At 43.8% G+C, this 60,948-nt stretch overlaps 4 protein-coding genes across 11 annotated transcripts; 2 read left to right on the top strand and 2 right to left on the bottom strand.

Moving 5' to 3' along the window:
- Window positions 1–649: 649 nt before the first annotated feature.
- LOC310709500 (uncharacterized protein) lies at window positions 650–14,971 on the top strand. Its single transcript, XM_083509249.1, has 8 exons — window positions 650–889; window positions 5,250–5,369; window positions 7,680–7,996; window positions 9,955–10,058; window positions 10,811–11,025; window positions 12,163–12,273; window positions 12,795–12,939; window positions 14,004–14,971. The coding sequence occupies exons 1-8, from the start codon at window positions 789–791 to the stop codon at window positions 14,154–14,156; spliced, it is 1,266 nt and encodes a 421-aa protein (XP_083365375.1). The 5' UTR covers window positions 650–788; the 3' UTR covers window positions 14,157–14,971.
- Window positions 14,972–15,121: 150 nt separating this feature from the next.
- Window positions 15,122–30,857, top strand: FANCE (FA complementation group E). Of its 3 annotated transcripts, XM_083509231.1 has the most exons (12): window positions 15,122–16,169; window positions 18,281–18,525; window positions 19,831–20,078; window positions 21,298–21,955; window positions 22,704–22,748; window positions 22,917–22,976; window positions 24,078–24,221; window positions 26,722–26,845; window positions 27,380–27,455; window positions 28,649–28,715; window positions 29,119–29,244; window positions 30,230–30,857. In XM_083509231.1, exons 2-12 carry the CDS (start codon window positions 18,472–18,474, stop codon window positions 30,344–30,346), a joined length of 1,719 nt encoding a protein of 572 aa, XP_083365357.1. In that variant the 5' UTR covers window positions 15,122–16,169; window positions 18,281–18,471; the 3' UTR covers window positions 30,347–30,857. The 3 variants fall into 3 exon arrangements, with proteins under 3 accessions (XP_083365357.1, XP_083365359.1, XP_083365358.1); XM_083509233.1 differs by lacking the exon at window positions 15,122–16,169 and having other exon boundaries at window positions 18,262–18,696; XM_083509232.1 differs by lacking the exons at window positions 15,122–16,169; window positions 22,917–22,976 and having other exon boundaries at window positions 18,262–18,525.
- Window positions 29,763–42,512, bottom strand: LOC310709499 (uncharacterized protein). 4 transcript variants are annotated; one of them, XM_083509247.1, is made up of 8 exons: window positions 40,295–42,512; window positions 37,282–37,677; window positions 36,592–37,002; window positions 35,904–35,952; window positions 35,060–35,163; window positions 33,823–33,878; window positions 32,635–32,753; window positions 29,763–30,153 (listed from the first exon to the last, which is right to left on the bottom strand). In XM_083509247.1, the coding sequence occupies exons 1-8, from the start codon at window positions 40,350–40,352 to the stop codon at window positions 30,135–30,137; spliced, it is 1,212 nt and encodes a 403-aa protein (XP_083365373.1). In that variant the 5' UTR covers window positions 40,353–42,512; the 3' UTR covers window positions 29,763–30,134. The 4 variants fall into 4 exon arrangements, with proteins under 4 accessions (XP_083365373.1, XP_083365371.1, XP_083365372.1 ...); XM_083509245.1 differs by lacking the exon at window positions 29,763–30,153 and having other exon boundaries at window positions 32,397–32,753; XM_083509246.1 differs by lacking the exon at window positions 29,763–30,153 and having other exon boundaries at window positions 32,397–32,753; window positions 33,823–33,875.
- A 141-nt stretch (window positions 42,513–42,653) lies between these two features.
- On the bottom strand, window positions 42,654–53,866 carry LOC310709521 (triggering receptor expressed on myeloid cells 2-like). 3 transcript variants are annotated; one of them, XM_083509311.1, is made up of 5 exons: window positions 53,683–53,866; window positions 50,793–51,137; window positions 49,421–49,475; window positions 43,901–44,067; window positions 42,654–42,967 (listed from the first exon to the last, which is right to left on the bottom strand). In XM_083509311.1, exons 1-5 carry the CDS (start codon window positions 53,723–53,725, stop codon window positions 42,963–42,965), a joined length of 615 nt encoding a protein of 204 aa, XP_083365437.1. In that variant the 5' UTR covers window positions 53,726–53,866; the 3' UTR covers window positions 42,654–42,962. The 3 variants fall into 3 exon arrangements, with proteins under 3 accessions (XP_083365437.1, XP_083365438.1, XP_083365436.1); XM_083509312.1 differs by having other exon boundaries at window positions 50,793–51,134; window positions 53,683–53,829; XM_083509310.1 differs by lacking the exon at window positions 42,654–42,967 and having other exon boundaries at window positions 42,979–44,067; window positions 53,683–53,836.
- Between the last annotated feature and the right edge of the window lie 7,082 nt (window positions 53,867–60,948).

Raw genomic sequence — 60,948 nt, 5'->3', positions numbered from 1 at the left:
GGGGCGGAGTTGTAAACAGTGAGGTCGGAGGGAAATGAAAGGCAGGAAAAGTACTGACGATAATTAAAATTAACATTGGCAATTCACAAAACTTGGTGCCAAAGGGAGCCTGGCATCGGTAAGCCAATTGGCACACGTGCTAAAAATCCTTTGTTTCGGTTCAGTCCACAAGCGACTATAAATTCCACCTGCTACCACGTTGCTTGGGCGCTTAGCTCGCCCTCCCCTTACGAGTAAACGTTAGTAGCTCTAATTGTGCTACAAACGTCGCAACATGCACAGTTCCACCCTTTGCTAATAAAATAAAAAGTGCATTGTCTTACGTTGCAAAAAACATAAGCATCCTCCTCCTTTTATTATTCTGGAAGACCCAACGAAGACGTTAACAATGCAATCGCTGGCATGTTTCCCTGGAAGAAAATCCCGCTCCGTTCAGTGGGTTTTACTCGTAAGTAAACGTGCACAGGATTGCAGCCCCACGAAGTGCAAGCGGCGGGGCACCGGAAGCCAAGCATAGGATGTTGCGCCGCCTGGCCGTCCCTCCATCCCCGAGCCTGCTGCGTACGAGGGCGAATGCAGTTTCCCGACGAGGCGGGACGGCTGGGAGGAGAGTCCTTTTCGAATTGAAGCTCTTCCATTCGACGGCCGACTAAAAAGCTGGGTGTGCCCGTCTGCTCTTCTCCAATGGGATCTCCTGTCCTAAACCACTCCCCTGCCCAAAGTATTTCTGCAGGGAGAGGAGGCGGGTTGCATTTCGGAGTTTCTGGGTCCGACTGCAAGGGACACCGATGGAGCCGTGGCTATCTGTTGGAGAAGGCGGCGCCGGTGGTGGTAGCGGTAGCGGCCGCCGGGCTTCCAAAGGGCCTGGATCCCATAGGATCCCTTGCAGGTACCTGTATAGAGAATGTGCAGGAAAGGGGTCGCTGGGCTCCTCGAGCTCCGTCCCGTCGTCCAGAGGCGCGCCAGGCCCCAAGTGCGCTCGGACGGCAGCGGCGCTCAGAAGCGGAATTTTCCCTCCGTCATGGTTGTTGGGCTGTATGCTTCCATATAGGTGGCTGGGACAGGAAGTCGGAATTGCAGGAAAGTGATTCAGCAGCACTGTTGTTTTGCTCGACAGCTGAGCGGCTTCTTCCCAGTGACTGGCAAACTTTGGCGACCTCGCTGCTAACTTGCATCTTCTTCCCCCAGCGACCGAGAACTTGTATCGCGCTTGCTTGCTTTGCAGCCCTCGGAGTTCCGGAAACCTTTATCGGCATCGGGCAAATGGGTTGGGTTTGCACCCCCATCGGAGAGGGGTGGTGGTGGAGGAAAGATGGTGGGGGGGGACTCCTTCCCGGCCTTCCCGTAGTAGTGTTGCTGCTACTTTCAGGGCGTGGCGGTGGCTGTAGTGTGGCCCGAAACAAAGCCGTGCACAACAACATGATCACGCCCTGCTTTTCGGCAGCAAAAACTTCGAGAGGGTCCCCTCCCCATTAGTCTTGTATGTAAAAGGATAGGGGAAAGCGCGCGCGCGCGCGCCGTTACCGGGTGTATTTGCTTTTAAGTAAACCAAGCTAAGGAGTGGTATGTTTTGAATGGCTAGGTTCCCTGCGGCGGGGGGCGCTCGCAACTTTTGTGCAAGGAGCTTTCCAGGGCTGGTGCCTCTTAGCCAAGGGACTGAGAATTTCTAATAAACTTTGGCAAATGCTGCCCCCTTGAAAGGGGCTAGAGCAAAAGTCTTCCATAGCAAGGGCAGAGTCTGAAATAACACTCGGAACTTCATGGAGCAAGATTTGCTAGTTTTACCAACTCCAGTGCTGTTTATATACCAGTGAAGTTTTACTGGCTTGGGTCAATATATGGGAAACCTAGTTTCTTCTAGTAGCTTTAAAAAGAAATATATGCACCCCTAGTGGTTCTGCTGCTTTTAAATATGACTTGGTGTTGGGCAGTGCCTACTGAAGTGAGGGTCTACTAGGTGCAAATCACATGCCTCGTTTTTAGGTGGTTTATGGTCCCCTTCTTCAGTTACCATGCACTCTGCCTGCTCACCCACTTTAGAGCGCTTTGCCCACTTCAAATGTCTCCACACAAAAGGGAGGGTACATTTGCTTTGTATACAAAAGTTACCAGGTTCAATTCCTGGCATTTTCCATTAGGGCTGGGAAGTACCCCATGGAGAGTCACTGCTAGTCAGTGTGGACAAAACTTAATCTGCCCTTTATTCTCTTTCCCTTGCCCACCTAAAACATTAAAGCTTATTTTGAAAATGGCATCGATTCTATTTGTGCACAACTGTAAACTGTAGTCTGAAACAAACTGACTTGCCACAAGCGAACAGTAAGCTGGTGGTAACCCACCTGCCACGCTGCTCTTTTCTGAGCTGGAGGAAAACAAACCACAGTTCTGGATTAGTGATGTGTGAGAACCGGGGTTCATGGTTTGTGCTTCTTCAAACAAACTACAAGTACCGGTTCCTACCCTAAGCCAGCACTGTAGTTTGTTTGTTTCCAGTTTAGAAAAGAGTGGAAAGGGGCAGGTACCATTTAAGCTGCTGCAGCCAGCCCTCTGCTCATTCCTGTTGTTGTTGTTGTTAAAATTTCTATACTGTACTGCCCTTCATCTGAAGAGCAGAGGGTGGTTTACCATATAAAGTAAGCTGTAGTTGTTTCATACTGGCTTACGATTGTGTGCAATCTAAGCCCATACAAGCTATTTGCTTAATGCCTTTGTTGGGTGTGAAGCTGAGGTGCTATCCCTGTCCCGTCTTGTAGATATACAAAGTTATCATTGGAGGTTTGGTTTATCTGAGCAAATCTGGACACATTGCAAATGTTATTGTCTGACTATTGTAATGATTTCTTCCTGACCTTGGCCATACAGAGGAATTTCAAAGAATGCTGCTTGATTGTAGTCTGAGGATGGATGGGAGATAGTATGATGATGGCAGGAAATAATTCAACCTGCCAGGGGTGCCAAAAGGATTTTCTGGGCCCAGGACACTGTGTGTGGATTGGGCTCTATGCTCCTCTTGTGAAATATGACAAGTTTACACTACAATTTTATGTGCTTTGTGCCACATGCAAATTTCTATCATCTTTTGCAGGGCCCCAAAATAAGTCTGGGATCACAAGCAAGTAGTCTTCGAAATTAGCTAGGCGGATTTTGCACCAGGCTGTCGATCACTTGCAACCAAGTGAAGATGCCTGGACTCCAGGAGGGCACCTGACATCTCCACCATCTGGGGGTGCATGCCTGGGGATCATTGAATCTGGACTGTTTTCACACACTAATACTACATCCTGTAGAATTCCGTTATATTTTATCTGCACAATCAGAATGAATTTCAAGAACCAAATACTTTTTCTGTGTAGAAGGAGCAGTGAGCCACATTTTGGTTAATTGTTGTAGCTTGTCTTCACTTGCACCACTCCACTGTCCTGCTCACAGTTGCGAAGAATATCCCTATGTTATGAATGGTCTGTGTCACCATTAAGAAAAAGAGGTAGGAATATGCCTATACAGTGGTACCTTGGGTTAAGAACTTAATTCGTTCTGGAGATCTGTTCTTAACCTGAAACTGTTCTTAACCTGAAGTACCACTTTAGCTAATGGGGCCTCCTGCTGCTGCTGCGCCACCACTGCACAATTTCTGTTCTCATCCTGAAGCAAAGTTCTTAACCCGAGGTACTATTTCTGGGTTAGCGGAGTCTGTAACTTGAAGCATCTGTAACCTGAGCTACCACTGTATACAGGGTGAGTCATTTAAAAGAGGCCCCATGGATACAAAGCACACATGTTCCACGGGGCCTCTTTAAAAAGACTTACCCTGTATATATGTGGATTGCCCCTGGATCAGGTGACTTTTAAGTTCTCAATGTTCTTAACATAGATCAAGGTAGTTGTCTGAATTAGCCAGATGTTTAACTGATAAGTACAGTCCCTCCATCATTTGAAAAATAAGACTTTATTTTACCCCAAAGTGGCAACTAGACATTCCATTTTTGCAACTGTAACCTTGGTTTACCTGTTGCTCGGTCCCAGCTCCGGCCAACCTAGCAGTTCGAAAGCATGTCAAAGTGCAAGTAGATAAATAGGTACCACTCCGGCGGGAAGGTAAACAGCGTTTCTGTGCGCTGCTCTGGTTCGCCAGAAGCGGCTTAGTCATGCTGGCCACATGACCTGGAAGCTATATGCCGGCTCCCTCGGCCAATAAAGCGAGATGAGCGCTGCAACCCCAGAGTCGGCCACGACTGGACCTAATGGTCATGGGTCCCTTTACCTTTACCTAACCTTGGTTTAAGGAACCATTTGGCACCAAGCTTATATAACTGAGTGTCTAATGCTGTGAACAAGACACATCTGACAGTGTGAACAGACAATGCTTTCCCCCATAATTGTATTTTCATACTAGAGAAAGCTTAACCTGTTTAAATTCTGCCTGTCAGTGTTCCTAAAGACATAAGAACCATGCTCTCCCCTAATGGCAACCGATCAGTACATAATACATACTTTCTCTATGACAATGCCTATCCCTCTGCAATATAAATATGCTAAAGAAAGATTTAATGTTTACATACTTGGGGAAAATTTTGTATGAAATTAATCCTGAGTTAGGAAGAGAATGAGCTCAATCTTTGCTGCTGCCTTTTGCTTTTGTGTGGACATGCTATTGCCCAGTCCCAGCTACACTAAGATCCTGGATGTTGCCATTATTTTCTCTAGGCGACAATCAATTTCTCTGCCGGTTAAGAAGACAAAACAGCTTCAAAATGAAGCAGGAGGTTTCTTCAAAATGGCAATCCTTCTTCATTACATGAATTTCGAGAGAACTCCATAGAGTGACATATCTATCCTGCCACCTAGAAAGTTCTAAAAATGGCTTCAAAATAAACAATTTTGAAGCCATTTTGTATCTTCCCTTTGGCTTGTAGGACTAAGTTTATCTAGTAGTCACCATTCACAGTTCTGACTTCACTTGTTGGCTGAAAATATTGACAGGTGGGGGAGCAAGGTCACATATCACACAAAGCTCTTGCTTTGAATGGTGCCTGCATATTTTGCTTTCTGTCATTTGTTCTAAGGAGCTAGGGACTTTATCATTTCCTTTTCATCTCTTTGGGAAGTGTTTTGTTCAACCCCAGTCCAGAGCGGAAAGAGTTTTGCATCTCCTATTTGGCATATTTATTTTACTGGGACTTTGGTCTCTTGGTCTCATTTAGGATTGAACTCTGATTCCTACTACAATTCTGCTTTTACTTCGTTTTCAGGAACTTTGCCCGTGGGACTTGCAGATGGGGTCAGAACTGCCGATTCTCCCATGATAGGAAGTCTACTCAGATCTGCAGATATTTCCAGAATGGGTTTTGTGATTATGGAGACCGCTGCAGGTAAAGGCTAGTTTTGTTTTCTTTTTGTGTTTTGTAAACAAACCCAAAACCACACTCTTCCTTCTTCCCACTTCCTGCAAAAATCTGTTAGATTGAAGGTACTAGAAGCTTGATGATGCAATATTTTTGGATGCATTAGAACTGGTTGTCCTAGTCTCAAAGTTAAGCCTTTAAGGAAAAATAAAATTCTGGGGAGGCTTAATAAGCTGTGAACTGCACAAAAAATGCAATAGGGAGAAGGAAATTTAACTCTGTGCTTATATTGCCCACCTGTAAGTATTCTGATCACTTGGGTCCAGTGGAAAGTTTGAGGGGAGATGTTATTCTACCGTCTCTAGTCCTACAGACATTGACTTGACTAGATGTAGCAGAAGCCTTTTGGAAAAGACCAAACTAAGTCCTTGAGGATATTGCTATCAGTGGCATTATTGTAAATAGATGAGATTCAGAAGCTTGGGCATAGACCTTATGCCCTCCTTGTAAGCTTGGTGATTTGGTAGATCTCTGGTCTGATACAATAAGGCAGTATTATTAAAAAAATGTTTTGGGATGGGTAGTAAAAGTACAGTAAAACCACATGGTGCATTGGCCAAGTTGAAGATGCTTCATACTAAGGTGCCTGCTGCATGATGGGTGGAGATTGTGGAAGTGGTGACTTTGCTGGGCCAACATTAGAAACAGGTGGAGGAGCAGATTATCTAGAGTGGTAATGAAGTAGATGGACCAGCACCCTCATCTGGGCTTCAGTTCTTGGTTTCTGTCACTGCTAGCTGTTCAGAGAACAGGGCTGTCTCTGAACTCTTAATGAAACACCTCCCCTGTGATGATTTTACAGTAGCTGTCTACTGAGTTGGTCGTGTCTCTCCTGACTGATACCTAAGCTGTATTAGACAAAGCTTTAGGGCTGCATTGTTGAAGGTGATGGTAATTTATATAGTTCCCCTAGGAACCTTATATTGGCTTCATAATGTAGAACAGGAGTGTGTATATTGGCTTCATAATGTAGAACAGGAGTGTGTAACTTCTAGCCTGCAGGCCTGAGAGGCCTCCGTTTTGGGCCTGCCTGTCCCATTTTTGGCTAAGCCACACTTATCTGACACAATATATTACATCAAGTGTGGGCCAGGTACAGATGCAGATGGATAAAAAGGGTGGGGCTTTCAAAAGCACTGTGCCTTGATTTCCTTGTTGACATTAGGTAATTGACACATGGGCAGCCCCACCCACCTGCCAAACCTGACCTGTGCAGGAAATTGGGATCTAGCTTTCCAGATCCAGTTTTCCACCTCTTTGTAGGTGGAAGGGAAGAGGGCATAGATGGGTAAAACGCTCACCCTTGGATATTGCATTGCAGTCATTACTGCTAGACGTTCATAAAAATTTTTTCCCCTCATGTTCTTTTGAATTCTTCAATGCTGTGGTTCCAAAATAACAAAATAAACTGCAAATATGTTTGTCTCAGCCCAGGGGAGGGGAAAGAATTGCCATCAAGAGGAGAATTGGAAAATAATGTTTGGTAGAGAATACAGTGGAACCTCGGGTTGCGAATGTGATCTGTGCAGGAGGCATGTTCGCAACCTGCAGCGCCACGTCTGCGCACGCACGTGACGCGATTCGGCGCTTATGTGCAAAGTGTGATTTAGTGCTTCTGCGCGAGCGCTGGAACCTGGAAGTAACCCATTCCGGTACTTCCGGGTTTTGGTGCGCCTGTAACTTGAAAACGTGTAACCCGAAGCGTCTGTAACCCAAGGTACCACTGTATTGAAATTTTAAGTTCTCATACTTGTGTCTTGGTGGTTATGAGAAAAGCCTGATTGGAACAGTGGGGATAAGTTTGTTCAGTATTGGAAACAAAACCCTGCAAGTATTTTGAGAGAAGAGATATAAGAGGTTATGTAATAAAAATGAATTGGCGGGGTCAGAGGAGAGCCCTCTTCCCATCCCCCCTGCTAACTGGGCAGTGAAGCACCTGCTTAAATGGTGGCTTCTTCCTTATATATAGTGTTTATTATCCCAGCATGGTATCCCTCCCAGTGTCTGCTCCATGCTGGGGAAATGGAGTTCAGCTATATACCAAATTGTTCATAGAGTTCTAGTCATCCTGTCTTGCTGCTTGTGGAAGGCCAGCTGCTCCCTTGAATGTGTGTGTGTTGGGGGGAGATGTGTGTCTTATCTCAACGGCAGCTATTCCCTGTTTGAGCAATGAGGTAATTTTTGTTTTTCTGGGCAAGAGGATACACTTTGTTCCTGTGCTGTGAATGAGTTGCTCCTGTGCTGTGAATGACACACTATTGGCATTCAATCTCTCAGCTACCAGCACGTCCTGGAAGCACCACCCTTGAGCAGGTGTGGCTCAGAGGCTGCCTACCATGGACTGCGTGGATTGACTGTGAACCGCCGAGGCTCGGAGCCAGCCATCTTGCCAGAAGCTTCAGTGAGGAGTTGGGGAGCGGCCCGGCGTGGCTCAGAACCAGCTGTCTCGGGCATGGCACAGCTACAGATGAACTTTGGGAGCATGAGGATGTCATTTGAGGAGGAGGATGAAGATGATGATAAAGCCATCCCTTCCTGGCACCCTCCAAACTGGGCCCTCAGTAAAGAATTTGTTCCCAGGCAGGCTGCTTCAGGTAAGCTCCTGGAGAGGCTGGTTTTTGTGGGCTTGGGTTCTTGTTGCAGCCTTTGTTGTAGCTTCTGGGGATGGACATTGTAGTGGGGCACATGAGCAAAACAGTGCTATTCCCTTGCTTCCCTATCTCCACCCTGCTTCTCACAATCTTTGTCATCTGACTGCTAACTCATAATTCTCTGTCAAGATGACTTTGCTATTAAGACACACACAATGGGATTTTGATTTGGCAATGTTCTAATGGAGTAGTGAAGGAATTTCCGCACACATGCCCCACAGTCTTGAGAAGTGCATCTGGGATCCTTAAACCAATATCCTAGTTACATGGAACATACTTTTCTGTGAGAAGCTTCTGTTTGGATAGGGCACCATTTTGAATGACTTTGTCCAGTCCCAGCCATGGAAGGGACCCAACATGACGGGCGCCACCAGGTGGCGCGTTGGAAGATGGCCGACAATAACATCTCTCTGACCCATACGAGGTAATTAAGGGGCTGCTATGGGAAGTATGCAGTCTTCCTACCCCCCCCCAGGAGACGGGGGGCGCTGCCTTGCCAGCGGTGTTCACAATGCACCCCCTGATCCGAGAGATGGGGGTGCCGAACACTTGGCACAAGCCCTCGGTGAAGTCAGATCTTCCTGACGCCGATTCCAATTAGCGCGTGCTGGTTAGCTTCAGCTCGGAATTATAATTGGAAACATACGATTGGAATGAAGCTGAAGCACATATATCAAGTAATGTTCGAGAGACAAGACTGCTGATTAATGGATCTCTGTGACCGGGAGTGACGGATGGATAAGTAAATCTTCTGATGAATCACCACTAGGAGACTGCATGTTTGGAATGAAGGGGGGGTGGAGGAAAAAACTTTTTTTTTCTTTGCACGATGTGCTATTAATAACTCTTCACCCCAGATAGAAATAAGATCGTTGCGTTTTTATTAATCACAAGCAGGAATTCAAGAACTGTGTGGGATGGATTATAACAGGAGAGAGGATTGGTGAACGGTGAGAAAGAGGAAAATTTTCATGACGCAGTTAAAAAATGGCGTCTCGCCAAGACAGGCTTGCCGGAGAAAGAAGGACAGGGAGAGGAGAATCAGGATTATTCGAAAGAGAAGGAATGTTGGAGTGCAAACTTGACCTGACAGAGCCTCCTGACTCATTTGATTTATTTGGCAAGCCTGAGAAAAGTAAAGGACAGACCGAAGATTTATTTTTTTTATGGAAGCGCTGAACAGAGGCTGTCCCTGAGTGATATGATCTTTGGACAGTACAAAACCCACACAAAGGATGCCTGTTTTCAATCTGCTTGTGAAAATTATCAGGGATTGCAAAGAAAGGAATATACAATAACAACAAGAAGAGAAAGAAAGTAATAAAGGACTATCTGGATTGAACTGGATAGAACTGTCTAATTAAAGCAGTAATATAAGTGATGTTTGGACTCGTTCGGAGTTTTGGACTCGTGCGGAGCTTGATGTATGGGCACCCCCAACAAAATTTAAATTTGGCTGTATAATTTGAAACTAATGTGATTTGGATAATGTGATGTGATTGGCCTGTTAATAAAAATTATTTTTTTTAAAAAAAGGAAGGGACCCAACATGACACGTTGGCTCATTCTCCAGTTCCCGTACAGCTATAATGAAAGGCCTCTTGTTTGTGAGGTGGGGAAAGGGAGCCAGGTCATCATCAGTTGGTATCTGCATGGATGGAGACAGGAAGGGACTCTTCCAATGGCATCTTTTAAAGGTTATTCATTCCAGCTTTCCCCAACTGATTCTCCTTTTCTTCCTTACATGTTGCATCTTTATCTATTTTAAGAGAAGTGATGGGGGAGATTGTAAGCTTGTTATTCTAATGTTTGTGCGGGCCCTTGTATTTTTAGACACTTGATAGAATAATAGTTGGACTGGTGGCAGCAGCGTCCTAGTTAGCTGTTTCTCTGCTGCTCAGGTTCCACATCCCATGAAGAGAGACTTGACACCACTTCCCTGATGCCAGAAGAAGCATCAGCCAAGGAGCCTGCTCCTGTGTCTGTGGTCTCGGAAGAGCCAAAGGTAGGTGGGATGCCTGCAAATGTAGAGTGATGAGAACAGACACTGCCATTTCAATAAAAACCAGTGGGATTCTCCTGAGCTCTCTGACTGAGGGATTTTGGAATGCAGTTGGAGCAGGAAAGAAGTATTGGGAGATGTGAGGTGAGACAAGAGGGGAGGGATGCTTGAAACACACCCGGATTTTTAGCATCTGCCAACCAGGTGACCTCCTGATGCTCTGGATTACAACTCTTGTCAGCCCCAGCAGATTAGTGAAGGCTGTCATATCATCACCCATAAACCTCTTTTGGTATGAGCTTCCAAGAAACAGGTTGCACAACGACAGGAATTTATAACTTCAAGCTTTTGAAATGAGATTGATTAATAGGAAATCAAGTTTAGGCATGTGTGGTGGTGTTGCACCCAGCTGTGTGAAACCAGTGCAGATTTTAGGTGGATGAACTTCGGAGAAGCTGGAGTGGCATGGAGAAGGCTTCCAGGACCTGTTTTAGAAAGTACAGTGGCACCTGTAGTTATGAACTTAATTCGTTCCGGAGGTCCATTCTTAACCTGAAACTGCTCTTAGCTAGAGGCGTGCTTTCGCCAATGGGGTGTCTTGCTGCCGCTGCGCCGCCGGCACACAATTTCCGTTCTCATTCTGGGGCAAAGTTCTCAACTCGAGGTAACTCTTCCAGGTTAGCGGAGTTTGTAATCTGAAGTGTTTGTAACTCGAGGTACCACTGTATTCTCCAACTGTTGTGTTCCTTTCCCAGGCAGATGGTGGTTCAGAAGCGGCAGAAGCTGCTGCTTCTGCAGAGGTGCAGAAAAGCGAGGATGTGGTGTGTGGAATCTGCATGGACAAAATCTCTCAGAAGACCTTGCCTCAGGAGCGTTTGTTTGGCATTCTTCCTAACTGCTCCCATGCCTACTGCGTGACCTGCATCCGAAAGTGGAGAAAAAGCCGGGACTTTCACAATGCGGTGATTAAGTAAGTTCTTCATGGCCCAATTGCTTGCCTTGTGCTTGTGTAAACTGCGTCTTCTGGCAGGTTGCTGTCTGAAGTGTGTAGACTGGGTATTGGCAACCTTTGGCTGGGGATCTCCCACAATTGGGGCCCCAGCTGTTTTTGGACTACAACTCCCATAATTCCTAGCTAGCAGGACCAGTGGTCAGGGATTATGGGAGTTGTTCTGCAAAAGCAACAAGAGGCCCAAGTTTGGGAAACCATGCTTTGACCCATCAGATGCTGACAAACAACAACCATCATCATCGCTGTCCATTGGCCGTGCTTGCTGGGACTTGTAGCTTTAACCCCCTTTGTGAAGGCACTTTTTATCAAGGAGGTTTCTGGCTCTGCTGTTCTGGACCGCACCCCCAGGAGGTTGCTGTTAGGCTTCCATGTTGCTAAGCGTTCTGATGTTAGTGCAGTTGGGTTAGAGCTTGGTTCTAATGACGCAAAGGTTGCAGGTTTGATCTCCGTACAGGAATTCTGCATATTCTTGCATTGCAGGGGGTTGGACAAGATAACCGGGACCACATAACACTGGTCCTGAGAGATCTGCATTGGCTCCCAGTACGTTTCCGAGCACAATTCAAAGTGTTGGTGCTGACCTTTAAAGCCCTAAACGGCCTCGGCCCAGTATACCTGAAGGAGTGTCTCCACCCCCATCATTCAGCCCGGACACTGAGGTCCAGCGCCGAGGGTCTTCTGGCGGTTCCCTCATTGCGAGAAGTGAGGTTACAGAGAACCAGACAGAGGGCCTTCTCGGTAGTGGCGCCTGCCCTGTGGAACGCCATCCCATCAGATGTCAAAGAAATAAGCAGCTATCCTATTTTGAAAAGACATCTGAAGGAAGTTTTTAATCAGGGAAGTTTTTAATATTTAATGCTGTACTGTTTTTAATATTTGATTGGGAGCCGCCCAGAGTGGCTGCGGAAACTCATCCAGATGGGTGGGGTATAAATAATAAATTATTATTATTATATAAGATGAACCTCATGGTCCCTTCCAACTCTACAATTCTTTGATTCTATGATACGCAGATTGCTTTGGGCCAGAAGCAGAGTGATTGCCCTTCTAGGGTTTGTCTGGGTATATTATATCCTCTCTATGTGCATTCCTCAGGGGCTGCCCAGAGTGCAGAGTCACTTCAACTTATTTCATCCCCAACCAATACTGGGTTTCTGATTCAGAAGAGAAAGAAAAACTGATTGAGAATTTCAAGGCACGAACCAGGTAAGCAGCTAGGTCACTTCAACAAAAAGGTCACTAAATATGTCTAAGCATCTAGGTCCTTGTTCTCCAATCTTGAAACCATTGGCAATAACTCTGAGAATGCCAGGCTGCTGACTGGCTTCGTGAGATGAAACTGGTGTTCTCACTCTGGTCATTTGCTTAAGAGCCAAATAGGAATTGGACTGGCTTGATTAAGGGTGGAATAACTTAATCCATGTGCATACACTTTGGTGTTCCCTTCATGGTTAAGTATGCCTTGCTGTAATGCCCATGATTCTGCCTGCACACCCAGCTCTCAGCTCCAAAGCTAGCCTCAGTTCTGGGTTGATGTTGATGTGCAGCAGCCTTCCCCAGCCGGGTGCCCTTCCGTTGTTTTGGACTACAGCCTCCAAAGCTGTGCTGACTAGGGGTGGAGGGGGTGGAGGAACCAAGCTAAGTAAGTCTGATCTACAATATTTATTCAGATTTCTGAAAAGACTCACGCCTCTTGTGACCTAATTTCATGATTTTTATTCCCCTAGCAAAATAAGGTGCAAGTTCTTTGTCAGAAGCAATGGTCACTGCCCCTTTAAATCAGAGTGCATCTACCTTCATGAGCTGCCTGGAGGTCGGCTCCCGGCTGCAAAGCCGCAACAGAGGCCTGAACGGCGGAGACGGCGGACCGTTGTAAGTAGCAAACTCCTTGATGCAGTCATTATATGGCAAGCCATTATAAGCTAGTCATTGAGAGGTAGGGTGTCCTTCCTAAGATATTCTGCTTCCCAAAGCCCTCCATACTTAGGATCCCTATGGGATGCAACATGGAAATGCACACACTCTGCCTTGAGAGGCAACTGCCTCGGTAGTCGCTGGTCCAGCCCTAGGCATTTCTGTTCATCAAGTTTGTTTTCTGGGGGTTGAAGATGACAGCAGCAGGCTAAGTTGGTGGTTCTCAACTGGCATACTTGGGGCTACTGCCCCTGCTCACATTGCTTCCCAACCCCCAACTTCCTTCCCCTATTCCATGGTATCCCTCTTGACTAGGGTTTCCCAAACGTGGGTCTCCAGCTGTTTTGGAACTACAACTCCCACCATCCGTTCAATAAGCCCCATGTAATCCTTTCTCCTCCTACTTCCACCAGCCCTCTCAGATGCCACACATATGTCTCTCCCACCTGTCAACGCGTACATCTCATAGAAACTGACAGCTCTTTGCCGCCCGCCAGCCCCCTTCAAGAGCCCCCCATTAATCCTGCCGTGCCCCCTTCCCACTTCCACCAGGCCTGTTTTAGCAACAACACAGATTATGGGGACTCACAGCGTATCTGCAGCCTTGACTCAGACCAGGTTTGCTGCAGCTGCTGCCCTTCCTTCCCTCTCCTTCCTTCATGCCTGTTCCCCAGAGTGCCGCCATTGATGGAGGTTGGTGGTGGCATTCACGAAGGAGATAAAAACTTTCTCCTTCACTCTCCTCTCTGCTGCCAGTGGTGGTAGCGACGACAGGGAGCATGGGAATGCCTGGCTGGCTGCTTCCCCCACCTCAGGGCTCCTCAGGCGTTGCCTTGCAATGTTGTGTGTGTGTGCATGTGCACTCAATTGCCAGCATGACGGCGGATAAGTACAAATTTAGTATATAGAGGCATGATTCCTTTAGCTTTTCTAGTGAAATGTGTCTATGCATTCCCTGTTCCGTGACAGATCAGTGGTGTGATTTCATCCAAAAGCCTTCTTTCTTGTGTCCTATATTGCAGGCCTTTAACCCATCTCCATCTGACAGCTCGGATGAAGATGATGACGATATGTACTTCATCCAGTGGGCTCTGACTGTTGCACTGTTGCAGAGGGAGAGGGACTTTGACTATTCAGACTTTCTCATTTGGGATTCGAGTGATTCTTCCGACTAGATGATGACGGTGATGACGACATCATTGGAGGCTGCGGGAACAATCTTACTGACATGTGAAGCTGTGGCTTGGGGAGAATGGGTGGGAAAGGAAGGGATCTTGATCAGTTGAATGGTTGTCTGGGGGGGCTCTTAGTTGTCTGGCGGGTCTTCATTGCATTTTGCCTGGAATCCGTAAGCTGGGAGAACATAGTGCAAGGACCTGTTTTATGTTGGGAAGGCCTCCTGATTCCACAGGGCAAGATAATGGCTGTCACCACTGTTGGCATACGGTATCTTAACACGTCACCCAAGTGCACTGCCATTCTCCTATCCCTTGCTTGGCTATATCTTCACGTTCCTTTTCCCCTCCCTCAACATTTTATCACATCCTGGGCTTCCCAGCATTGGGATCCATGAAGACCCTCCCAGCTGTATCTCTTCTAGGAGGGTGCCAGGTTCTGCTAGTGCTCAGGAAGTCTGTGTATACTGGAGACACTGAGTTTTCAGGTGTGTTCATGGTGCTGCTAGTTGTTTCCTCAGGAAGGCAGGCTTGCTGAGCAGTGCTATTATCTGCAGCAGGCAGCACCTGCATCTTGCTTTTTGTCTAGCAGTGCTATCGGGTATCTATCGTAGGCTTACGGAGGAGGGGTGTAACATAGGGTAGTGTGAACTAAATCTTGAATTTTTATTGATGCAGTGATCAACTTAGTATTGGAGGCTTAGAACCTGGTGATTTAAACCCTTAGGATCTGGGATCAGTAAGCCCCCTGAATGTATTTTTAATCCTAGAAGGATCGGGAGAGAGTATCAAATAAAATGAGCTTTAAAAATGTAGCCATGCAAAGTCTCTTTTTCTACCCCTCTGTTAACTTGTTAAAACGTGTTGTAGTGTATGAACACAAATATATTCAGTTTTTTTTCTGTCTTCTACAGTATCCTGGTCCGTCCTGTCCCCCGAAAAAATATTGCACATCTCTAGCTACATGACTGTCAGGATGGTAACATTTAACACTGCTAGGCATAGGGGTATCACTCTCTTGGCCTGTGGAGAAAGTACCAAGGAGTGCAATTTTAGTGCCATTCAAACAACATTCCTAAGCATGCAAACTTGTCAGTGCATTCTCCAATCTGATGTAGTCAATAGAGGCTGCCCCCACCCTGAAATCTGAGTCCAGAGACTTGGTACTTCCAGCTAATGTAAGACGTTTTTTCCCCTGAAGGCCACCTATGCTTTTGGCTGATTACAGCCTGTTCTCCCTGCGTTTCTTCTTTTGTGACCACCCTCCATAAATAAGTGACTATTTGAAACCTATAAAGGCTTCAGCTTGCACCAGTGTCTGGGTTCTTCTAAGATGCTTACGTTGACACTCAGAATGTTTAAATGCTGAAGAACCATTTTCTGTCCTCCACTGTGTAGGCAAAACATGTCCTTGATTCTTTCCAGTAGTACTAGTGAGATCATTCCAGTACTAAATTACAGCACTCAAACCCATGACATAACCTGACCCAAATAACTCTATCAGGTTTTGTCTTGGTTCATGCAAAACCTGTTCCAGTGAGTACATCACCAAGGCTTACAATACTTGTTTGGATAGGCAAGCTGTAAATCACACATAATTAAATTGTGTCCGGCTACTTGAGTATGGCAGCTACCAAGTCCTGCCTTGTGGATGGTACTAAATTTGCTCTGATTGAAATTTTCCCTGTTGGAAAGCAATCCCATTTCATCTGTCCCCCAGCTATGCAGAGGATGGGCTAGGCTGTATGTGGAAGAATTTAGTTTCTAAACTTAAGCAAGTGGTGAAAGCAGTTGCTTGTCTTGAGACCATGAATCCCAAGGATGTGTCACTGCAGGATTTCCAAGATTTAGAGTTGGAAAGGGACTGCAAGGGTCAGCTTGTCCAACCCCCTTCAATGCAGGAATCCTGCCCACAGCCAACCCTGGATGGGCTTGAACCACCAACCTTCTGGTTAATAGCCAGATGCACTGACCCACTGCGCCACAGGAGATCCGTATATATAAGCAATGTAGGTTATTTTCACTGTAATACATTTAATTTTAAATATTTGTTTTTCAGTTTTTTTAAAGCATTCTCTTGGTGTGTGTTGCTTCTCCAAAACAAAACAAAATAGTGAAACAGGATTACATATGAGTAAACGTACATGAAACAGGAAAGTGTATGACTTACTGAGAAGAAGAGGAGTTTGGATTGGATTTCACTCCCTTTATGGAGTCTCAAAGCGGCTAACATTCTCCTTTCCCTTCCTCCCCCACAACAAACACTCTGTGAGGTGAGTGGGGCTGAGAGACTTCAGAGAAGTGTGACTGGCCCAAGGTCACCCAGCAGCTGCATGTGGAGGAGCGGAGACGTGAACCCGGTTTCCCAGATTACGAGACTACCACTCTTAACCACTACACCACACTGGCTCTCAAACTTAGGTTTCCACATGGTAACTAATCTCATAAAGACAAACTAGGGACTGGCATTCATATGTTGAAAGGGAGAATTAAAATCTTGCATCAAACATGATCTTCTATTTTAATTAAGGATGTGCACAATTGTACGCCTGCTCACAATAAAATCAGTGTGACTTTGCTGCAGAAAGATGCATAGGATAGCATGGTTTGTGTCCCTTAGACCCATAAAGGGACACTCCTTGAAACTACTACTGTGCATGTATAGGAGAAAAAGACAGCATAATAAGAAACTTTTATTGAAAGGACACCAACACGTCACCTAACTCTCATATACAGTGGTACCTCAGGTTACGTAGTTAATTCGTTCTGGAGGTCTGTTCTTAACCTGAAACTGTTCTTAGCCTGAAGCACCACTTTAGCTAATGGGGCCTCCTGCTGCCACTGTGCTGCCACTGCATGATTTCTGTTCTCATCCTGAAGCAAAGTTCTTAACCTGAGGTAATATTTCTGGGTTAGCGGAGTCTGTAGCCTGAAGCGTATGTAACCCGAGGTACCGCTGTATATTTGTTTAGAAGGCAAGGTTTTTTGCTGAAAAGACATGGATAAATGATTGCAGTTACAACCACTTTCTGCTGGCGGTAGTTTCTGATTTGCACACAGAAAGGGAGGTGTATTGTTACATTACAGGCTCTTCCCAAAATGAAAACAAAAAGGCAAATGTACTCCTAGAGATAGAATGTATATAATTCAAACAGCAAACAATCATTGCAGTGGGTATTAAATGCCACAACAGCAAATGCTTCTGCAAATGATGCCTAAATGAACAAGGTTACAAGCTGAGTAATTATTGCTAGCAGCTGAACTACTGAAGGCCCTGGTCTGTGTTGCTACATGTTCACCTTATGCCTTGCAGCAATAAAGTCTCCAGCGACTTACTGAAAAATCTCATGGGCAAGCTGGGGAGCTCTGCAATTGGGAGCATCCAAATCCCAAGTTTCAATGGGCATGTGCCAAGTAGGGTGCAGTGCAGGGTTTGGGGGCTCGCATGAGGCAATGCTGAGAATTCTGGAGACTCGTGACTCTGAGCAGGGTGGCCCTCCTGCTTAGACAAGCCCTGCAGTGTAGTCCACCATTCATACTGTTAGTTAAAAGGCGAGGCTGGCATTAGTTTGACTCTAGCCAAAAGTTCTCCAAGCACAACATAAGCCAGGATGCGGCTTATGTGTCTCCCTTGCGCCCAACTCCAGCTCTGCTGCAACCAGGCCTTCAGTCCCCGCTGAGCTGCAGGTAGGTAAGCTACACACCGCCAGGGCGCTCCCCCGCAGTTTTAAATCACGACAAGTGGAATTGATTCACAAATGCAACATTGAAAACAGCAAACAAAGGTAGTCCTCAGGCAAAACACAACCTTTAGAACATCGGCAAAACCCCTGGCAGAATAAAAGTGGTGGGTTGATATTTTTTTTGCTTGTGGTTCCATTATGCGTGGATAGGTAACTGCACTGGCATTTATTATTTTTTTCTATCGTGAAATAAGACCAGTTAGAGCAGGAACTCTCTTTTATTGTGGGGAGAGGAAGGTTTTTCCGCTGTTTTCAATGGTTAGCTCTCTGCTCCGCCCCGGTGGAGAACAAAGAAGGCGGGTCTCTGCAGCGGAGTGAAGTATATACTGAAGCATATGTAATAGAGGTACCACTGTACTCTCTCACTTTTTCTGTGGGCAGCAGAGGGAAGTACTCTTTCACTTTTCCTATATCTTGGGGCCGTGAGACGCCTGCTAGGCCCGCCTCCCTCCCGCCGGATTGGACATTGTCTCTGAGCACAAATAGAGCGCGGGAAGGAAGACGAGGAAGGCGGAGGAGAAGGGCGCGGGGACTCCGGCCTGCGCGCTTTCCAAAGAAGCGGCTCGGCTGAGATGCAAGAGGGACGCGCCTCCAAGCAGGACTTCGCCCGGGCCACACCGGTAGAGGTAGCTGCTGCGTAGTTTGACCCTTTTCTCACTTCTCTTAGGATTCAATTCTATCGAATTCGGTGAGGTTCACTCCCCAATGTGCGCCAGATTGCAGCCTTACAGCGCGACCCTACTGTGCGTGTCTCCTCTGAAGTAAGCCCCGCTGAGTGCAATGGGTCTCCTCCCCAGGTAAGTGTGCACATGCTTACTCAATAGGATTGCAACCTCCATCCCGGCTGCGATTGGACTTACCTTTCCGTTGGACGCCAGTGGATCGAAATTTTTGACCAGGAAAGCGGCGCCTCTGCTAAGGGGCTTCTCTCACTCGGGCAACAAAGCAAAAATGCAGTTTAAAAGATAGTGTCGGTTACTGCATTACTGTTTCCCCCCCATTATTCGACCCAAGAGCATATATGCTCTAGTTGAGATTCCTGCATTGCAGAGGGTTGGACTACATGACTCTAGAGCAGCGGTTCTCTGGGGACCCACAGGTTGGTTGAGAAAGGCTGCTCTGGAGGCCCTTCCATGATTTTATGATCAGGCTCCAGCAAGAACAGAATCGTCTTACAGAAAGAATTACTTATTGTAGGTAGCTTCAGTGTTCTGGGAGTATGCTGAGAGGAAATTATTTTTTTGTTGGTTTGCTCATTAATAGCTTTGCAGTCTTTATGAGTAAGTCCCATGGCTCTTGGAAAGATGAGGAAACTGTCAAACCCCCAAATTTCTAGAATGGGTTTGTCTTGAGGAATCACAACTTTTCATTTAATATTTGACAAAGACAAATACTTGGTGGGAAATACCTCGTAGCTAAGGATTGATTGTGCTCAGTCTTGAATGTGTGTTTGTTTGTGTGTGTATATAAATGTTTTTGAGCATGTGCAGAGTACAGTTCTACATCACTTAGTAAGCATAACTAGGAGGGCTTCTGCAGAAGATGGCAGTGCTTGCTTTCTTCTTCCTCATTCCTTTTCTCTTTTTGTATTTTTCTAGTAGATTGTGAGCCTGCAGACAGATACTGTACTAGTTTATCGTGTATGTATAGTGGTTCGAAAACGTTATAGGTGAAATACAGAACATTGCAAAACCTGGAGTTCTGTGGGTCCCACTGTGGTAGTGCATCTTGTTTCCTCCCACCACTTGTGATGTGTATTATTATTACTTACAAAGCACTTAATATATTCTAAGCACAGGATGACGATTTAAGGATGAGCTGTTGATTGTGAAAGAAATACTTGTCTGAAAAGCTAGGACGAGACCAGGTGACTCTTGGGTTCATCCCAGTTCTGCCGTTGATTTGTTTTGTATGCTTTTTATATTCATTAGAGCTTGATCAACAGTGCTATCAACATGGATGGTCCGCCTGTTCCTTGGTTGCAACGATTTGATAAAGCTTCTCGTCTCCTCCTCTGCACACTGATGTCTGGCCATTGGGGGGCCCTGGCTGCTCTCCGCACTCTTCAGCGCTCCCTGTCTGGGCAAGGAGCAAGCCAGGACTTCAGCTGGTGGACGTTCACAGAGATTCTGTGTTCTCAAGAGCCCGTCCTCACAGGCTCTGAGAAGACCCTCACCTTGTGAGTTGCTCAAATCTCTCATTTTAAAAAGTATGGCATAGCGTCCTCATAAACCAGAATTATTTCAGGTCCTAAAAACCCCAGTCATGCAGCATCTGACACTTGCTTCAGTGATGGGGGACATGCTCAGAACCAGAAAAGGTTGTGTTGAGATGTGTATTCTATCCCTGCTGATTTTAGCAGACAATCTGGGTTATGAAAGATGGTAGAACTGGTCCTCTGGGCGTGGGTGAAAGTTTGTGTGGCTTTAAAAATCAATTTATGCGTACTGGATTCTGGATTGTTTTGGTGAATAAGTATAATTTGCAGATAGTAATGCCTATAATATGCAGTGTTGGAACGTCATTTTCTTTTCTTGCATTCATAGCCTCTCAGTATTCTGGTCTTGTATTCAAATTTTGGATCCTAATGCTGCTGGATATCTAGAAGTGACAACCTGAACACACTTGTTAAAATTATGCCCCAGGTTAACCAAGGTTGTATCTACAAAGGAGAAGGAACCATAGCTCAGTAGTACAGCACAGGATTTCCATAGATAATATTAATTCTGAAGCATCTTCAGTAAAAGAAGATCTCTGTTAGCTGAACTCAGAAAGCCCTCTGCCTGAGAACTGCTGACAGTCTGAATGAACAACACTGGGGTAAATGGTTTAGCTTCATATAAGGCAACTTCATATGTTCATATAATACCATATTTTATGGTGTCATATAATGGCTGGGTCTTGTTCCTCCCTTTCCCCCATATGTGACAGAAAAGCACACATCCAGAACATGCTAGAAAGTGACTATATATTGAGGGGAAAGGACTACTCAACACAGAGAATGTATTTTAGGGCAGAGGTGGGCAACCTGTGGCCCTTCAGATGCTGCTGATCAAATTTTCACCATTCAGGCTGGGGCTGATAGGAGCCCGATTCCAGCAACAACTAGAGGGCCACAATTTCTCCACTTTGTTTTAGGGCCAGATGCTCATAATCCAGTTTCCATCATATGGATATAAAATCCCAACATTTTATAACGGCAAAATAATAACAAACACCATTAAGACAGGTGGAAACCATTAGCAATAAAGCAACAGTAATAACAACATTCAACCCAGTATAATGTCACCAAATATTCAGGTGTACTGCATGTTGAGTTGTACTTCCTATGTTACTATAGAGTTATCGTATTTCCCTGGTGATGATCTTGCTTTTCTTCTTCCAAATGGTTATTTCAGAAAACCCTTGCTGTTGCTGCTTCCAGTGTTGTGCCAAAGAAACCTCTTTTCCCTGTTGCTTACAGTACAGTCTACAGTGCCAGAAGCATGCCTCCAACACCTACTTCAAGCTGCTAGGCAGGATCCCAGCCCTGATCCATGGGTGCAGAGATTGAGGGATTTACTACAAGTGAGGGTGCAAGAGAATAGCTCTGTGATGCCAGTCCTACTATCTGATTCATGTCGGCAGCAGCTGAAATATATTTGCCAGAAAGTTAGTTGCGGCAAACCCGGATTAGAAAGGAAATTAAGCTGGTGTGCTAAACAGGCAAGTCCCTACATAGCATGGACTGGAGATGCTCCTGGTTCTGTGCCTCAGATAAGGGAAAATAAGGAAGTAGCTGAGGAACCACTGGATCCTGAAGAAAAGGTGCTGGAGAAGAGGTCCAGACTGGAAGTTGAATTGAATACAGAACTTTGTGAACCACATGGTCTAATGCAGGGAGTTGGAGTTAACACAGGGAATGAAGTCATGATGGAGGTGTCTGAGAATGAAGGTGTTCATAGCACAAGCAATGATGTATATCAAAGTTGGCCAAAGGAGGAAGCAGAAGAAGCAAAAGTTGCCAATTGGAGTCCCCAACAGGACACAGCAGCCGAGGTCCCTGATTATATCAAGGTATGAAAAACTATTAGATTCTTTTCCTTCTTTGGCAAACTAGCAGTGCGAACATGGAACATAAGCCCTTCTTACCAGGGATGCTTCACAAGTATCATTTATCATCCGCTAATGCCCGTTAGGAAATATTGGCCCCTTTGACAACAGAATGATCCCTTGGACAGTTGGAACAAGTTTTGCAATTGCAGGAAGATTTTGTGGGATAACCAGCTTCATATAAACAACATGCTTAAATCTAATTAATGCATGAAGGGGTTAAGACCATAGAGTATGCTGTTCTGCCAGGCTTAGCTCACCTTGGGAGGAATTAGATAATTATTCTTCAGCCTACCTGAGAAGCTCCCCATGTGAAGAGATTTGAGCTGGTTGAAGAATTATCATTGAAACAGTTCATTATCCTGGAAGAACTGTTCTGTCTGCTGCTGTACTCAGAGCACCCTATTGCTACGTTTGGAGCGCCTGTCATCTCATATTTGTAGGATATTGACTGTGGAAAGGCATTCTGCCTCCATTTTAGAGATCTTTGACAGTGACTTACCACTCCTACCATTCCTGTTCATGGAACATTTGATTCTTATTACTTTGTGACTCCATACACACATGTCTTTTGTTTATAAATTTTGAAACAGTATAGTGTTATAAAAATATTGTCAGTATATTATTAGCTGATGTGTTGCTTGTTGTTGTTCAGAGTGTGCAACTTTCTGAAGCACATAAATGATTTAACCATTTTTCTCTTGTATTTGAGGACCATGTACCAAAACTAAAAGAACTTCTAGAGATGCAGTTTGATGTAAGTATTTGTTACCGCATTTCTGCTTGGGGCAGATGCCCTAGCAGACTTCCTTATATACCCCTTGAATAAAGTTCTGTTCAGTTGGAGTAGTTTCATTTTAAGGAGAAGCAGATTCATACCCTGCCTTGTTACGTTATCTGTCTTTCCCCCCCATTTGACTTTTAGCTTTCTGGTGGGATTGCGCCGTCTGAGCTACAAGTTTTTAATGAATGTACTCCAAGCCAGGTTAGTAGGGCAAAATGAATGTAAGTAATTTACAGCCTGGTCTTAAGTAGGTTTACTTGAAATTAAGTCCCATTTAATGCATCTATTTTATTTTTTAAAAAAATGTCCTTATGCCAATTGAATATTCACGATGTCTGTCTTATTTACTTATTTAAACCATTTATATACTGCTTAACTACAATCCTCTCTAATTGGTTACAATTGCCTCTTACTGCTGTGCAAGAAATACAATACAGAAAAGGTTTTTTTTAATGGTTAAACTATAAAATTAGACCTCAGTTAAAATGCCTGCTGAAATTAAAAAGAAAAAGATTCCAGTAGGCTCTGGAAGTTCAACAGGGAGGGAGTCTGTCTGACCTCAACAGGAAAGTAGTTTTGCAGAATTGGGCCCACGATACTGATTGTATGACTCCTTTTGGATATGAGCTGTGCATCCAAGCAGTGGGATACCACTAACGGTGACTCCCCTGAAGACCTCAGTGATCAGGCAAGGATTCAAGAGATTAAGGCAGTCTTTGAGGTATCCCGAACCCAAGTTGTTAAGGGTCTTGTAAATTACCATATTTATTCAAGTCTAATGTGCCATTGAATGTAATGCACACCTCAATTTTCAGAATCTTGAAACACAAAAAAGTATTAAATGTAAATGTGCCATCGAATCTAATGTGCACCTTAATTTTTGCAACATAATTTGGCTAAAAAAGTGAGCATTAGATTCGAGTAAATATGGTAATACAAATATGTGGGCAGCTGGTGCAAGCAAGCCTTTGAGCACCAGAGTTATGTGCTGGCAATCATTTGTCCCCTTCAGCATTGTAGCCACTAGTTTGTTTGTGAGGATGGGGTGGTTTTACTATTTTATGCAAGTTGTAATGTGATTTTTAATCCCCCCCCCCGTATCCATTGTAAGACACATTATTACTATTATTATTACTCTTATTATTAAACAGCGTTTAAGAAATTTAATTAACTAACTCACTTAGTGAGACTCCTTCCCAAGTAACTATATTCCCAAACCTTGCTGAAACCAACCTGCCCAGGTACTAGTGATATTTGGGAAACAGACTATTGGGTAATATTTCATGTCCTCTTTTCCTTTAGTTGGAAGTTCTGTGCTCATTACTGCAGCTCTCGGAGTGCCCAGAAAACAAACTTCTGCATTTCTGCACTTGGTTAGTCGCACTCTCACCTGATCTTGGCTATAGTAATGCAGCAGTTTTTGCTGAAAAGCTCTTTCTACCTCGGGTAAGTACTGAGAATATAAATCAGGTGAAGAAGAAACCTCCTTCAGTGGTTTATTGATGTGTGTAATGTTACCTTATGGATGGTAGAGTCTTTTCCAGTTCTTTTGGGAGTGAAATCTTCCAGGCCTACTACCCTGAAAAATGTTTTTTTTGGGGGGGGGAATACTTTCTTGCTCATATATATATTTATATATATATAATAGCAACTTTGTATTAATGTAATATTTTTATATGTAACTGTATTTTTGTAAAATTTTAAGTTGTCTGTTGTTGCTTTAGTTTTCTGTGCATTGCTTAGAGATATTTTTAATATCTTAAGTGGCATAGAAAGTAAACAATCCATCAGACACAGAATTATGGGGTTGGAAAGGACCTTTATCCAATCGTCTGCTTAATGTAGGATCTGCAGTGTAGGATGCATAATAAAACATCAACTAGTTTTATCTTCTCCTTTAACAGGGGCTATAGATTTTAATGGAGTTGTACTATATAAAGCACATATATTTCCTGCCCCGTCCTAAGTCAAAGCAGTAAGGTATATAACAGTCTCAAGTTTTTTATATTCTCTGGCAGATTTGCATGTGGGGGAGGAATTGAGTGGGGAAAAATCTGGAAGAAAGAGCTGAGCAGCCACCACCCCAATCCCTTTTTTCTTCTTGATTGCAGCCTTTCACAGCTGCCTTTCATGGTTTTAAAGGAAATAAATAAACCAGGAGACTGCTACACTTGTGTCTCCTGTGGAAATATCTTAGCTTGGTGCTAAAGAATATTGCATTCCTCTCTCAGCAGCCTATTATCCCTGCTCCACATACATGTTGTTTCTTGTCCTAAATATGCACCTATGAGTTTAAATGTAAGCATTCATGCTCATTTTTTTGAGAAATTAAATTAGCCAGTTAATTCAAGTGTTTACAGCAGATTAAGTCAGGAATAGGCAACAGAGATCTGTGCATCAGGATTGAAATGCTGGAGAAATGTGAGGACTAGGGGAGCCAACCATTGAACCTAACAGAAGTGGTTTGAGGAGCAGAAAAAGGTCAGGTTGGGTGGGTGGAGGGAAGCCAGCTAATCCGATGATGGATGCAGGCAGCCTTTTATACAGACAGTTTTCCTAGGATGCTGATATGGGCTGTGAAACCTGTGTGTCTCTGTTTAGGTAAGTTTTTAATGTCTGATGTTTTATTGTCTTTTTAATTCGGTTGGGAGCCGCCCAGAGTGGCTGGGGAAACCCAGTCAGATGGGCGGGTTGTAAATAATAAATTATTATTACAGTCATACCCTGGAAGTTGAACAGAATCTGTTCCAGAAGTCTGTTCAACTTCTGAAACATTCGACTTCCAAAGCATGGCTTCAGATTGGCTGGAGGAAGCTCTTGCAGCCAACTGGAAGCCCTGTCGGACCTCGGCTTCCAAAAGAACATTTGAAAACCAAAACACTCACTTCTGGTTATGGATTGTTCAGGAGCCGGAATGTTCCACTCCCAAGGTGTTCAGGAGCCAAGGTACGACTGTGTTGTTGTTGTTGCTGCCATATTCTGTGTTTTAAAAAGAGCAGTTCATTTAGTAAGTAAGGCACAAAGCAAACCTACCCTACAGTTGGGAGAAGCAGGATGGAGTGGCATGGCAGATTCACTGTTACGATCACATTAGAAGCCTACTGCTTGTGTTGTCTAGAGCTGGCACAGCTCTGCAGGGACCTGCATCCTGTGGATACAAAGCTGTCAGTGCTCCATGCTGAAAAGTCCCCTTTGGGGGCTTTTTGTTGACAGTAGCCTTTTACCCACTAGCACAGAGCCCCCAGAGTGGCCTGTAGAAAGGTGACTATGCGCCATCCTAACTCCTCTCCCCATCCTTTAACTTTGGGAAGCTAGGACTGCACTCCCAGGTGAAATTATTTGGCAAAAAACCACAACAATATTATACCAAAATTGGGGCTTACAAACATAGTTTTCATTTTTTAATGAGTGGCAGCCACCCTGAAATATCATGCTCTATGGTACTCTGAGTGCAGATGCCATAGTTTCCTATGAGGATATGAACATTACTGAAAATACTTTGAGCTGAGTGGAGATTGCTATAGACCAGTGAGGCATTATATTCTCAAATATCAATAGCTAGAGGATTGCAATTATTTTTGGTGCTACCAGGGCTGGCCCAACCCTGCGGCAAGGGATGGTGACTGCCTGGGTGCTATTGATCTGTAGGTAATTGGACAATGATCACTAGTATACCTATTATCCATAACTTGAGTTCTCTATCCTTCAGTGGAATAGCGGAAACACAGCTCCTGTAGATGTGTTTTGCATTTTGAGCTGCTCATCTCGTATGACATGTTGCCATCCAATTTTAAATGCAAAACAACCTGAAGAAGGTTGTCTGTTTTCCCCATCAGCCTTTTTCACTCTTTGTTAAAACAGAATTATAGCTGCCTCTGTATCCCCAAAGTATGCAAGGTTGCTGCTGATCCAACAGTATTATCTCCCTGCTGCTTCTGGTCTGTAGGTTCTCTCATTGACTGAGCCACCTTCCTGGCCTCTTACAACTGCCCTGATGATGTTCTGCTCCAAATATTCTCGCCCAGTCTGTTGTACCTTGATTTCTTCAGTTATACAGGCTCCAGCGAAAGGTGAGCTTATTTTGCCCGAGCTTCTGTTTGTAGAGGTGGCATAAATCCTTCTCTCTAATAGAGAACTCGAGTGGTTGAGCGGTAGCATGATTAGAGAGGAAAATGGGACCTCTAAGAAACAGGGTGATACTGACATGTTCTGGTAAACAGAACATGAAAAGGGGTGCAGGGCTCAAGAGCCTATTGAGGGCTGAGCAGGCCTCAGGAGATACAGAATGCTGAGTATCAGATGGAAAGGGCTGGAGGGAGAGAATTGACCTGCTTTTACATCTTACTGCTTGCGACAGGAGTGGGGAACCCATAGCCCACAGGTTCTAGGCATGCCGGCACTACATTTATTTTACTTTTTTAAGAATCAGAACTAGTGGCAGTAAAGTACAAGACACTTGTGAATCACCAGCCTCTGGCATTTAAGAAATGAGCAGATAAGAATGTCCACAATTTAGCTAAATCATCAGATTTCTGAAAACAAAGTTCTCATTAGCCCCTTAAAAATATATAAAATGCAAATTTTTGGTATCTTTGCTTTTGAAGGCCTTGAGCAGATGAAGCTGGTGTGCAAACTAATTGAGGAGTGTTTGGAGCCTGAGTATGTGAGGCTGGTATTCAGGTAAATTCTCCTAGTGTAAAATGAAATGTAATACAGGAATTGCATGAAAGAGGATTTGATTTCCAATGACGGGAATGAGTGTCAAGGTGTTCTAGAATTCTCAGTTGCTACCTTCCGATATATGAAACTATATACTGGGGAAGTTTTTGTGTTTCCCTAATGAACATAAGTTGCAGAGCAACATTGCAAACCTAAGCACTTGCTGCATGTCACACAATCTCTTTTTTTATTTCTGCTTTTTCATTATAAAGTCCCTCCATACTATCACACATATGACAATGAATAAATAACAGTCACAAGTTTTCTTACTCCTATTCAAAAGAATTGACTAAAACAGAGGAATTTGTTGGACTCCAACTCCCATCAGCCCCAGCTAGCATGGCCAGCAGCCACAAATGATGGGAGTTGTAGTCCAACATCTGGTGAGCCATCCTGTGTCTTCCCTGTGGACCTTTTACTTTTATATGTTTTCTAGGACTAAGATTAAAGAAACCTGAGTTGATTAATAAGATGTTTTAAAATCAATGAATAGTCATAAATTTGCATATGACTAAAATAATAGTTGAGCAGGGGAGAAGTATACAGTGGTACCTCGGGTTAAGAACTTAATTCGTTCCAGAGGTCCGTTCTTAACCTGAAACTGTTCTTAACCTGAGGTACCACTTTAGCTAATGGGGCCTCCCACTGCTGCCGCTGTGTGATTTCTGTTCTCATCCTGAAGCAAAGTTCTTAACCCGAGGTACTATTTCTGGGTTAGCGGAGTCTGTAACCCGAGGTACCACTGTACTTTTGTTTGTTAGATGGTACATGCATGTCACAGTAGGAGCAATCTTAGAGGGATTTCTGTCCTTTGTGAAAATTAAGGTGGTGCACCTAAGATGCTGCCTGCCATCTGCAGTTTTCATTACTTACATTAAAAATAACTTTTATTAAAAGTTTCTTGTTCATTTAATTAGAGATGCCCTTGAGCTGTTTTTTATCCATTAATCAAAGGTTGCAGCCCTAATGTTACACATCTTCTCTAACCACTGCTCCATAGAAGAGACCTGAAATCTTTTCAGTACTGCAATATTGTTATTAACCACATGACAATTAACATATTCTTGAGTCAGGGAATAGCCTTAGTGAGTGGCATAAAGACTACCCCTCATATAATTTCGTTATCTTTCTCCCTCCTCTGCCTTTCTTTGCAGCCATATTATAGAAATGCCGTGGTCAGAAGATCTCCTCGTAGCTGTGCATTCTTTGCTGGGAAGACAGGTGACTATGAATATAAGTCTTCCTGTGCTTCCATATAGAGTTTACTAGTTGGGTAGCAATGGAGACTAGAATTTGTTCTCTCCAAACTAACATTTTGCCATTTCTCTGCTGCCTGCACTTTTGTCCTTTGTCTTGACAGCATGGTGAGCACCTTTGCTGAATATGATTGAAGTAAATGCCAGCATCTCAAACTGTAGTGCAAAGCTAGTTGTGATACTAGTTTCTTTTAGTGTCTAAGGAAGCCTCTGTCTGAGCAACATTTTACTGTCCTAGTGCTAATTCATTCTTGTCCAGTATGGCTTGCACCGAGTCTATCTGAACAACTAAAATGTACGCAAGGGCAATTAATATTTAGGCTGCCTCTCTCACCCCTTCCCCCTTGTTTATCTTCTTCACTTTTCAGGTAGTGTTATCCACTGAGCTCTTCAACATGTTGGTCTTGAATCTTTGCCAGATGGCTCAAGAATTTGCCACATCAATGCATTATGCAAATCTGGTTCTGACAGTGTTGACGAAATACCAAAGCAGTGTGAGTTACTTGCAACAGGCGCTTGAAAAGAAATGAAAAATGGCAGCTTGCTTTCTTAAATATTTCTATGGAGCTTTCCTATTCTATTGTGATAGTGTGTACTGTAGTGTTTCTTTCACTTACCTTCCAGCATACATTTGAATTTCCTCTTGAGATTGTGAACCTAATTATCCGAAGTGCTGAGCAGCCTCTATTCCTATAGCAGAACACAGATGCTCCTTCAGCCTGATAATGAAGTTTGGGCATTAGGCTGAGTTTACAAGAATTAGTCTTACAGTATTTTTATATGTTTCTCTGCGTGAAAAGTATGGTTATTTTACTGTATGTGGGCAGGGTGGTGACAGGGGTTGGGGCAGAGAGAGAAGGGTGGGCGATCCTCCATGTTTTCTTTGCTGAGTAGAAAACCTGGTTGAAAAAGCTGGTAAGACAGAACTGACATAGATAATTTTGGTGCTAAGACATAGTAGCAAAATAGCAATCCCCACTCCCAGGTTCTTAGAGAGTATGGCACCACAACGTGTGACTTTCTTTTTATTAATGCATGATGGGAATATCCATGTTGGGTTTGGTCAATTAACATGCTTTGAATTCAATGATATGCAAATAATCATAGACCACAGTCAGTATACCAATCTGAAATTAAAGGTACAAGTTTATATAAACCCTCCAGATGTGCAGTAGCTATCCACATGAAATTGATGCCTATATGAAATATGTTTGAATGTTGCCAGAGTAGTGAGGTCCTCAGACCATTGTGGAATAGATAGTGATTGTCCATTCTTCCATGCTCAAAGTCTAAGTCTCTTAAGCCACCATAAGGGCTTGCAAAATCCTCTTTTGTCCTTCCAACTTGTGTGTTTACTGTAGACAATCTAGGCAACTGGGGCAGGTCATGAGAGTGGGATCAACCTGCATAAATGTAGCAAAAGGGTTATGGGTTTTTACCAGCATGCGCTAAGCAGCTACATTTTGTCCTCTTTTTTAGATTACATTGGCCCATCAGCATCGCTTATCCTGTGCCTTGGACCTCAACAGAACAATCTTGAAGAAGTCTCTTCAGGCTGCACTGAAGCGAGTGCCTTCAAATAAAGAGGAAAGCTGAGTTCCTTTCCTATGTGGAATAATGCTAGAAGGTGACCTTTCTTTAGTATTGGTAACCTTAAGATGGAGAAGACTAAAGACCCATTGAGAGGCTGGGGAATCAAAGAGGACCTGTGTCTTTTCAAATGTTAACTCTTTCTCTTGTCTTTCAATAAGAGCCAGCTGGATTTGTCTGAACAAACGGTGTGCACATTGTCTGGAGTATATCTGGAGTGTACCTGATTGCCAAGCAATTTTCAATCAGTAGTTGTGAGAAGTGAAACTTCTTTCATTGCCATTAACACTGGAAGCTCATGCAAATAGGGAGCTTTATATATCTTTGTCGCTTTCCTGTGGCAAGGATGTGCCTCCTGAGAACAATAACTGCTGGAACTGCCGGGGTTGGAGATAAAGATGCCTCTAGGGTAGCCGTAGTATGAAATAACTTACCCCCCCCCCCATAAAAAATAAACACTCCATGATCTGGCTATTTGTGTGAATTCTGCAGTGACAGATAAAAATCAGTTAACTAATTTGTTATCTTTCAGCATGAAAAGCCCACAAGGAGTTGGTCCATGGTATAGTCAGTGCAGCTGTAGTCGTCTAAGTAGCAACTTGAATTGCCTGGTTAAAAAAACTGAACACACCTGAAAGCTGGTATTTATGAACTACATCACTTTTCCAACAAGTTCTGTTGGATCATGAACCGTTTCACACCACTCGGGGGGGGGGGGGACCATGTCTGGAGGCAAAGGCTGGCTGATGCTCTAACTGCAGCATGGATTTTAGATGTGACCCATGTAACCATTTCCCTCATTCTATGGGGCACCAGCCCACCCAAAAATCAGCTGTGACCAAAAAAGAGGAGTAGAAAAGTATATGAGGAGACCTTAATGCCTTTGTATGTTTTCTCATGTAATTCAATCAACATAAAGCACTAGACTACTATATTTACTACACTTTTAAGTATAAGATAAAAGGTTATTTGGGCATTTGCCCAACAGTTATTGCTTAGGGCCAAAGTAGTTGCAGCAGAGGTAAGTTCTGTATTGTTAAGCACAAAGCTTCCTTTGTCATGTTCAAAGGGCGTGATGGGGATGCAACTTGAGCTTAGCAAAATAATTAACAACAGCAACAACAACAACAATGGTATTAGGGTACAGGGTACTAAACTTCCCTGCCATGGGTCTCCCATGGCTCTTCACAAGTGCCGTTAACATCTTCAAATACTTCCAGTGTTGGAGATAAAACTGGACCTGTTTACTCTTCTTCCCCCAAGTGAAAAAAAGGATGCTTGTGTGTTTAAATATACAGAATGTGCTTCGATTAGGTTTGACCTTAGATGTTCACAACTTAAAAGCTAAGTACAACCATTTAACTAGAATATCTCCTGTCCCTTCCCAGGTTTGTAAGCTGTTGTCCAATTGTTGAGAAAAAATGGTCCAATGCTTTCTTATACAAAGAGCACTTATTCATACATGCACTACATGCTATAACTCCTGTTACATTTTTAACAACAGGATTTTAAACCATTCATAACATGAATGAGAACTGGACTTGGGAGCCTGGTATGATGGGAAAGCAAAAGCACATTACAGTGGTACCTCGGGTTACGAACTTAATTCATTCCGGAGGTCCATTCTTAACCCGAAATTGTTCTTAAACTGAAACTGTCCTTAACCTTAGGCGTGCTTTCGCTAATGGCGCCATGCCGCCGCTGTGTGATTTCCATTCTCATCCTGGGGCAAAGTTTGCAACCCGGAGCAACTGCTTCCGGGTTAGCAGAGTTTGTAACCTGAAGTGTTTGTAAGCCAAGGTACCACTGTAGCTTGATTTTTGCATCCATGCTATTCACTGCTAGAGATGGTGGCTGCTTTCCTGTGCACAGACTGGTTCAAGCAAATGTGTCTCCATCTCATAGGGTCAAAGCTACTTTCATGGGAGTACCTGCCCATGTGAACTGACATGCATACAAGTTCCGGATAGGCTGATCTAAAAGCTAGTAGCAGGTCCACTATCAGGTCTTACAATAATGAATATTAGTTCAACATTCCTAAGAGGTTAATGGGGCCTTTGGAAAATAGCTTTTAATTTTAATTCTCAGCCAATGCAGCTTCCACCTTTGTTTCAGAATTGAATTTCACAATTGGAGATCTAGAATTTATACATCTAGTTTGTCTTTAGTCCTTGGTATGTGGAACCTGTGAACCAAAGATGATATTTGCATACTTCACAGATCCTGAAGAGATCACACCAGGAGAGCACTCTCCTGGAGAGGAAAGCTCACTGGGGTTTTTGTTGAAACTTGACCTTAATGGGAACTTCATGTTGACATATGTCACATCCTCTGTCATTGGCTTCTTCAATATGGCGTATACCGCGTTTGTTTCTTTGTCCAAAGGATTGTCGGTAGCAGTGCTTTCATGTATCTGAGCATGGATAAGAAGCAAAAAGGCTTGTTTTTTTGGAAATAGACTCTTAAATGCCAGCCTTATTTCACCTCCAAGACCAGATTCCCATTTCTGGTATTGTGTCTGCATCTGTTAAGGGTTTCTATCTTTTTTAAAATGTGTAAATACAAACTGGCTCTGACAGACTTCTTTCAAATAAGACAAACTGAACTACTGCTAGGATAAATAGTAATTTTTTGTAGTAATACGTTTATAGCCCAGCAGTATAGGCATTTAAGCAGAAAATGGTTAATAGAATAATCCTATAATCACATTTCCACTAAGTGGGAGGGGGACATAGTTAAATCTGTAGAATGCCCATGGCATCTCTGCCCTGGTCTAGAGTCATGCTATATCTGTGAGTGTAACTGAACTGGGAGTGAGGGTGGGTGGGTAGGAATAGGAATTGGCTTGGTGTCTGGGTGGTGAACAATGCAATTTAAAAGCAAATAAAACCTTTAAGGAAAGCAAAAACACATAATTCCATTTAAAAATAGTCCCACCAGCAGCAAACCATATATAAAAGTATCAAAAATCACCTAAATGCCTGGAAAAACAAATGCATCTTTACTTGGTGAAAAAAACATAATGTTGGTGCCAAGGGAGCCTGAATTAAATGCATTTCCCATAGACCATATAAAATACCCAGTACTGAGAATGAATTATAGTTGTATATTACTAAAGTTTTCAACATGGCATTCACAGTCAAGGTTACTGCCTGGTTTGCAACTTAGTGCTGGGTCTAGAGTCATGCAATTGTATATTGTATATTTGGGCAATTGTATATTTTCAGGAAATGGAATGACAACATGGATTCTTTCTTATCCCCCAGAAAGAGGTGGAAGCTGTAGTCCAGATGCCAAATGTGGCCCAGGATCCCTATAGATCTGATTGCAAAATCTGAGTTGAATGTGATAATCTAGCAAAGCATATTTGAAGGTGGTTTTTTTTTCTATGGGAAATGATAATGCTCAGGATTACTATATTTCCACAGTGGAGAAACTGCCCATGGTCAGATTTTCTCCTAACTTGTGAAATGGTCTCTTACCTGGAATGTTATTATTCTACAGTTTGGGTTATCACCAAAATTCAGGTCATCTGCTGCTATTAAGAAGAGAGTCTCATTTTAGTATATAAATGTGCCTGTCTGTGCGCCACTTCACATGTTAAATTTTTAACTGAACACTAAGACGTAAGTGTACACCTTAAAAATGTGAAGATGGCGAAATGTAGGGATACATTCATCAGACAACTGACTAGTTGCATCTCGTTGTTGAATGTACATTCGTTGGCTGCCTCTGCATAATATGTGAGATGGTTCTGTTTATACAGTCATCCCTTGTGTTGTGTTCCGCTCTGGTTATGGACTTTCAGCTTACAAATGCAGCAAACCTAGAAGTGTTTACTTCCGGGTTTACCACATGCGCAGAAGCGATCTGCGTGCTTCACGCACATGCAGAAGTGCTCAATCACGCCGCGCACATGTGCAGAAGAGGTGCTCTAGTTGTGGACTTTTCAGGGTGTGAACAGCACCCCGAAATGGATTAAGTCCGCAACTAGAGGTACCACTGTATTTACTGATTGCCAACAGTGTGACATGGATTCAGTGCATTAGCTTTCTCTGAGCTATGAAGAAATGGCATCGTTGAAAGTCGTTTTGTCAAACCTTTTTGCTTAAAAGGTGACTGTGGGAAGTGTAAAAGCTATTGAGTCACATGAAGTAAGGTGTTGTACTGGATGAACATAGCTGTCAACTTTTCCCTTTTCTTGCGAGGAATCCTATTCGGAATAAGAGAATTTCCCTTAAAAGAAGGAAAACGTTGACAGCTATGTGGATGAATGTTTTGAGATGGGTGGTGATGTGCATCCCCCATGCATCCAAAGCCCATCATGCCACAGAGTGGGATAATGTCAGATGTTTTGCCACTTGGTGCATTTGTGCATTGCACAAGCACGTAACTCATAGAGGGAGTGATGAGATGTAGTCAGTTGATGCTTGCGAATTTCTGTTGAGCAGAGCCTCAGATTCGCTTACTGTTTTGTATATTGTAGAGACTTTTCGGCCTTCATTTAGAAAGGCAAATATTGACATGAAAGCACACAGTCTGTTCAGATGAAGCCATTTAGGTGTGCAATCCTGACCATATTCGATGCTACAATACTGCACAATACTGTATTCAAATCCAATCCATCCATTTAGATGCCTGTCAGGTGCTATTACAGTTATGCATGTAATGAAATCTTTAAAATGGCTGGGCTACATGAAAAACAAAAGAAAATCATACCTCTTGTTTTCTTCTTGATGAGCATTGTGACAACTAATATGAAGGCTGCAATAATTGTTACGCCAACCGCAATGGAAACCAGGACTAAGACAATGTGATAAAGTCTGAAACAATCCATAGTGCATTAGTTAAACCTGCTTATTAATTAATTACATTTTAAACCCCACCTTTCCTCAAGATGGTGAAAATTGTCCCCTGCCCCTATTTAATCCTCACAATAGCGTTGTGAGTTACGGTAAGTTAGACTGAGGGATATACTGACTGGCCTAAGGTCATCCTATGGGCTTTGCTAACAGGTACCTAATATATTTGTTAGACTGTCATTTACACGTACTGTACACAATAAAGTTTCAGTTACAGATAGGTAGCCGTGTTGGTCTGCCATAGTCAAAATAAAAAAATTCCTTCCAGTAGCACCTTAAAGACCAACTAACTTAGTTGGAACTAACTTAGTTGGAACTAACTTAGTTGGTCTTTAAGGTGCTACTGGAAGGAATTTTTTTATTTTGACAATAAAGTTTGTTTAGCTTTCAAAGTCAGACAGAAGTATGCAAAGAGCTCAAGGTTTTATAGCACAGTTGTGTAGCAGAGAAAAGGCACATGCAGACTGCATGTTAGATGCAGATGATCATACCATGGTTTTTTGTAGAGGATATAAAATTCTGGAAGTGCCATAATATAATTATTTGAATGGAAAAGTCAAATCCTGTAATTGCCTCTGTTCACATAATTTTTTTGGACCCAACTGCAATACAGTATAGAGCTGTGGGAGGAATAGATACTGTAGCAAACACAAATCCCTAATCCAGTTGCCTTTAAATTAAAAATAATATAATGTTGGTACCTTTGTTCATTTTCACTGGTTTCTGTCACAGTCCCGTAATTTTGCTGCCCTGAAAATAAAGGAAGAGAAATAAAACTTTTGTCCTTATTGTAACTCTTCCAAGGTGCATTCAGGTTTTGCTAACTTGCCTTCTTTTGCCCCTTATTCTCTTTAGTAAAATGTGAACGATTTATACGATCTGAAGAGAAGCCAGAGTATTGTCCCTTATTAGCATGATAATTAATACGTTAACAAACAACACAGGCCTCCTATATTGATCTTTGAAACACTGTCTTTGCAGCTTCCTTTTACGAACACTGATGCTGTTACCATTTGTCTCAACTAAAGAGCCATTGCTTTCTTATTCCAGTTGTGGCTGTGGTGGTGTATCTCAAACTCTATGCAGCTCTTACTGATGGGGAACCTGCACATGCAGATTCAAACTAGATGGGATAATCACATATTTGGGTGCTTCCACAGATAAAAAAACAATCTACTTGGAGATTTAAAAAAGTGTCAAGTAAGGGCAAAGGCTATGCTAGAATGCATTTTTCCTTGACAGGCATTTTTTATTTCTGGAAGAATAATCAAATGTGAACTCAGTTATATGCAAACTAAACTGCTACATTCCAAAGAGGACTATACCATGTGATCTAGATCAGTCCTGAAGTACCACAGGAACTAGATCCAGTTACCTCCATGTGCTCACCTTTTTGAACAATGACTTTGATTTTTCTTAAAGGGGTGATGTTCAGGCCATCACGAACCCCAAACCAGTATATCCCCGAATCTTCTACTTGGAGAGCTGTTGTGAAAAAAGCAGCGCAGCCATTTCCCAGATCCTGTAGTGCAAATTTCTGGCTTGGTTTAGAAGTGAGATACTGCCATCCTCGGCCTGAGAGGCTAGAAGGCTCTGTAGGGTTACATTCTTTCAGCAGATCTCCTTTGCACCAGACTCCCTCTTGTTGCAAATATTGTGGTGAGCAGAAGCCCTCTATGCTGAGGGACTCTCCTTGCACCTTCATCACCACTTCTAGTCTCTTTCCTGGCTTACTAGAGCTTTTGAGGAATGGAACATCGGGTGTTGGAGGTGAGAAAGTATTGGTAGGTGCAAGAAGGCCTGGGAGAATAACAGTGAAAGTATGTCTTGTAAAACAGTGTTGACCTTCCACGTGCCCATTATCCCAGTACTGTAATGTCCACCCTTGCTGTCAGTAGCTCTCTTGAGGTCATTCTCAGCACTGCAACCTACCTTCTTAAATGGGTAATGCTGGGGATTAAATTTGACACTATGGTACAATCCCAGAAAAGCTAGATCACGTGATCCCCGCGCCCTCGTGTGTCTTGATCATCCCTGATCTACCACAGAAACTAGTTCTAGTTACCTACATGTGCTTACCTTTTCGAACATTGACTTTGATTTTTCTTAATGGGGCAATATTCAAGCCATCAGTGATCCCAAACAAGTATATCCCTGAATCTTCTACTTGGAGAGCTGACATCAGAAAAGAAAAACAGCCATTTTTCAGATCCTGTAGTACAACCCTCTGGTTTGGCTCAGTAGTCAGATATTTCCACCCTGGGCCTGAGAGGCTAGGAGACTCTGTAGGGTTACATTCCTTCAGCAGATCTCCTTTGCACCAGACTTTCTTTTGTTGTGAACAGAAGCCCTTTATGCTGAGGGAGTCTCCTTGCACCTTCATCTCCTCTTCCAGTTTTCCGGGCTTGCTAGGCTTTTCGAAGAATGGAATTCCATGTGTTGAAGGTGAGAAAGTATTGGCAGACACCAGAAGACCTAGGAGAATAACAGTAAAAATGCACTTTGTAAAATAATGTTGATCTTTCATTTGTCTATTTAGTTCAATGCTGTGCTGCCTACAATGGCTCTCGGCCCAGTATATCTGAAGGAGCATCTCCACCCCCATCGTTTAGCCTAGACACTGAGATACAGCTCCGACGGCCTTCTAGTGGTTCCCTCACTGCAAGAAGTGAAGCTACAGAGAACCAGGCAGAGGGCCTTCTAAGTAGTGGTGCCTGGCCTGTGGAATGCCCTCCCATCAGATGTCAAGGAAATAAACAACTATCTGACTTCTAGAAGACATCTGAAGGCAGCCCTGTTTAGGCAAGTTTTTAAGGTTTGGTGTTTTATTGTATTTTTAATATTTTGTTGGGAGCCGCCCAGAATGGTTGGGGAAACCCAGCCAGATGGGTGGGGTATGAATGAATGAATAAATAAATAAATAAATATTATTATTATTATTATTATTATTATTATTATTATCCCACCACTGCAGTCTAACATTTTAAAACAAATTGGAAATATTGGGGATTGAACTGGAGACTATCTGCATGCAAAGTATGCTGTGCTACATAGCTGGTTCTCAGGTGAGTCAATTAAATTCATCTGGAGATGCAGATTCTGCCTACAAATTATGCTCTACCACAGAGTTAAGGACTTACTCTCTTAGGTAAGTAGACTAGAAAAAACCCTGTAGTTGGTGATCATGTGGAGACACCAGAGCTTGATCCTGAGACTGCATGCAAAGCATGTATTCTAGCACTGAGGTACCAGCAGCCCTTCATCATGTTAATCTGCTGCAGAAAGCAACAATGGAGTCTTGTGGTACCAGAAGACCCTTTGCCTTTGTTTTCCTTGAAGCACCACTACAGCCTTCCTTTCAATCACATTACATGTCCAGACTCTTTCGCTGACATTATAGTATGAACTGAAATAGATAATCGGGATTATTTTGGTTCATAAAGGAAGGTGGTGATGACCAGTCTCCCTGCTGTCCGACTCCCACAAGCAGTGCCAGATTTATGTATAAGCTATAGCTTAGGGCCCCACTCTCTTGGGCCCCCAATTTTTTTAAAAAGAAAATAAACCTGGATGTTCATTTCCAAAATATAAGATAAAAAACAAATAAAATAAAACCTACATACAGTTAGAGCTTAATAATTATTTCACTATTAATATACTTCTTAATTGTATTTCAGTTCAACAATTACTTTGATAAAATACTTATTTTGTTATGTGCAAATGGCTTTAGATACCTATTACAGTGGTGCCTCGCAAGACGAAATTAATTCGTTCCGCAAGTCTCTTCGTCTTGCGAGTTTTTCGTCTTGCGATGCACGGTTTCCCATAGGAATGCATTGAAAATCAATTAATGCGTTCCTAGGGAAACCGCCTTTAGACCAGGTCCGGGGACAGTCTGTCCCTGGACCTCTTCTGAAGGCTGGGGGGACGACAAGGGCTTTTCTTCCCACCCCCAGCATTTTAAAAAACCCCGGGACAGCAGAGGACTTCTCCGCTGTCCGGGCGATCTTAAAATGCTGCCGGGCGGCATTTTAAAATCGCCCCGGGACAGCGGAGGACTTCTCCGCTGTCCGGGGCGATTTAAAAGCCCCTGGGAAGGCAGGCAGGGGGGACAAAGACTTTTGCCCCCCGCCAGCCTTCAGAAGAGGTTCCCGCCCCGCCGCCCGGCTTCGGAGCATCGTTCCGAAGTGGGGCGGCGGGGGCAGGTGTTCCCTCCCCGCCGCCCCGCTTCGGAGCATCGTTCCGAAGCCGGGCGGCGGGGGCAGGTGTTCCCGCCCCGCCGCCCGGCTTCGGAGCATCGTTCTGAAGCTGGGCGGCGGGGGCAGGTGTTCCCTCCCCGCCGCCCGGCTTCGGAGCATCGTTCCGAAGCCCGGCGGCGGCGGGAGGAGGCGTTCCCGCCCCACCGCCCAGCTTCGGAGGAGGTCCGAGGACAGTGGCGAAGACGCGCTGCGCTTCCCCGCTGTCCCGGATATTTCCCTATGGGCTGTCGTCTTGCGAAGCAAGCCCATAGGGAAATTCGTCTTGCGAAGCGCCTCCAAAACGGAAAACCCTTTCGTCTAGCGGGTTTTCCGTCTTGCGAGGCGTTCGTCTTGCGAGGTACCACTGTAGGTCCATAAATTACCATATAGCATATATTCAACACAAAAAACCATGACAATTTGTTGTTGACAAAGGACAGCTGTTGATAATATAATAACAATAATTTATTATTTATACCCCGCCCATCTGGCTGAGTTTCCGCTGCCACTCTAGGCGGCTTCCAATCAAGTGTTAAAAACAATACAGCATTAAATATTAAAAACTTCCCTAAAGGGCCCCATTACCTTCAGTAGCTTAGGGCCTCATCAGACCTAAATCCAGCCCTGCCCACAAGAGAATTATAATCTGGCTAACATTCATAGTCTTTCATTTTGTGAATCACTGGGACTGTATAAATGACATTGTATGTTTTCTCTATTTAAAAAATGGGAACAAAACTTGTTTCTTGTTTTCAAACAGTAACTACAAAAACAACATATTACTTTTAATTCAACACCATACTAGTGTGTTCTGTACTGATGGCCATGAAAGGGTGTCTCCCTCTGTGCCTTACCTGTCAGCATCAGCCTTAGCAGAAGACCTGGGAGTCCCTCCATCTTGTAGCTGAACATAGTTTAGGTTGCAGAGCAGTGAATGAGTCAATTTGCACTTGCAGGAAGGAAGCAAATGCCCTTTGTCATTGCCTGTTCCTTTTCTTGTCCCAGATCAGCAGAGTTGGTTTGGCGCTGTGGGAAGATCTTCTAAACATGTTCTTAATTTTAGTGCTGAAGAGTTGCCCAACTTGGGTTGTGGGCAGTTGCTGTCCAGATGCATCGCACCAGACAAGACAGTGGACTAAGCAGCGACTGATAAAGCCAGTTCTGCTTTCTGCAGCTTCCCATCTCAATATGATGTGACCACATCTCAATTTGCATGCATGTGGAGGCTTAGATGTAGGAGTTGTAGTAACAGAGCTCCTCATTTGGATTCCCTTAAATGGGGCGTGAATCACAACATTAAGAAAAGAGTAATTTGATGGAATCCCCTAAATTCCTTGTGGCATGTTATGTTAGAATAAAGCCTTGAGAAAAATGGTTGTGCTGGCCATTTTGTAATGATTTATTAAAGCTGTGTTTTATCCCCACAATCATTCTTTATCTGTATTTATTTATGGATCCAAGAATATTACAGGCCTGTGTAGGTTGTGGCATTTTAAAAGTATGTTGATTGCTGGATGTTCTTTCATCACTTCGCCAAGTTTTGAAGTGAGCAAAACAACAGCAACTATGAGCATCGTTGGTGCCCAGCATGATTTTTTAAAATTAGCTTTTATTGGGGGGTTTTGTGTTACAAAGCAGACAGATAAACAGGGAACGGTACATCTATCACCCCCACTTTCAAGTCATAGTCTTTTTCACATGTTTGGTGAGAGACATTTTTGTCATAGACATCTTGCAGTTGGGGAAAAGGGGAGTGGGGAGAGAGATGGGGACATTGTTATTTTGTTCTATTGTAGCGGGGTTTGTGTCAGCATCACATGGATAGGTTGTTTATGTATTTATTTGTGTTTATTGATATTGTGAGAGGTTAGGGGTTCCCGAGCTTAGTTGGTTGTGTTCAGTTGATTGCGGTGTGGCTTATTTGTGTGAGGGAGGTGGGCCGGGGTGTTGGGTCAGGTTAGCCATATTGATTTGTATGCTGTTGGGGGTGGGATAGGTCATTGCTTGTTGTGCTGTGTATGTAATAAAGGGGAACAACACTGGGGTGAAGGCATCTTCTGTAGCTTGTCCCCTTGCTAGTTTGAGTTTGTTGGTTAACTTTTCTAGTTGGGTGGTTTCTCATACGTTTTGGTACCAGTGGTCTAGGTTGGTGCTCAGCATGATATTTCTGGATATCTGTGTCAGCTTTTGATTTGGTTGAAGTGTTCCTCACCCAGGTATCAAAAAGACCTAAGCTGACCATGAGAAGTGGAAATCTTTAGTGCTGCTGCTGATTTACTCAGTTACTGGCCTGCCCTTCCAACCTAATAACAGGATGGTCATATGTTAGGTGTCAAAGGCAAGGAAGAAGTTTCTCTCCCCCAGCTTCTGCCTAAGGTGGCTGCCTCACTCTATCTAATGGTAGGGCTGCCCTGTTCACCACATTCAATGGACCTGACCTTTCAGACTCCTTGCCCTGAAGACTGAAAGGGGTTTGAACCTGAGTTCCCAAGGTTGTGCACAAAACCTGTATATTTTATAACATGCATCAATAAGCTTCCAAGATTCTACCAAATCATGACAAAGGACTTCATCCTTCCCAAGTTACCAGGGGCATCTCTGTTTGTCTGTCCCTGTCCCTGTCAGCTCACCATCCCTGGTCCTGTCTCTTGGGGATGCCTTGTTAAAGTTTTGTGACAGTGCTTTCCTATTCATGTTTGCTCAGGAGCAAGTTTTATTGTGTTCACTGTGACTTACTCTCAGATTACTGTGTCACAGGATTGCACTGTAAACATGATTTGCTAGAGCAAGTGTTCTTCAGAGTTCATCTCCCTCCCCAAAGTCTCTAGAAGTTAAATTTCTAGGTTTGGAATTCTGAGTAAAGATGAACAGGATTCCATTGTGAGTCTGGTGTGGCAGGATACATCTTCTCTCTGGGCACGTGTATGTAAATGTCCCATGAACATGAGGGTCTGATGTAGTGTACAACCTAACCCCAATTCCATCTCTAATGCAGCAGTTACCTTTGGGGTAATTTTTTACATATGCTCATAATTTTCATACTTAAGTTTCAAATTCACTCAAGGAACTATTATGTGTTCATACTACAATTTATTTTTATTATATTTGTTTTGAGTTCTTGCAGTTTATATTGTGTGAGCCATTCTTTTCTTTTTCTGCATGTAATTATTGTTATGCTCCCTTTGCAACAGAAAGAACTTAGAGAAAGAGATGTACATTCTTACATTTATTCTTACACTATACAGATTGTTCTCAAGATAGTATTAAAAGTGCTTCTGGGCGGAGCATCCATCTGATACTCTTTATTGTCTACAGCAAAGCTGTTTAGTTTGACTTGCTGGCAACATCTGGCTTTATAAATGGAACCACCACAGTCCTTGCATTGGTCAAGGGGCACAGGCCACAGGAGAAAGCAAGCATGTCCTTCACATCTTGTCTATTGGAGCAATTTCTATGCACCTATCTTTGAATTCTTACTCATTCATCTTTCCATCACATCCCGTTTATGCCAAACTTCCCCTTTTAGCCTGGAAAAGAGGAAAGACATATGTGCTATAATTAAACGAAGCAAGCATCCAAATATAACCCAAGGTCGCTACTACCACATGAGGTTATCTTCTCTATTTAATATACAGCACACCAAGCTTTCATTTTAAAGAAATGAATTTGCAGTTGGAATACTGGGGTGGCGGAGTAGGAGAATGAAACAGCAATTCATTCTAAAAGCTTGTGAACAAACAGCAATGCCTCAAATGTGTCACTTAGAGAACTCATGATCTACAAGCCCATTGCATCACACTAAATTCCTGACTCATTATTTCCATTTTGGGGTTAGCAATGCCATGGGTTTTTCCAGACGGCACAACAGGTCTTGATTGCTGGATGTCTCTCAACAAATTTATAGCATTTTCACAGAACTTGTCATCATGATTCATTGTGGAAAGTCATGAATTTGTATTGTGAATGTACCCATCAGCTGTGGGAGGGGGCAACTGAAAAACACGGCTAGAATAGGCAGCTACCAGGAGAGCCATGATTCAAGGAAGCAATGCAGAAATCCAAGATGGTGTGCTGTTTGCATTGTGGGTAGCTCTGCACACTAACTGAAAACAGGCCCCAGAATTCTGTGATGTCACAGGTGATTCTGGGCTGCATTAAGATCAGGCCTAGACTAGACGTAGGCAACTCAGCACAAGGAGGCACTCGCCTTGCTGGAAACAATATACACATTTGGGCTTCCATTTTTGTCTCCTTGTGTAAGCTGGTTGTATGCCCCCGAAATGCTCTGCAAGGTGGTCTAGGGTACAGAACAGTGAGGGACTCACCTTGACATTCCCTATTCTACTAGGTTGGTACAAGATATGGCCAGCCCCATTCATGTTCTGTGGAAGTCATTTAAAAAGGACCTCTGCAGCAGCCCTGCTCTCAGTAGTCTCTTGCATTCGGAGTACTGACATCACCTGTGATTGGGAAGAGCTGGTACTCATTTTCTCCATGGCTCTCATCCTTTGTCTGTCTGCTGCACTGGCTCTTGGCAGCGATCAAGATGACTACAGCAACCAGGAGCTTGAAACCCAAGAATCCAGCCACAAGGAAGCGAAGATTGACTTCAGCATCTGACAGGGTGCTTTGGAAAGATACAAATGCGACAGGGCATGAAGCAGGTAATTTATTGTGAAAAGAATTATAACAAAGAAAAGGAGGGGAAACAATTTCTCAATTGAGCCACTCGGGGTTGCTTGGCATGGCTGTTGCTGTTTTACATTGCAGCCATTTCACTTGGAGTAGCTAGCGACTGCCAGTTCTAATTAATATGTCCAGGTGTCATTTCCTTTATTTATGTATTTTTTTATCAAATTTATATACCACTTGTTCACAAGTCCTTCAGATTTACTCAGGGAACTATTCATTGTACACAGTGGGACTTGCTTCTGAATAGAATTGCACTGCAAATGCAGAAATAGTGAAGTAATGAAACTGCAGCATTTTTATTGGTCTTTAAGCAGTGAGGACTCAGGTGCAATGTTCCAGAATTATTTTTGAGCGTAACTATTTAACTTTGTATGCAGTAACACAGGGAGGAGGGGACTCATGGACCTGCAGATGATGTTGGATGACAACTCCCTCCCGTGGACCATGCTGGGTGGGGCTGTTGGGAGTTGGAGTTCAGCAACATTTGGTGGGCAGAGTTTCCCCGTTGATGCACTAACATAAAAGCTCAGAGTGCCAAACTCTGCAGTGCAAGGCTTATTTCCTTTTGCTTGATGCCCCAACTCACATTCAAAGTTGCTTAGAGTTGCAGGGCTCATAGACATTGCAAGAGCCTAATGTAATGTATGGTATCAGAAGCTGCCCATAAATGGTTTGGCTCTACCTCAAAGATCCCTCTTCCCACTCTTGTCAATATTTACATGCAGCAATAGCAGCTGTGCACGAATAACCAAAGCTCAGTATCTCCTATATATGAAGAAGTCCCCAGCTCTGCTTGTTGTATGCCACTTTTAGGAGACCTTGAATAGTTCCCTAGATGATGGATAACAAATGGACAGTGAGCCTGACAATGAATGAATGAATCTTTATTTGCATCAGCCACCAGCCATAGCCTGACAAGATGGAGGTGCTGAGGGGTAGGTCTTGGGGTTTGTGCTGTCCTTGATGGACTCACACTTTCCCTTAAGGAGTACCGTAAGTATGCAGTCTTGGGTGCTCCTTGATGCCACTCAATCTCATTGAGCTCCAGGGGAGGGCAGTGGGAGTGCTTTTTACAGATTTTAGCTGCTGAGTTGCCTTCCCCGGAGCCCAGGACATGGGCTATGGGCACATTCCCATTCACTCAGCATTCAGTGGGGTGCCACTGCTGGGTTGGGAAACAGAGTACACATGGCATTAGCTGCAAACCGTATATATTCTGTCCTTTCTTATGAAATACAGTGTATGATGTGTTACTCCACCCCTCCCAAAAGGATTTAGTTCTTTCATTGAGAAAAAGAATGACCCGGCTGTGCTTTAAGATGGCAATGTGTACACAGCCATGGTCTGAAGGAATGTGACGCAGCCGTGTTGCTGAAGCAAAGCTGGTCTGAGCCTGGATGGAACATGGAGCTCCATGGAAAAAAGAAGAAGTGGGATATGGAACTGGGGGTCTTAACATTCACATGGAAGAGGAAAGTTAAGATTTTTTAGCTTGGCTAGATTTATGAGGTGCTTTTGCCTTCCTTCACAGTTCATTGTGTTTTGAAAATGTTCCTCCTGTCGAGTTCCATTTGTTTAACATAGCTTTTGCCAAGTATAAAATTCATTTTGCTGCCAAGAGTTTGCATTCCACATGGAAGCCTAATGAAGGGTGGAAACTCTTCCTACAGAGACTGGAAATATTCTGTTCTCTAAGGGCCAAAGTACACATGATGGCATCAATCCCGAGTGTCAAGACTGGGTTCCTGACAAATCCCTATAAAGCAGGGGAGCATGGACTGGGTGTGGGGGGTGAACCTTTCCCCTACCAGTACCCCAGCCAGTTCTTTTAAAAGCTAACTTTTCTGACTTTAGGGGCGGAGGGTATAACAGGAAAGAATTCCCACCGGTATGGAAATAGTTAAAAAGCACTTAATTTACAGCATTTTCATACCATCCATTAACAGTAATTTTTTGGGATGGTGTACATTAAAACACCCACACCTAATAAAATATGAAAATATTATAAAAATATGAAATCAAACAGCAGTTAAAACAACTTTAAACTAAAACCAATAGGTCCTAAGGTCTAAAAAAATACCCAAAACATGCTTTTAAAACTGAAAAGCCTGGGGAAATAAAAAGGCCTTATCCAGATGCCGTAAAAACCACGATGTAGGTGTCAAGTGAGCCCTGCTGAGGAGGGCTTTCCACAAGTAGGGGGCTACCACTGAAAGGTTCCTGTCTTCAGTAGTCTTCTGCTTGGCCTAATGGGGTTGGGGTGGGCAGATGGAGAAGGGCCTCAGAATATTATTTCAGTGTGCAGACAGGTATATGGGAGTTGTTACTTCAGGTACCCTGGCTCTAAGCTATTCAAAAGTCATACCAGACCTTTGAACTGAGCCTTGAAATAGGCTGGAAGTCAGTGCAGATAGCAAAGCACTGGCATAATGTCACCATTTCAGCCTGTTCACAATAATCTTGCTGCCCTATTTTGGACCAGCTGAAGTTTCCAGATCATTTTTCAATGCAGCCCTATGCATAATGCTGGGGTGGTGCTCTCTAGATGTTGTTGGACTACAACTCCCACCATCCTGGCTGGGGCTGGTGGGAGTTGTAGTTCAACAACAAGCCTTAGGAACGGTTGAGGGAACTGGGTATGTTTAGAGGAGACTAACAGCCACCTTCAACTATCTAAAAAGGGCCGACACATTGGAAGACGGAGAAAGCTTGTCTTCTCCTGTTCTTCAGGGTAGGACTCGAACCAAAGGATTCAAGTTACAAGAAAGGAGATTCTGACTAAACATTAGGAAGAACTTTTTGATGGTAAGAGCTGTGGAACACACTTTTCCAGAAGGTGGTGGACTCCCCTTCCTTGGCATTTTTAAGCAGAGGTTGAATGGCTGTCTGTCAGGTGTGCATTAATAGAGATTCCTGCATTGCAGGGGGTTGGACTAGATGACCCTCGGGGTCCCTTCCAACTCTATGATTCTATGACATTTGGAGGGCAGCATATTGGCTACTCCTAGTATGAAGCATTGGATTGATTCAAGTTTCATCAGGAAAGCATAGGAGAGGGATGGAGTTAGCTTTCTCCTCCTGCCTCCTCATACTGTGCTTTAAATCTCTCCCACTGCCTTACTTTATAGGCCTGGCTTGGAATCTGCTACCAGCATGTCTGCTTGTGCCTTACGTGGGCAAATAACAGCTGAATCACCCCTGAGATGTCACAGCTGAAGAGTCCCAGTGAATTATGTTCAAGGTAATCACATTTAGCAGATTTATTTGAGCCCACCCTTTGTCACTTACTAGCAACACAAGTGTAGGAGCTGTAATGAGAATGGGTAATTTCTATGTCAGAATCATCTTGCATATCCCTGGTGAAATGTGCCAGTCAAGAAAAGGGGAGGATGCAGAGAATCAGAAATCTCCAAGGAAATACAAGGTTCAATAGGGCCTTGAATACATTTTCCCTTCTGCAACACAGGGGGGGGGGGAGATGATGATTAGGGTAATTTCTTAAGAGATGGTCAGGCAAATCTAATTCCAAGGATTGGAAACACACCTGAGTCCTTAGAATCCCCTGCAGTTTAGTTGGATGGGGTGCTTTGCTCCGTGACATATTATTATTATTATTTATTATTATTATTATTATTTTGCAGCCTACATGTTGAACAGGAACAGGCCCAGGCTCAGTGAGGTGAGGCGCGGCATCTACTCTACTAACTTCCTATAGTGCATGTGCTTGTATGCCCTCACCTTTCCTTGGAGACATGTTTGACACTCAAGATTGTGAAGGAAGCTATTGTCTTCCTACAGTGAAACCAACAGGGCAGGAATCTGGTACCTCTCACTCACCAGAATGAGCAGAGAGATCTCCAAAATCTAGCAAGGTTAGACCACCACTAATTGATTTATACACATTGCCACCTAAAAACCTGCTGGACCAAAAAGCGATTAAGTCCCAAGGAAGGATGTAAGTCTATTAAAGCCATTATATCTGTCTCTCATCTCTGCCATCAAGTTTCATCAATGTGCTGTGTGCACATTGCCAACTTAAAATGCAGCAAGGTTGCTTACCTCCTCCACCCCTTGCCTGAAAAAGTAAAAGGTAAAGGTAAAGGTAAAGGTACCCCTGCCCGTACGGGCCAGTTGTGTCCGACTCTAGGGTTGCGTGCTCATCTCGCTCAAGAGGCCGTGAGCCGGCGCCGTCCGAAGACACTTCTGGGTCACGTGGCCAGCGTGACGAAGCTGCAGCTGGCGAGCCAGCACCAGCGCAGCACACGGAAACACCGTTTACCTTCCCGCTATAAAGCGGTACCTATTTATCTACTTGCACTTAAGGCTGCTTTCGAACTGCTAGGTGGGCAGGAGCTGGGACCGAACGACGGGAGCTCACCCCGCCGCAGGGATTCGAACCACCGACCATGCGATCAGCAAGTCCTAGGCACTGAGGTTTTACCCACAGCGCCACCCAGGCCTGAAAAAGTACCTGCATGTTATTATACACCTCAATATGGCTGGATGTGCTTCCGAGTCACTCACTGTCTACCCACACCAGTGTGTGGGGATGTCTTAATACGTCTTAACATTTTGAGATCAGATCGAAGCTGGTTTGGAGGGGAAACACACCAAAATGCAGCACGTCTCATTAATCTGCAGGATAGACATGGATTGTAGCTAATGCCATGCACACATGGCTTCACAAACTATCTGTGGGAAAGAACCTAAATTCCCTTAATCAAAAGCCTGGCTTCAAATTTGACTGTATTTGTATCCTATCTATAGTAAGAACTGCCAAGCTTGCTACTTAAAAACCTGTTGTGCACTCCCCATACCAGAGTAGCTTGGCATGGGATTTATTCATTCCAGCTCCCCACCCGCCCCAGCCTCGAGCTGATGAAGTTTAGGTGTGTGCTGAGATGTTTCCTGCGCTGCTGTTATTTTTGTGTTCTAATAGTTATTATTCATTTCAACTTGCTTTTTATTCAGATTTTGCCTGTAAGCCACCTTGGCTGAATCCACACAGATATAAAAAACCACTGTGAAAATGCTTTTTTTTTAAAAAAATGTTTTAAAATATATATGGAGTTTGCCATTATCTCATCGGTGCCATCTAGCGTCACATTTGTATAATGCACTTAAAATGTTATATTTGCAGCTGTATAGCTGAGTCCCTTGAGAGTACTTCTCACAGAAGGACAGGGTAGATATTTGCATATAGGCAAAATACTTGTATATGCATATATTTATTTGCATATATGACAATATGCCTGAGGCTTACCAATAAAACAAATGTACAGATTTACCTGGAGATGCTGTGCACTGCTCTGGGCTCCTCAGGTGCCTCAGTCTCCCATAGACCTGGTGGCAGAAACACAGCAATTTAGCTGGCAAAATAAGAACATCTTAAGGCAGTGGTGGGCAGATTTTTTACCAGAATCATGAGGTCCACCAATCACAGCTGGTGGAGAATAGTGGCCCAGGCAAGTGGACATATGTTAAGAATTAAGGAGCAAGGTACATCTGAGCATATGCTCTGCCCAGGGATTTGGGATTGGTGCTAAATTCTTTCCTTTTTTTTTTTTTTTAGTCCTATCACACAATAAATCCACTCTTGGTTTTCTCCCAAGGCTTGTTTTCCCAGCAACTTTGTACAGAGGAGGAAAGCTTTTTCTAGTTGTTGTTGTTGTTGCTGCTGCTGCTGCTGTTGAGCAAGGATTTCTGACTCCAATTGTCTATCAACTGCAAATCAGTCAGAGATTGATCAGAGTAAACCCCTATTTACCTTCCGCTCCTTTACCCAAGGCAATGATTAAGAGCAGGCCTCTGTCACAACCAGGAATAAACATGACGGGCTCATCCATACTGTTGCTCATTGTGGATAGCAAGTTTCCCTGTACCTCCATCAATTCACTGTTGGTCATAGGATGTTCTCCAAACCACTGCTTTCCTCTCTCTCTCAGCCTGGATTTTTGCATGCCAGGGATACTCCAAAAAGGAGAAGGTATTAGAAAATCCAGATTGAGGAAGAGAGAAAGATGAGAAGGCAGTAATTTGGAGAAGAATGGCATTCAGGCAACACAGAATTAATGGAGGCACAGGAAGCTAACTATCCCCATTAAACAACAGTATAGCTGAGCCCAAAGACCACTTGTAGGTTTTGGACTAGGAGTGGAACCCTATACAGTACATCTCTACTTGGAAGTAAGCCTCATTGTTCTCAATGGAACTTACTCCCAGGTAAGTACCCTAAGTGTGTAGACTGCAACCTTAAGGACATTGCTCTGTAGCTTAAGTCTTCCATCTTTGTTGAAATAGGGAAGGCCAGTGCTTTTTTTCTTTAAAAAAATGTTCAGAGGTACTCTCATTTTCCTACTCATATTGAAATACTGCCCCTCAAAGAGACCAAACTAAGATTCACAAAATGTTTAGGGGGTATGTGTACCCCTGCGTCCCCCCCCGAAAAAAAGCACTGGGGAAGGCTATACAAGAAGAGTGAGAAAAAAACTCTTCCTCATCCTCCTTTGTGCTGAGCAAGAAGTTTACGCCTGTGCCTGCTTTAATGATGTCTTTGTACAGTGGGTCTAATATCTTATTTGGGGTCATAATTTTGTATCATAGACATGACTATTTAGAAGGCAAGGCTTACAGCTGATTAAAGACCCTGGTGGGACTTACCTGTCAGAACTTCCACCTTCACTTTCTGCAGGATATTTGTAAGCCCCAAGAATTCCGTCTTGCACTGATACAAACCAGCATCCTCTTTCTGGAATGGGTCAATGGTCACTGTGAGAATCCCCTTCTGGATGTTGTCAGCAATGGCAGTGCTGCCATTCCTTTCTTTGAGGAACGGCATCCAAAAACGCCGGGCGCTGACAATATTTTGACATGACATCTCACTGATGTGCTTGCACCAACTTTTCCTTCTCCACTGGTTCTCCTTGGGGTTGTAAGTGCAATTGATGGTGATGGGCTCTCCTTCGACACCATACACCGTTGGAACATCCTCAGTCGCGTATGCTTCTAGGAAGGAGAGAAGGGTTGTATTCCATACTTCCATTTTTGTAATGGGAGGTGACCATATTACAGCACTGGGGCCAAATCACCCAGAGCCCCACTCACATTGCTCAGATATATATAGTTTACAATATACATGACCTGCATAAATGGGGAGGAGATCCCTCGATGTAAGAAGGCAAATCCACCCACCCACACCCCAGCTGATTTGCTTGCAAATTGCTTTAGTCAACAACTTTTCAAAATTCAGTTTGTGCCAAACCTTGAGGTCTCTGAAATCTCTGCATCACTGGTGGGAAGATTACTGGGCTGTTTTAATAGATGCGAGAGCTTGGAGCCAGGTCCATTGTTATATTCATGCTTTTTTACATTTTTTTTTAAAAAATCTTGCTTAAGCTGGGCATTTTTGTGTGAAGGAGCAGCAGCTGTGGGGGGGCCTTAATCCAGAACATGCTCCTGATCTAGGTCAGGCCCCATACTGATTTCCGGCTGAAAATTCTCCTTCTCCTGTGGCTGTTTATCCCCCCCCCCAAGTGCTGTTAACTTTACTTACGGTGGCACAAAGCAGCTGGTGGGGGCAATATGCAGCAGGCTGTCAATTTGGACCAGGAATAAATTCAGGATCAGAAGCCCACAAATCTGCTTCTTGTTCAAAATAAAAATGGCTAGCTTAAGCACATTTTTAAAAAGCATGAGTAATGTAAAGTATGATTTGGTCAGATGTGACTCACGCATGCTGCCTCTGCCTTAAGTCCTGCTCCAGAATGGTGCAATATGGGGATTGCGGAAGAGCAGCCTGAGGCTGCTTTTAGACTGTCACTATTTTGTGGGTATGATTCAGTCATACGGTGGGAAAGTTAGGTTGAGCAATCAAAGTCTGGCAGAACAAACCCTCTCCCCGAAACCCGCAGATTTGGGGGAGTTAGAAAAATAATGGGGAAATGTAATGCAAAGTGTGGGATAATGGTGATGTTTGGTGGTGTCATATAACCTCCATGCAAACAAATCAGGATGCATGCTCAATATAACCTCGTACAACCTCTGTGCAAATTTGTGCAAGAAATTGGGATGAATGCTCAACAAACAGGTCTTTTGGAAGAGCTCTCTGCCTGCATTGCAAGGGGTTGGATTATCCAACCCTCGGGGCCCTTCCAGCTCCACAGTTCTAGGATTCTATGATTTAGCGACCAATTTTGAGAGAAGGAAATCTATCGATATAGACAGAGGAGCTCTTTCTAGTGCATATTTTCTTGACATGGGTGATTCCACCGCATAAGGGAATTACTTAGAGATTTTTGCCCTTGAAGTCAGAATCGCTTTCAACCCCTTTTCTGAGCTGGGACAGGGAAAAATGGAATCTGTTGCCTGAAGAAACAGTTTAATGTTGCTCCATGATCCAGAATGCCTTTTGTTGCAGCTTTGAATGGTGATGTTCACACCAGTGCAACTCCCTTGCAATCAATAACATTCTGTACACGTGTTGGTCCTTTTCATTCCCTTGCAGAATGATGTATATTTTGCACATTGGTAACCTTTAATAGTGTGTGTGTTATGTTCTCCTTAGAGGTGAAAAATGGTGGAGGGGAGGATTGAGAAGAAGAGAAATGGCTGGATGAGAAAGGGTTTAGCATCCCCTCCACATCACCATCCCTTAAACTCACAGCCTCCAATGACTGTTTTTAACTACTGCTTCTGATCCACACAAATATTTTTGCTAAAGACATCCAGTCATGATTCAAGTATTTCTTATCTCATCGCTACTCCATTCCTTGCCCATTTTCAGCCCTCCCCTGTGGCAAAGAGGAGGGTGCAAACATTTAGATAAGCTGCTGTAAACTGCTCTGCACCCACCGAATATAGTGGGATGTGAAACAAGCATGCAAGCAAGCAGAGCAAATGGATGTACTGTATAAATAAAAGTAAGCATAAATATCATGGAGGATAAGGCTATCAGTGGCTAATAGCCATGATGGCTTTCTTCAGCTTCCACTGCTGTTGTGTTAGCATAGGCATCTGGTTTGCCATTGTGAGAACAAGATGCTGGACTAGTTGGCCTCTGGCTTGATATAGCCAGAGTTTTCCTTATGTTCTCATCTAGCACAGAGTGCTTCTGCTTTGCCCTTTGGCTGATCACAGTTTGAGGTTTTCGTAATCTTGTATCTGCTGTACAGAATGATAGAATGTTAGGTCTATACAGCCAGAGAGCAGACCCAACAGACTCCTTTAGCTCAGTCTCTTGCACTGTGGACATAACTTTCCATACACACTATCCCTAGCTCATTATCCCATTCAATGCAATTTGCAAAGCGTGCCACATGGAGACAGCAGAAGCAAGTAAGATGTACCACTGGTGCTTGGCAAATTAAGAATGACATTTTAGTAAAAAGTTTCTTAGTCCAGATACTGTAGCTTGTTTTCAGCAGGATCAATTGTGCCTTGATATGCATACATATCAACACAGTCCTTATCTGACCCATTCATACTATAATCTGTTCCTATAGCCTGCTTATCACCCGCTTATCCAACCAGCATAGGATTCTAAATCTCATACCTGACAAGGAGACCAAGAAGATGAGATGCACAAAGTTCTCCATCTCACTCCAGCAGATAAAGAGAGAAGATTCGCAAGTAAAGATGAAAACAGCGTCTTGCACAACGGCAGTTTTTTTGCCTTACTAGACACAAAGGACACAGAAGAGGAACATCTGTCACACTCTGTTGTGGATTAAGCAATATACCAGCAAAATGTACTGAAAATGTAGGGATCAGCAGTGCTATGCCAGGGAGAGGGATCTAGAACCTGACAGTTTTCTTTCTCCAAACCTTTATTAGGCATTACAGATATAGACCATCTTAAAACATCCAAATACAAAAATTTAAACAAAGAAGCAGCCATAGAAGATATATAGTAACAGAAATTTTTATTGGAGTGTCTTCCTACTAAACTGCGTCATTTACTAAGAGATACTATTGACAGTAACTCAATCACCCTTGCAGTTACCTCCAGGTTAATATCAGACAGTTAGAATCTGATATTTTCATTGTGCCATGATGTTTAACTACTCAAAAAGGGGGATAACATGTGTTTATGTAGCTGGTTGTGCAGTGGACAGTAGAAGAGAATATGTTCTACAGTGTCTGGCACATTCAAATAACATCCTCAATGTCTATCATTTCTAGGGATGTTAAAATATCTGCCCTTAACAAAATCTGAGGGGGAAATGGGCTGGAATTATTAACTTTGAGATATAAGTGATCCTGTTATCAATTGTATTTAAACCATAGAACTTGGGGGGAGCAGATTTTATCTACAGCTGACTCAATGTTTTGTTTTTCAATATCCCTTAATCTAATTTGGATATTGCGATAAATATATTGCTCACTAGAATTATGCAATAATAGAATTATGCAATAATTCCAAGTCAATATCAATACAGTAGATCTAATTCTGCTATGTATGAGTTGGAGCCATCTGGATTTATAGGAGTCCTTAAGTAAATCGGAAAGCATACTTGGGTTGGGAACGAAAATGGCAATGTGGCCAGTATTTTATAGTGCTAGTCCATGCCCAATATTCCATCATGTGTATACCTAATTCTGCATACATTGTCTCATACTCAATTGAATTTGGGAGCCCAAAGAAACTTGAGTGTATCTTATTTAAATCACTATGATATGCTTGTATCCATATTGGGATCCCAAAAAGTAGCTGGGATGACACTTTAGCTTGAAAAATCTGAATGGCAGCTAGTATAAATTGGTTACCTAGAACTTGAAAGCGGGAGAGGGACAGCTGTCTCAGAAGAAGAAGAAGAAGAAGAAGAAGAAGAAGAAGAAGAGGAGGAGTTTGGATTTGATATCCCGCCTTTCACTCCCTTTAAGGAGTCTCAAAGCGGCTAACATTCTCCTTTCCCTTCCTCCCCCACAACAAACACTCTGTGAGGTGAGTGGGGCTGAGAGACTTCAAAGAAGTGTGACTGGCCCAAGGTCACCCAGCAGCTGCATGTGGAGGAGCGGAGACGCGAACCCAGTTCCCCAGATTACGAGACTACAGCTCTTAACCACTACACCACACTGGAAGTCATGATGATAGGCATTGACTCCTAGTCACAACCCATGCCTGCTTATCATTGCTGATGCCCACCGAAGTCCCATTGACTTCCCTGGCAATTTGCAAAGATTTGTGCAAGTTCTTGAAATCTGCAACTGATAGCCAGGTTCACAGGTTATATAAGTGAACCTGATTCAGTGTGTGTCATACTTATTGCACTGGGTTCACTTGTTAGGTACACAATCTGTGCACATATAATTGGACAAACAGAGACTATTACAGATATGAGAATCTGAGAGCAATTTCTTGCACACATGAGAGTGGTAGAAGTGCACCCCATATCTTTAAAGAAGTGAGTACGTGCCATTGATGATGATTGGTAAGGCTTTGTGGAAACCTGCAGATCATATTTTTCTGTGTTGGGCATAGTCTCTGTGTTCCTGATATGTAGCAATGCCACACAAAGTTGGCACCGTAGCATCATATCCTAAAACCAGACTGGCATTAAGAGGGCCCTCTTAAGTTTTGTCATCATTGAATTTAGCATCTCAATTCCTCGGGAAAATAAGGGGCTCCTGGAGAGATTTCTAGTATTTTGTGTTAACCTTTGATGGTGCTTTCTGGGAGCTGGGTATTAACAAACTTGGGAACTGTAGTTCCTGTTCCTCTTTTGTCCCCCATGTTCCTTGCCTGCTCTTTGCTTTGTTTAGCAGTTCCTCTTGTCTGCTTGCATCTGCAAATACCCTACGCATTCCTACCACTTCTCCTTGGCTGCCTCTTTTCACAGCTGTACTCTGTGGGTGTGCTTGTGTAAGAAGGTTTAATGACTCACACCTCACAGCAACTGTGTACAGTGTGTGTTGCTTTTGTGCCTCCATCACCCAGTGGCCCCCTGCTTGGGTTTAGAGCATCACTGCTCGGAGGGTCTCTAGACAGATGAACCAGGCTGGTGCATTTTATTTCTGCAAATTAGCTGCACTTGTTTCCACAGAGTTCCAGGCCAGTTGCACATCTTACATTCTGTCTGGGGGATTACTTCTGGAAGGTCTGTGGCAAAGTTGTCATCAGAGCTGCATTCACCTGTTATTTGGCTGCCCTAGCACAAGTAGGAGCAAAAACCTACATTCCTTGTCTTAGAGTCATGTCTGCACTGGGGATCATGGTTTGTTTCATCCCCAAACAAACCACAATGTGAAGCTAAGGTTTGTTCTTGGCTTGAGTGAAATAAACCACAGTCTCTGGTTCAGCCATAATGCTGAGTGTGGTTTGTTGCCCCCACTTGCTCCAAGGGAGGAGCTAAGTTGGAAATATCTCTGTGTTTGCAGTAAATCATTCATTATGGCATGGGTGGGCAAGCTCAGACTTGGGGGACAAGTGCAGCCCTCCAGATATCTTGAACTGGCCCTTGGGACAGACCTGGGAAGATCTGTGTGCAACCCCTCCCCCCCACTCTCTGACCCACTCTGTGCCCACACAAAAGCTCTCTCCCCTGAGACTTCATGGGACCAGGCCCCTGCAAACCCCCTCTCTTCAACTCCTACCAACCCTGTGCCCGCGCAAACTCTTCCACCACTCTCCACCACAGCACGCCTGTGCAAACCCGCTTTCTCACTCTCTGCCTCCCACCCTCTGCCCACACTAAATCTCTCTCTCTCAAACGCCTCCTCCCAGACCCACCGCACCCTCTGCCCGTGTCCTGTGATCACTGTTGCTCTGCTTCTCCCATGGACCAACCCTCTCCCTGCACAAATTCCTGCTCAGCCTCTCTTGCTCCCTTCCTCCCACCAGTGACTGGACCCATCCTCTGGCTGTACAGTTTTGAGGAAGATGAGGTCCAAGTTCAAAAACAGAACATTAGGTGTGTGTGTGTGTGTGTGTGTGTGTGTGTGTGTGTGTGTGTGTATTAAAGGACAGTCCCATTTTTCAAAGGGATGGGTGGCAAGCCTATCAAAGGTAAAAATTACATTCTTTGCTTCACCCACTTTTGCCTCTGGCTCCGCTCCCAAAAGACCATTGGACGGGTTGCCCAGAAGGGAATGAGCTATGGTTTTGCCAGGGTGTGAACTGGGGAATTGTGTTATCCCAGATACAGGATTATGTACTCAAGGGTCATATCAATGGAACCAAAGCTAAGCAAAGGAAGAGCAACTGCTTCCTCCTCCTCCTCCTCCTCCTCTGGTTCCCGCTAGTTCTGCCAAGATAAGGCAAGCTTCCTCAGGGGAAATGTAGGCTGAGGCCACCCAGCTCCTAAGAATCTAGCTGTGGGGTGAGGCCTAACCTGGGACAATTGAAAACACCTGCTTCCCTGAATAGGTGGGTTTCTGTGGGTATCCTTCTGCAGTGACTACAGGCCCTCCAGCCACTGTAGGAACAGCCAGAGCTCAACGAAAGAGACAGAACACTGCCCCCACCACCCCTGTGTTTTTGCTGTTGAAGTTTTTAAGACCTGCGCCAGAACATAGTGAGAGATCATCTGGTAGACGGCACAAGAAATCTGCTTGCTATTTCCTGCCCTTGGCACTTTTGAGGAACTGGCTGCTGCTGGTTATGGTTTTGTTTTTGTTTTTTTTAATGCCTGGCTGCCCTGGAAAGTTTTCACAACAGACTCTGCTTCCTAAATTTGAGCAATTGACAAATAATACTGATAACAGTGGGACACGGGTGGCACTGTGGATTAAACGACAGAGCCTAGGACTTGCTGATCAGAAGGTCGGCGGTTCAAATCCCCATGACGGGGTGAGTTCCCGTTGCTCAGTCCCTGCTCCTGCCAACCTAGCAGTTCAAAAGCACGTCAAAGTGCAAGTAGATAAATAGGTAGGTTGCCTTCCTGTGACTGAGGCTTTTCAGCCATTAGAGGGCAGACAAGGATCAGAAATAAAAACAATTCACACTTAACCCGTAAGCAGTCCCTTCTGATGAGAGGCTTGTAATGCAACCAACGACCACTAGATGGAATTCTGTGACCACACTGCTGGCAATGACCAAGGCTTGATCGTTCATTGAGGACTCAGAAGCATACCTGGCAGTTTTTTCCATAGCTAGCTGCACCTCGCTGACTTATGAGAAGTAGAAGCAGCTACCAGTGCTCAGCTTGAGCTAGTCATTTTGGGCTTGGTGTGACTGGACAAACTTGGAACAGAGATTATTTCAAACTCTGTTGCCAGTGATATCTTCCCTCTCATAGGCACTATAGTATGGATGGGGAACCTGCATCCCTCCAGGTGTTACTGGACCACAACTTCCATCATCTCTGGCCACTGGCCTTGTGGGCTAGGGTTGATGGGAGTTGAAGTCCGGCAACATTGTGGACCACAGCTTCCCCATCCCCAAATGACAGGCAGCAAAGTGCTAGAGATGATAGGTATGCCTAGAGTAAGCACAGGAACCTTCCAACTGAGCAGCATGCAAGGAAAACACCCTTTGGACAGAAGGAAGAAGAGACTATTTTGTTTTATAGCTAATGTCATTATAAGCATTACAGAGAGGTTGCAGACTTCGAGAGAACTGGGAGAATTTGTAGACATTTAAGCGCTGTTTTAGCTAGAGATGGGTAATAGTTGTATGTAGGGATGGGTAAGAAATTTGATTCAGTTCACATTTAAAGGCAAACCTAGTGCAGTCAAACTTTCTGAAACAGTATGCAAACAGAAACACTTTGCAGTTACCCAGATTTTGCAATGCATCTCTCCAGCCAAGTAACTCGTACAAAAATGCATATGCTAAGGTCAAATGTGTGTATAAATGCATAGATTGGTGAAAATAATATACCAAAAAGCACTATATTAGGGGAAATGGCTTTGCATATTAGGAGAAATTGGCACTAGAATACTAATGAATTTTCACGAGGACATTTTTAAAAAGCAAACTGATGTGGAAATGTGGAGAACTTGTGATTGGGAAAATGAGAAACAGAGAAACTAAATTGACAGATTTGACCATCTTTGGTTGTGAGTGCGGATGGCATCTGAATTCTAACCATAGCTTAGTGGTAGTGTACAAGAAGGTCACAAGTTCAATCCATGAGTGTCGGGGGGGGGGGGCGAGGCTAGGGGTGTAATTGCCCCTTGAAGAACCACAATCCCCAGATTGCCAGCATTCTTTCCCCCCAAAAGAATAAAGTTCTAGCATTTATAAAACCTGATATATGATGCAAAATGTGCAGGCATTATTCTCCTCATTTGTTTTGTGAGAAACTTGCCAGCTCACACTTTTCAGTATTTTTAGTCAATGAATGAAGTAATAACAATAGTTATAACAAGTAATAACAATGACTGACATTTAGAAAAGCTGATCTAGCCAATTAGACAAAGAGAAGGCTAGAGTTAAACACCCATTATGTGCTAGATTCTTAGTTTGTTTATAAGCCTTTACTGATGGTCTTCCCTGGTGGATTGCTGCCCCATAGAAAACAATTGAGGTGCCCAGGATTTTAGTGTAACTTTGATTGGGGAGAACAGTATCATCTCCAAAGCGAAAGGCAGCAGCAAAAACAGGCACATGTGACCTTTCAAACTCTTATTACCCCCAAAATATCATTTCCTTCTGGTTTTGAAAACATTAAAAAAATTACTGCCTTCACGCAGACATGAAAAACACAGAAATGGAACCAGCTGCAACGCATGTGCACCAACACCTCTTGGTTCAAACATTTAGAGGGTAGGGATTTGGGTGCAAAATTGGTAGCTCAGTCGGTAAGCACAAGGCAAGGGAAAAAATTCGAGGTACAATGTTGTTAAAGAAAAGCACCCCTGCTTTTAGAGTTGTGACTTCAGTAACACACAGGAGCACAGATGCAGGGAGGCTATAGCTGGAGGGTGGGGGATGGTTTTGGATGGACCGATCTGAATTGGGGGCTGGAGGACAAGCTGTGTTTGTTCAGGGGTTACAGATGGAGGAGGCCACGGCGCAGGCTGAATGTATGGCTGAGCTCTGGGTATACAGGGCTGTGAGCTTGCAGAGATATGAGAACAGTGGCCTTGGCTGTATTGTAAAGCAGAGAGGCCCCACAGCAGCCAGCAGCAGCTTAGTGAGAGGCCTGGTGTTTGGTCTGTTCCACATCAATGGGGCGTCCAGCTGTGGCTGAGGATGAAAGAGAAAGAGAGGATTAAAGGATCCCAGGGTCGTCTCTAACCCGCCTAAGACTCACCGGCAGGGCAGTGCGCAGCTCCAGGAAGGCTTCTTCATATGGAAAATATTAGGAGACAGGAGAAAGAGAAGCTTCTCCCCAAAGTGCGGGGGGGGGCACATTTATTCTGACGGAGCCCTAGAATCTTAGAACCAATGAGATCCCAAGTCAAAAAAAGCCAGTTCCCACTGCCAAGGGAGGGAGGGAAAATTCAACGAGTTTACATTCCAGTGGTCATGTTTACTGGGCTAGATTCATGTCTGAGGCTGAAATCAGTGTTTGCTTAGGAAGATCAGTTCATGCAAATGCAAAACACTAACTGAATCTATATACATTTTGTTTCTGCCCTAGGTTCTGCTACCCCAAACGCACCGCGATTGTCACCTGTAGCACAAATCTTGCCAGACAGGTTCAAAGCTGCCCTGTAGTGTCTCTTGCAAGAAAAGAAAAAAGAGGGGGATATTCGCCTGGCTGGTTTTGATGGGACTTCTTTCCAAAGAAGTGTGCTTGGGAAATGCTGTGTGTGAGTGACATGATTTGTGAAAAGATAGATCAGGCAATGTTTGGGGTGGGCAGTAGAAAGATCCAAATCCCCTTTGATAATGAAAGACGGAGGGGGGACACGCAGAGAGTAAAATAAG

The sequence above is a fragment of the Podarcis liolepis genome, assembly GCF_965112155.1.
Source record: "Podarcis liolepis genome assembly, chromosome: 6".
Taxonomy (NCBI): domain Eukaryota; kingdom Metazoa; phylum Chordata; class Lepidosauria; order Squamata; family Lacertidae; genus Podarcis; species Podarcis liolepis.
This window is presented reverse-complemented; position numbering and strand designations above follow the sequence as displayed.

What these genes read in the sequence shown, in the direction of transcription:
- LOC310709499 (XM_083509245.1), bottom strand. Translation starts at nt 40,352, where the DNA reads ATGTTCAGCTACAAGATGGAGGGACTCCCAGGTCTTCTGCTAAGGCTG. An exon ending in CAAAGTCAATGTTCGAAAAG is followed by an intron (nt 37,003 to 37,281) that starts GTAAGCACATGT and finishes TTATTCTCCCAG; the next exon opens with GCCTTCTTGCACCTACCAAT. An exon ending in CATCAAGAAGAAAACAAGAG is followed by an intron (nt 33,879 to 35,059) that starts GTATGATTTTCT and finishes TCTTCTTAATAG; the next exon opens with CAGCAGATGACCTGAATTTT.
- LOC310709500 (XM_083509249.1), top strand. Translation starts at nt 789, where the DNA reads ATGGAGCCGTGGCTATCTGTTGGAGAAGGCGGCGCCGGTGGTGGTAGC. An exon ending in TTTCACAATGCGGTGATTAA is followed by an intron (nt 11,026 to 12,162) that starts GTAAGTTCTTCA and finishes TGCATTCCTCAG; the next exon opens with GGGCTGCCCAGAGTGCAGAG. An exon ending in GGCGGAGACGGCGGACCGTT is followed by an intron (nt 12,940 to 14,003) that starts GTAAGTAGCAAA and finishes CCTATATTGCAG; the next exon opens with GCCTTTAACCCATCTCCATC.
- LOC310709521 (XM_083509310.1), bottom strand. Translation starts at nt 53,725, where the DNA reads ATGGAGAACTTTGTGCATCTCATCTTCTTGGTCTCCTTGTCAG. An exon ending in GAAGGTGGAAGTTCTGACAG is followed by an intron (nt 49,476 to 50,792) that starts GTAAGTCCCACC and finishes TTCTGCCACCAG; the next exon opens with GTCTATGGGAGACTGAGGCA. An exon ending in GCAGTGCACAGCATCTCCAG is followed by an intron (nt 44,068 to 49,420) that starts GTAAATCTGTAC and finishes ATCTTTCCAAAG; the next exon opens with CACCCTGTCAGATGCTGAAG.
- FANCE (XM_083509231.1), top strand. Translation starts at nt 18,472, where the DNA reads ATGCAAGAGGGACGCGCCTCCAAGCAGGACTTCGCCCGGGCCACACCG. An exon ending in AGGTCCCTGATTATATCAAG is followed by an intron (nt 21,956 to 22,703) that starts GTATGAAAAACT and finishes CTTGTATTTGAG; the next exon opens with GACCATGTACCAAAACTAAA. An exon ending in TATGTGAGGCTGGTATTCAG is followed by an intron (nt 27,456 to 28,648) that starts GTAAATTCTCCT and finishes CTTTCTTTGCAG; the next exon opens with CCATATTATAGAAATGCCGT.